This window comes from Lepidochelys olivacea (assembly GCF_965140295.1).
Source record: "Lepidochelys olivacea isolate rLepOli2 genome assembly, chromosome: 4".
NCBI classification, from domain to species: Eukaryota; Metazoa; Chordata; order Testudines; family Cheloniidae; genus Lepidochelys; species Lepidochelys olivacea.
The window spans coordinates 51699602-51771690 of record NC_140414.1 but is presented as its reverse complement, the minus strand read 5'-3'; positions in this window follow the sequence as shown (position 1 = coordinate 51771690).

The window sequence follows — 72089 nt, the reverse complement described above, 5'->3', positions numbered from 1 at the left end:
CAGGATACAGGAAAAGAGCTTTCCAGCAAGTGAAAAGAAGATATAAAAGGGAGAAATGACATCATGATGGGACTCTCCCTACAACAACACACGTGGAAACACATGAGGAACAAAGACTGAACTGGGGGAAGTGATGGTCCCAGGCTAAAGGGATTTTTAGCCTGTGTATGAAAACCTGGGAAACCCAAGCTGCAAAGCATAGGCAGCTTGTGCCTTAAGAATCTGCCAGCCTGATTATCACTCAGGGCAAGAATTTGCTCATTCATATCCTATCTATCTCGTAGGTTAAGATCAGTTTGAGTTTTTGTTTATTTACTAGGTAATCTGCTTTGATCAGTTTGCTATCATTTATAATCACTTAAAATCTATCTTTTTGTACTTAATAAACTTATTTTATGTTTTAATCCAAACCAGTGAAAATCTCAGCTTGGTTACCAAAAGCGTGCATGGTCCTCTTCACCCTGATGGCATGGCGGACCAGGTATTAAACCCAATTACTGGCCAGATTTGACCAGGGCAGGACGGTACTGCTCTGGGGTACTAGGCTGGTGGTTAGAGAGCCTGCATGTAACTGCAGCTGGGTGTGTCCCTACCTGTGGGAATGCTGGTGAAAGTGCAAGCTTGGAGGGCTTTGCAGCTTGTCATAGCAGCACAGTCTGTGGGGAAGCCCAGGACAGTGGGTCAGAGGGCTCAGTGGTACCCCAGTTCCAGGTGGCACCCCAGGGGGAACCCGTCACAACAAGGTTCTTTATTTTCCTTCTGGGTGGAGTAAAAGACATTCACTTGGCTTTTCAGGCTCAGTGCACTGATCAGAACTCAGCAGCATACACTAATTGGTTTAGTTTGGGATAAGAGAGACACTTGGGTTTCAATTAGCAATTTAGCAGTAGCTCTGTAGGTGATGTATGTAGGGGAGAGGGGACTAGTGAAGGCAGTAGTATTGGCCTACTCAGGGAGCAGCAGTACAGAGAGAAAAGTGTTAGAGGGCACTAGGACCCCATGAAGGAGATGAAAACAGCCGTAGCAGGAAAAGGTTTCGCCTATTTTTCATTCCTAGTTTCTGTTGCCCCTGTACCCTGCCATCACATATTATGCCTATATGTAAGGGTAAAAAGAAAAGGAGTACTTGTGGCACCTTAGAGACTAACCAATTTATTTGAGCATGAGCTTTCGTGAGCTACAGCTCACTTCATTGGATGCATACCGTGGAAATTGCAGCAGACTTTATATACACACAGAGAACATGAAACAATACCTCCTCCCACCCCACTGTCCTGCTGGCAATAGCCCATCCAAAGTGACAACTCTCTACACAATGTGCATGATAATCAAGTTGGGCCATTTCCTGCACAAATGTAAGGGTCTGTCCCTTTCCTGTCCCTATATGGATATTAGTCAATAGTTCCTTAAAGTGCCCATTTGAAATGGATCCTCCAAACTATAGACTGTGTCTGCACTAGCTTTTTTCTTCAAATGTGCCATTGTTCCACTGGTGCTATGCTAACATAGACTAGCTGCTAGTATTTTGACCCGGTGTGGTCTCTAACCCTTGCTCAGTGTAGATCTAGAAGACATGGTATAGTAGTTAAAATACTAGTGGCCACTGTCAACTTCTCTATTCTAGCACTTCCATTGCTACGGCTAGTGGAACTGCATTAATGACAGTGCAATGGTGGGAAATCTGAAGAAAACTGCTAGTGCAGACAAGTCCACAGTGTCTTCCTATCCTGTTGTGACCTTCTCCTCAAGGTCATTTGCTAGTATCTTTAATTTTCAAATGATACTTTTGATGAACATGTTAACTGGGCATTTCCTCCAAGTTCAGTTTCCCAGACTAGCCGTAAACAGTAATACATAATTTCATGCATCGATAACAGGATAATTTATTCTGACAAAGTGAAATAGAATAGAAGTTATTCAGATTAAAAAGAGCAAACAGAATTAAAACTGGACAAGCTGGCCTTACTTCTGACAGGCTTCAACTTGCTGTGCAGAGAAAAAATAAGTAGAAACAAGTAGAAACAAATCTATTTTTCCCCTCCAAACTTTGGAAACACCTGATTGACCTTCTGGCACACACATAGAAGAAAAGTAAACTGTTGATGATGTTGTCCTGCACTGTCAATTGTAAACATGTCATGTATTACTACAGTATTTTACAGTCACTTCGTCCAGGACTCATAGGCCAATTAAGGAACCTTGTACACAGATGACTGGTTTTTTTTTTAATAATAAAACATACCTCACTTATTTAAGTTTTCAAAAATCTGTGTGTGTGTGTGTGTGTGTTTTGAGAGATGAGAGGGAGATAGTATATTTCCATCTCCAGTATTAAACAGCCTTTTTCGATTGATATCTTTAGCTGTAATTAAATGTGCACTTATGAATAAAGCTCCAGATAGCAGGTTCCTAACAGCAGGTCACTCACTGTCCATAAGGTAAATTCTGCAGCAGGCAAGGCAGAAACTATTTTGGTTTGTCCATCACATAAAAAGAATGGGCAATTATGTCTTCAGTTACATCCTGTAGCATACTTTTGACGTCTGTGTGTGCAAGTCAGTGCAGAATTTGGCTCCATCTTTCTCCTGGTCCAATTATCAAAAGAGAATCACGAGTTGGGAGCCTCTGGTTTTTTCATGCTTATCTAAGACACTTTAAAGGGACCTGATTTTCAGAAATTGCTGAGCATCTGCCTTCTAAAAATCAGTCCTGTTTAAAGTACCTGAAAATTTGGGCATCCAAAAATGGGAGGCACCCAAAATCGCTACTCATTTTTGAAAATTTGGCACTCTATTTGCAATTTTTCTTTAGATAACCAAAAGCAAAATCCACAGAACCAATCAGAAAGGGATTTAAGAATGGAAATATCCATGCAAGTGATGGGCTCAGTCTTTGTCTGGTAACAAGTAGAAACAAACTTCAACCCATAAAAGCCTGTGTTTTCCTCAGACTCAGAGAATGCTTTAGAGGATGTTTATATAACTATCCCTATAATGCTTTCCCACATAAATATACACGAGTAATAATCCTCTCACTGATAAAAAGAGCCTAAGGATTTTGGTCTGTCACTTTTAATACATTTTATCTCAGATACTGCTAAATAATTCCTTTTTGGCTCATTCAAAAAAACCCCATCCTCTCTAAAAGGGAAAAAAAAAAAAGATAGTGAACACATTTAACTCAGAGAGGTAGTTAAAAGTACCCTGCATATTCAGAATCCAGGTTATGTAGAACAATAATGTAGAATATAAGAGAAAATGAAACAAGGTAACAGCATTTGTGTTTTTTAACTCACTAGACATTTTTAATCCGGGTGAAATTATTGCCAATTAACTCCAGTACGAGTACTGGTTCATACTAGTCTGGACACTTCACTAACTTTTGGTTCAGGAAACACACATTTGTGCTTAACCTCATGCCAAATACATCCATGGTTTACTTCGGGCTCAGCCTGGAGTACATCCATATGTTGATGCCATAAAACCAACATGAGTGGAGTGTACGGACATGTTAACTAACTTTAATTAACTCGAGTGTAGGCATATCCTAACCTTGCAGAGATTGTTCTGTTTTTATTTTTTAGTTCTGCAATGTCAGCTTTAACAAGTTTGAACTGTAATGGTTTGCATTTAATACTCTGGCTGTGCTTTAGATGGCTTCAGAGGAAATTTGGACAAAGGTGTAGGAAGAGAGAAATTGCAACAGCTGAGACTAAAAGTGACCAATAAAATAATGAAAAAAATCCCTATTCTTTCCTTTATTCTTTGATGGGATTGATCTTTGCATTCTGTTTAGTTTTGTATAATAACAGCTTCAGGCCATATGGATGGTTAGGGTTTTTTTTGTTCTGTTTTGTTTAAGCTTTTCTTACAGCTACTACTGTGGCAAAGATAGAAGTATGTTTTATCTGTTTAACTCTCGCTCACGTGTGCGTACACACGCACACACGAACTATAGACCTCATTTTCAAAGATACACATTTGTGTCGTCAATGCTCGGCACCTCTTAAAAGGAGGCCACATATTAATGTGCAGTCAGATATTTAAATGAAGTTAATCTCTTACTGCCACTTGCTTCATTGACTATTTGAAATCGCACAGCTTAGAAAATAGACATTTCAAAATGTCTGGCACGTTTTGTATTGGTCTTTCAGAGAATATATTGCAAGTATTCATTAAGTTTGCTTTCATGGAAGCGTCTCTTGCTTTTTTAAAAAAATAATTTACTCTCAGAATTTTGTTGCTTATTATCCTGTGCTAAACTACCTCCTTTCCAAAGGTTTACAAATAGTTCTATGTATTCCATAAAGGTTTATTTCTTTCTGTCAGTGCTATAATACTGAGTCTATATTAAGTCATCAATTTAAAGGAACAGTTGTATCTTATGGCAAAATATAACCAAAACCAAATGCTGCTGAACTTGGAAAACCAAACAGATTCAGTATAATTGCTGCATTTCTTAATAAGTTAACCCGCTGCATACTTTTTTCGGGGTAAGGGCACAGAAGAACTGTATCTATTGAATAGGTAGGATTCTTATCAGTTTATGATGCCAGCAGTAAATATAAAACAGATGGTTCACCAGTTTGGCTATGAAAGAATACAAGTACCTCATAAAGCCTTTAACAGAGGAAGCTGAAATTTATGGGGGAGGCACTGTACATGCACGTGTGTTTAAGAGTGAGGGGGGAGCAATTAACTGACCATTATTCTGTAAGAGAGGAGACTGACATTTAAGCTGTGCAACTTTGCACTGGACTTACGTTACTTTAACACACACAAACTAGCAGGTGTGTTTCCCCTGAGTTTCATGATCCAAGTTTCTCTTGGATTTAATGGAACCCCTGACCCCTCTTGCCTTTTCCACCCTCTGAAAAAAAAATGCCATGCCCAGCAGTCCCACTACCCCTTTTTACCTTGTCATCTTGGGGACCCAGTGATAATCAGCCCCTCTCTCACCATCTTCAGGAAGCATCTGGCTAATCCTCTGTCCCATGTAGAGTCTTTGAGGGGTGGGTAGTAGACAAGCTGTCTCCCAATCTATCATTTATCCAAGGAGCAAGATATTAACTTGTATTTCTCTTAGTGTCCAGTTCCACAGCAGCAGAACTGGGAAATGTTCTTTTTTTTACAGCCTGTTCACCTCACTCTAGGACTTTCTGTATCCCAGAATTCACCCTGCAGTAACAGAGAAAAATTAAACATGCAAAGAGTATGCTGGAGAGCAGTCAATTTAGAGTCCAGACTCACAACAGAGATCCTCTGTAGGGGGAGTTGATCAGATGGCCCACTGAAGATATTAGGAAAGAATGGGATTATAGGCCACTGCCCTTTCCACTATAACAATTTAAGATAAGGTTGTCCCATTGCTTGTTCTGTTATAGGGTCTGTGTGAAGGAACAGAGATGCTCAAGCAGCCTATGGTGCTAGCAGTGCCCTTGTGTACCTTGAAAGCAGCCCAAGTCCTCACTGGAATACGTAACCAGACAAATTTCAGTTTTAGCGTTCACATAGCCCTAACTTTGACCAATGCATACATATGGCTTCCCCTTTGGTGTCCTCTCTGTAGCAATCTGCATAAATGAATAATGTCTCTGGAGTAATTTGTTTCAATTAGGAAGCACTCTAATTCCCTTCCATGTCAAGAGGTTAGTATTCTAAAAGAACAGATTAGAGAGGAGATGTGATTTGCAAGTTCACTTATGTGTTAGGCAAGCAACAAGCCCCCACCCATGATGATAAGAAAACATGAGCTAGCAATCAGAATGAAAAAAGATGATGAGATGAGTAACTTCAGGAACAGCAGCAAAAATATCGCATCAAAGCTTCTAATTAGCTAGCAGACTGGTGAGAATTCTATGAAAAGCAAGGGGTAGAAAATAAATTATTGGTCTTTAAAATATATACTATTAAATTAAAGAGGGTGGGGTATTTATACAAGATAAGTCAAACAAGCAAATGCTTGTATTTAGAATTCCACACAATATTTTTAAAATAAGAATTTTAGGATTTCCTAAACAAAGTTAGTTAATAAATGTTCTATTAAAATCTTTAAAATAAAACAAAAAATCCAGTTGATTTAAAATTTTAAAGAAAACAGGACTTGCCAAAAAAAGCAAAATCACTTTATTTCTAATCACTGAAATTATTTCAATCGTAGTCTGTCCTTTCTTTAGTGACACTTTCTAGACATAAATGTGGCATATCTTTAATGAAAAATGTATGGTTTTATCAGAAGAACTCATTAAAAGTAATTTGATTCTATGTCTAATCTAAATGAAAAATATCTGTGAGAAAATGACAGATTTGCTTCAATTCCTTGGTGTTCTAGCACTGCTGAGGCCTTTGTTTTCTCAGTCAAGGCATACAAGGATGAAGTCTGATGAATCTGAGTAAAGTCACTGGAAATTATTTCTAAAGTACTCTTCACTTTGGAACAGCCTATATGAATAAATTTAGCATCTCAGGATAACAAGGAAAGGAGACAGTAAGTCTGTTCCTAAGTGACCAATCTGGCTTTACTAAAAAGCCTGTAATAGAAGCAGACTAGTATCAGTAGTATTGAAAAAAAAATATGTATTGCCAGAATGAAAAACAAAGAGTTTTAAAATGGTAATTGTGCTGTGTAACCTTTTAAGAGCTGAGTAGCACTGTGGGGGAAAGGGGCTCCCTCAAGTCAATTCAGACCTCTTTCTTGTACTTTATAATGTCATTCTCTCCCCATGTCCCACAGATGCCCAAGGAGGGTTCTTCAAGCAAACAAAAGAAAAGCCCTCTCCCCTCTTCCTTATGAGAAACGGGACATTGTAGGAAAACAAAGAAAGGCAGTTTTCCTGGGTCAGCCCTTTGGGTTTAATCTAAAACGGGGTCTACCTCCACTCCTTCTCTTGAAGCATACTACTTTGAGGCTGGATCATGCAGCTTTGGGAGCAGTTGGGGCCTGCCACTATCCCTCTCAGCCGGCCTGGCTTAACTGTCTGTGGAAGGGCAGCCTTTGCCAACCTCCCTATTCACCACCCCTTTCTATGGCAGGTTTTCCCTTTTAAGTTCCCACCCCCTCAAACACCATTCCAAGCAGGACAAGCCTTGCAGGTGTGCCTTATTGGTGTTGAACCCACCCAGAAGACCTTGTTAGTCTCCTCTCCTCCAGAGCAAGGGGGTGTCTCTTCACAAGCATTTATCACATTAAAACTGTAACTTTGCTAAAAAGAGTTCAAGGTATATTGGGGAAAAAAAATAACCCTTTAATGTAACAGTATTCTGTAGAAAGATCTGCAATGTCTTTTAACATCTATATCTACCAAACAATCAAAGGCTCCAAAAACCAAGCATTACTTTCATGCTCATGCAGGTTTATATTTTAAAATAATGTTACTGTAATAATATAGATTACTACTATAAAATATGCTCACATAAAATGAACCGTAGTTCAACGACATATGGTGAAGTTCACAGGTCAAGGCTGGCCAAGCACATTTAGGTTCCCCTGCAAAGCTATCTGATTGAATACAAGGTCCAATATTTAGCATGAGTTCATTTCCTCTAACTCCTTTCTCCTATTGTTCTACCATACTTACCTTGGCTAGTCCCACGAAGCAGAATAGTGAAGGAAAGGAGAACTTAATCAGACTTGCTGGAGGAGGGTTAGAAAACAAGTGTATGGAAACTTCATATTTAAAAGGAGGAGGGACTAACCAGGCAGGGTTGTGGTTAGAGCGGAATGAATTATTAAAAATGAACAATTCATTCAATTAATTATTCTTTTTCTTTCTGTTTGCAAATAATCCATGAACAGACCTCAATTTTTATGAAATTGTTTATGGTCAACATATATCAGCCTCTGGATTGCCTCTCCATGGCTATTCCTAATAAATCGTCACTATTCATAATTTTCCATTTGCACAGACTGATTATTCTTTTAAGTCACTTTATATTGATTCTGCTCCTTGACTGGATGTCTTCTAAACCAACAGAGAACTTTCAAGATGGCTGTGCAAATACTTACTGCCTGAATATTCAGGCAAATATTTGCATTACTATTTGCAACAGTTTCTGCTTCTAAGGAACAAAAGTTTGCTCATAAGAACATTTACAGTAAGTCAACACCAGAGGTTGTGAAAACCACCACAGTGAATTAGCTTCTTTTTTTTAAATCAGATGAATGTTTGCAAGTTATTCATGCAGTATTTGCTCATCTCTAGTTGCAATAACAGCAATGCCTCCCCCTTCCCCTGGCAGCTTCAGAACTGTGAAGGTTTTGTCTGTGACAGATGGGGAAAGAAAACCCATTGGCCCCTTTAAGGATTGCACCTCCCCTCCTTGTGGACTTGAAGAGGGAAGGAGTGAGGGGGCTCTACGGCAGCTTGGTGGGACAGAAGGGAACAACATAATCCTATTGGCTCCTGCACATCCAAGGAGAGGGCTTCCCCCTCCCCACTTGGGATTAGAATAAGACCATTTTGGGGGTTGAGGATGTTGCAGTGGGCATCATGCTAGTTGCCTTTCGGGGGCTGCAAAACAATTATCCTGACAAAGTTTGGGTGGGTGGGTTTTTTCACCTTTGTTTCAGCAGTCCTGGGACCCCGTTAGTAAACGAGGTTCTAAAATTCATGTTGTCACAGCTGGGCAGGTACTCAGTGCACGCAATTGTTCAATAAAGGTCAAGTTCCCTAATAAAGCAGAAGTGGAACTGTATTTGGAGAAACATCTCCTAAAGAGAGAGGGGCATGGGATTAGGTCTTCATGTCTGATACAGTGATAAGACATGCAGGGAGGGCAGTGGAGTCCCAGCAATGGTGCTGGGACAAGGTCAGTGGGATGGAGGGTCTCAGGGCAGTTCTCCCCATCCCCTCTGGTATGGATTAAAAAGGAAGGATGACCTGCACCTGCACCATACAGATAGTTCCCAGATGTTTGTTTAATAAAGTTATGGCCTAGTTAAACCAAATTCCCGGTGACTTGTCTGTCTTCCTGCAGTGCCAAGGACAACAACACCCTGATACTTTAGGGGTTTCATTTTACTACCATAGCCACAGAGCTCTTTATCATCATGAAAATAAGACTGTGACTTCAAGGAGAATTCACATTGGTGCAGTCCTCCAGGGGCCTAAACTATATGAGTTGTAAAAATGAATATAACCACTGTCTTTTGGGGAAATAATATTATGGGAACTGACTATATATTTATTATAGCTGGTCAAGAATTTTCTGATTAAACTTAAGCCTACTTTATCCTCTTTCATAAACATTACAGTGAAAAAGAAAAGGTAGTTTTTGAGTGGACTTTCTCTAACTCTCCAATTCTATAAGCTGTTCTATGTGGGCAGACTACCATGTAAGTCAATGGGGCTCTATATGAGTGCCTACATCTGTCTGTGTGGAGCACACTACAAGATCAGTGCCTATATCCATTATTGTGTGAACACTGCTAAATTTTGAACTATAAATCAAAATGCAACTTACTAGAATTTTGGAAGATGGGGTAATTATAAAACATACAGTAAATTCTCAATATTGTATTCTTTATAGGGCACATTCAGTATTTAAAATACATCAGCTTATCACTCAATACAACATGTAAATTAATTAATGAACTCTATAAATCTTTGTAGCTATATACACATACAAAAATATTACACACTTTTTTTTTCATTAAAAATAACTGTTCCTGCTGGATTATCTGTGATTTCCTTTGATGGCTGGTCATTTTTTGCCTTATATTCATGCTTTACTTACATTTTTCTAGTAGTTTTTTATTTTTGCAAATAAAACATATCTCAAGGGAGTTTACCCCCTTTTTGCCCCAGTGTTCTGACAACTAGAAAGTTGATTAACCAGGGAGTGAAATATAATACAGAGGTGTCTTTTTTCTGAGCCAGGTAACAGAGTTATTTAAACTAATGTGTATGGTGGATAAATAATGCCCAGTGTATGTTTTTAAAGGCTGCACAGAGCCTAGATTTCACCCACTCAAGCAGGAAAGCCTGGAGTCTTCTCTACAATCTTGGTGGTGCTAATCCTCCACCCAGCAGAGTACCACATTTACAGCCAATGATATCACCATCAAAATGCTCCTGAATTCCATCATCATCACCACAAATGGAAAATGAAGAAAGAGCTTTATCACTTTCTATCTGACTGCCCAGCAACATGAACTCCATCAAAGCCATTCACTAGAGAAGAAGCCCAGATGTCATCTTCCCAGAAATTTTAAAGAACTTAGGTCAGCATGGCTGTGACTGGCTGGTGCACTTCTTTACCTGTGTGCATGCCCTCGGCCGAATGCCCAAGGTGTGGAAACAGGCAAAGGTCGCTGCCATCTTAAAACTGGGGAAAGCAGATAAGGATCCAAAAAGCTACAGGCAGTTATAATTAAAATGAGTAACAGACAAGCTCTTTGGAAGGATGCTACTCCAGAGATTTACTACGATCTTTGCGGAATACACCCCTAAAGAGCAATCTGGGTTTAAACCAGCACAAAGCACATGTGGTCAGGTAATTGCACTGCTGATCTATATTGACGACAGCTATCAACACAAGCTCAAAACAGCAGCAGCCTTTCTGTAATACAACATGGTCTGATGGAATGGGTTACTTCTAAAAGTGTTGTAAATAGTGTGGGTACAGCTACACTGCACACAAAAAAACCAACCCCAAAACCTGGAAGTGAGTGTCAGAACCCAGACCAAATGACTCAGGGTCACAATACACAGCTAAAAACAGCAGTATAGATGTTCCCACTGTCTGGAGCATGGGTTCTGAGACTCTCTGTCAGGAGAACAGGTGGGTACCAGGCCGGTTGCTAGGCAACCCTAGTAAGCTCAGCAGGGCCCAAGGAGTCTTATCCAAATGCTTGTGATCCCTGATTGGGCTGGAGAACCTGCAGCCTGCTATTTGAGCCTTGCAGTTGCAGCAGCACAGTGGCTGCTCAATGCATACTATAGCCACAGCTACACCCACCCTTCTCCTGCTTCCAGTCCTTGTTTCAACCCTGCTCCAGCCTGATTCCAGTTCTAGTTCCAGCCTTGTTCCAGTCTCATTCTAGCCTTCACTCCTATCTTCCCCAATCTCGTCTTTTTCTCTCTGCCCTGCCCCACTTCCAATCTTGACGCCAGTTCCGACCTCTGGCTTGGGTTGTTGACCTTGACTTTGGCTTACCCTCTGTCCGGTACCTGACTCCTTGATCTGTGCTCACCACTTCTCCAAACGGCCAGTGCAACCATCTGACAAGATCATGCTCTACCCATAAGGTAGGTTGCCCACACACTGGCATCTTACACCCTCCCCACTTGCCGGGTTTCAGAGAGCAGGTTCCAGCCTGAGCAAGAATGTTCTGTTTTTAGCCTTCTAGTGCGAGCCTGAGTCAATTGACCGGAGCTCTGAGACTCACTGCCATGGGTTTGTTTTGTTTTGCTGTGTAGATGTACCCCGTGTTGCAGAACAGCACTGGACCTATGACTGTTATGCTCACCAACCCGCAAGTTTCACATACCTCTAATGAAACAGACAGAAAGACTTCATCTACTGCAAAATTGGCACCTCAGGGATCCATCTTGGCATCATCATTCTTTAATATTTAACAACAGGCCTTCAACCCAGTAACAGAAATGTGGATATACAGATGATCTCACGCTCACCATCCAAGTCATAATTTTCATCCAGCTGAATGCATCCTCATAGAAAAGTTGAAAAAAACTGGAAGAGTACTGCTGGTTATAGTCCACCTGAGCAACCAACATGCAAAGAAGCACCTGAACATCACCTTCTGTGACACAAAATTCAGGCATGAGTATTTCCTGAAATATCTTGGAGTGGTTCTGGATTATAGCCTCACATACCACCATCTGATAAAGACCACTGCCAAGATAAAGGCTAGGAACAATATCATCCACAAACTAGCTGGGACCAATTAGGGAGAATACATTCACACCTATGGACAGCAACCTTGGCTCTTGTCTTCTGAGCAGTTGAATATTGTGCAACAGTATGTACAGGTAGTGTACATATGAAACTTATTGACCTGCAACTGAACACTGCTGTAAGAAATGTCACAGGAGTGCTGAAGCCAATACTTACAGTCTGGCTTCGCATCCTAATGCATATCATACCCATCCCTCCAAAGAGAAGCAGCAATAATATGAGAATATGAATCCAGACTTACCCATCTATGAAGATCTCCATAGCCCCCCAAAGATTCCACCGTAAGTCCAGGAACCCCCCACTGCTTAGCAGCCAAAACTCCCAAAACCTCAGGACTGTTACCAAAATGGAGGAGGGCATGAGAAAACAATGGGGTCAAGAATTAAGACCCAATTACATAGGATATGAATAACAGTGAACAAAACCACAAGCTCATGGGGGCATTGCAATTACCTATTACGTTAAATGAAAATGATGGCCAGCCTGATATATGAATGTGGAGAAGATAGCCAAACCATGAAACATCTAGTGAACTGTTGCCCTGTATGATCCTCCTCTGGAGGAGCAGCTTTGATTCATTCCATGTCACCAGAAGCCAAAGAGTGCATGATAAATCTGAACATTGACATTGAATTTTTTTTTCAACTTGCCATACAAAAGAAGATGTGTATGTTTTGAAAAATACTACTGAACAGGTAGCACAGTATTTACAAAGGGAGAAATTTTCATGTTTGTAAAGCAGGCGTAACTAACAAGTCTGCATCTGGAACTTGAATCTGGTTATTCAACTTTCTTTTCATTCTCTTTCTTTTATTTGTAAAGCAGAAAAAAAGTTCCCAGTTAAGACCGATGAAGGTACTACATGTGCTGTTTTAAGTACAAGATTAAAGTAATTTAAAAAAAAATAAATAAATACCAGACAAGCAAAGGAGGTAACATTGCAGATTTAGGCCCTGTTCCTGCAAATGCTTTCTCCTGTGTCGAGTCCCTGTGAGCTTAAGGGGATTACTTAGGGTATGTAGACGCGATAAATTGACCCCCAAACGCTCTCTCATCGACTTCTGTACTCCAGCGCCATGAGAGGTGCAGGCACAGTCGACGGGGGAGCGTCAGCCGTCGACTCACCGTGGTGAAGACACCAGGGTAAGTCGATCTAAGTATGTCAACTTCAGCTACGTTATTCATGTAGCTAAAGTTGTGTAACTTAGATTGATTCCCCCCCAACCCCACCAGTGTAGACCAGGGCTCAGATGCTTGATCCAAAGAACACTGAAATCAATGCAAAGACTCCCATATAATGAATATATTAACTACTAAATGTGTTGTATTTTCCTCTCTCTGGGAAAATATTCTGGGTGAAATCATAGTCTTATTGAAGTCAATGGCAGTTTTGTCATTCATTTAAAATTAAACTTCAATTTCACCCTCTGGTCCAGGTTTCTCCATAACTTTAGAGACATAGCCTCATTCAAGCTACTCACATGAGAAAAGCTTAGCACATTCATAAGTGTTAGCAGTAATGGGGTCTTCTTATACCTGTTCTCTTACACATTTTATGCTAAGAAAACAAAACAAAACAAAGGTTTCATATTTACTTGGCACATATGTACCAATGAGTTAATCCTACTTTACAGATTTTAATTCAGACTGTAATTCTTTTGTTTTCAGACAGTTCAAGTATGGGTTTCTTGATTACTTGCCATCCTTCAGATGAAGTCTTGAAGAATTTGGTCAAAGCAACCAAATCCATGATAAATATAGCATGATTTCCCTTGAGTACCCGCTTTGGCCCATATTGGACCTGCTCCTGCTCCCATCAAAGCCAATGACTTCAGTAGAAACAGGATCCCACCTTGAACATTGCTCTCTGAAAGACTGAAAAAATGGACATGTTGACATTGTTGTTTCTCAGTGCTCCCAGTATCCCAGCTGTATTAATTATTATAAGATCGTCATAAAATTTCAAAAGATAAAATATTAAATGCCTGGGTTTATCTCCCCACCTTTAAAAACAAACTCAATCTGCTTTCTCTATATCAAGCGGAAGAAACTATGGGTATAACGTGAAGAGCTCTGCATGCATTTTTGATGGGAAATTATGAAAGTGTTGCCTTCCAACCCCTCTGTAATGCCCAGTATATACATTATGATGCTTCTTGAACTATTTTCCAGTTCATCCTGTGTTTCCTCATGCTTGTGGGAATAATTTAAACACCCACTTGTGAAAGTATGGTTTTAAATGAGTCACAATTTCAAGGCACTGCACAAACATTGTCTAATCTTCTGAACTCCCTTATCAGGTAGTCAGATATATTACCCCCATTTTATAGAAGAGGAAACTGTGTGACAGGGAGCTTGAGTCACCTGCTTGAAGCGAGAGGCAACGTTTGGATTAGAAGAAGACTTCAAAGCTCACAGTGCTGTACTATGCTCAATCTAGCAGACTATACCATTTATGGTAGATTCAATTATATTAGTTCATTGTGGGTCACAGACAAAGAACAGGTGTGAGACAGATGTCCTTAATTAACAGTAGCACATCTAAAAGCTTCAAAGGAGGCAGGAAACTTTGATCAACTAAAGAAAATGTCTGGAAGTCAAACATATTTAAAAAGTGTATTTCAAAGAGGTTTAGAAATGTGATAGCCAATATTCATGCTGAATAGTATTCATGATCCAAAAGTAATAACTTGTAGCAACAACCATTTAAAAAAAATAATTTGTCTAAAGCAGGGATGGGGAACCAATGGCCCACGGCCTGGATCTGGCCCGCTGCTTCATTTCATCTGGCCTGTGGCATGTCTCTGCACTGCAGGCTGGAAGCCCCAAGCTACAGCACACTGCGTGCGCCAGCCCACCACATTGCAGGGGGAAGGTAGGGTTGCTAGACTGTTAAAAGTCCGGTCAGCTCCAAGCAGCTCCCAGAAGTGACCGGCATGTCCCTGCGGCCCCTAGAAGCAGGGGCGAATAGGGAAGCTCTGTGCACTGCCCCCGCCCCCAGTGCTAGCTCCGCAGCTCCCATTGGCCAGGAACCGCAGCCAATGGGAGCTGAAGAGGGCGGCACCTGCAGGCACGGGCAATGTGCACAATCCAGAAACCTCTGGTCCCTCTGCCTAGGGGCCGGACATGCTGGCAACTTCCGGGAGCAGCGCGGAGCCAGGGTAGGCAGGGAGTCTGCCTTCGTCCACTACACCGCAGACTGGGAACCACCTGAGGTAAGTACCACCCAGCTGGAGCCCGCACCCCAAATCCCCTGCCCCAGATCAGAAACCCTTCACACACCCCAACTCCCTCCCAGACCTTGCACCTCCACCCCAACCCCCTCTCTCAGACCTGAGCCCCCTCCTGCACCGAAACTCTCTCCCAGAGCCCACACCCCAAACCTCGTCCTGTACCCCACCCCCGTACCTCAGACCTGAGCCCACTCCCACAGTCTAAACCCGCTGGCCTAGCCCAGTTCCCACTCCTGAACCCCAAATCCCTCATCCCCAGCCCAACCCCAAAGCCCGGACCCCCTGCTGGAGCCCTCACCCCCTCCCGCATCCCAATCCTCTGCCCTGAACCCCCATTTCTGGCCACACCCCAGAGCCTAGGGGAAGCTCTGAGCCTCAGTACCCCCTCCCCAGCAGGGCTGAAGCCATGAGCGCTGGCTCACCCTGCTGCAGGGGGAAGCCCCGAGCCCCCGTGACCCTCCAAGGGGCTGTGTGTGGCCCATGACAGATTTTTTCTGTGGGTCAATGGCCCCTGGTCGAAAAAAGTTCCCCACCCCGATTCTAAAGGATATCTGCTCAGATGTACAGTGGCAGCCTTAGGCCTTATGCACAGCCTGATGGGACTATCCCCTCTTCCAGGGGCAACAAATCAAAAGTATAAACCTGACCCAGCAGCTAAAAAGCTATTATCATTTCCCTCTCACTAGGATGCAATGTGACACTTAGCCAAAAATCCTAAATAAGGGCAGTATAGAGCTGTACTAGGGAGAATGTGCCTGCCTGAGAAATAGTCTTACTGGTTCTGCTTCCTGGACAAGGCAGAGTACGAATTTGCACCAGCTATTAGGCTAGTGCAGAATACTGCACCTGTGCACCAAATCAGACGGCCCACAGGCTAGTGCACAGAGAGATGGGGCTATGGCTATGGCTCTGCCACCCCCATTCCCGATCCCCTTTCAGCTAATTTGCTTTATCCACTGTGGAAGGGTGGACTCACCACCGGATGGGGTGTGATGTAGCAGACACTCTCTTCTCTAGAAGAAAAGGAGTACTTGTGGCACTTTAGAGACTAACCAATTTATTTGAGCATAAGCTTCTGTGAGCTACAGCTCACTTCATCCGATGCATAAAAGTGGAAGATGCAGTGAGGATGTTTTTATACACACAGACCATGAAAAAATGGGTGTTTATCACTTTAAAAGGTTTTCTCCCCCCACCCCACTCTCCTGCTGGTAATAGCTTATCTAAAGTGATCACTCACCTTACAATGTGTATGATAATCAAGATGGGCCATTTCCAGTACAAATCCAGGGTTTAACAAGAACTTATGAGGAACGGGGAGGGGGAGCGGGAGGGAGTAGGAAAAAACAAGGGGAAATAAGTTACCTTGCATAATGACTTAGCCACTCCCACTCTCTATTCAAGCCTAAGTTAATTGTATCCAATTTGCAAATGAATTCCAATTTAGCAGTCTCTCGCTGGACTCTGGTTTTGAAGTTTTTCTGTTGTAATATCGCAACTTTCATGTCTGTAATCGCGTGACCAGAGAGATTGAAGTGTTCTCCCACTGGTTTATGAATGTTATAATTCTTGACATCTGATTTGTGTCCATTTATTCTTTTACGTAGAGACTGTCCAGTTTGACCAATGTACATGGCAGAGGGACATTGCTTGCACATGATGGCATATATCACATTGGTAGATGTGCAGGTGAACGAGCCTCTGATAGTGTGGCTGATGTTTTAGGTCCTGTGATGGTGTCCCCTGAATAGAAATGTGGGCACAGTTGGCAACGGGCTTTGTTGCAAGGATAGGTTCCTGGGTTAGTGTGGTATGCAGTTGCTAGTGAGTATTTGCTTCAGGTTGGGGGGCTGTCTGTAGTCAAGGACTGGCCTGTCTCCCAAGATTTGTGAGAGTGATGGGTCGTCCTTCAGGATAGGTTGTAGATCCTTGATAATGCGTTGGAGAGGTTTTAGTTGGGGGCTGAAGGTGATGGCTAATGGCGTTCTGTTATTTTCTTTGTTAGGCCTGTCCTGTAGTAGACGACTTCTGGGTACTCTTCTGGCTCTGTCAATCTGTTTCTTCACTTCTTCTCTTCTCTAGAGCTCCCTTCTGATGGTTGTGCCAGGCCCGTGGTGGGCCTTCTAGTCAGGACACACTTTAGTCCACCCCATCAGAAGAAATAGCAAGTCCAACAGAAAACAAACCAATATCCTTACAAAACATCTTTAGTCCCAACTCTAGGCTCCATACTAGTAGCATCCCTCTCTCATGGCTCAATCATCTTTAACACCTTTTCAGGGGCTTCACACTGCCTTACCAGTTGGCTGGTAGGGAACTCATCTACCACTGCCCCCCCCCTTCTATAAAGGATAGGCAATCAAGGTTCTCTGTGCCAGACTCCTTGCTACCACCTTCCTAGACTTTTTCCTACCAAGTCTTTCAGCAGGTCTTTCCCACAGCCTAAATTCACCCTTTTTTTGAGATCTGGAATTTGCAGGACTCTACCCTGGAATCCCGCAGTAAATCCCAAACCAAAAGTATAAACCTGTACCAACATCTGCCCACCTTAGACTTAAACTTTCATGACTCTTAACTTTCCTCACCTCTGGTCCTCCACTGAACATTCCCCCAGGCTATCCCCTTTGAAGTTCAGACCCTGCCCTATTATAATGACTAACCACTGGAGCATGCTCCACCCCCAGTGGCTGTTCCATGTTACTACTGTCCGCTTACTAGACTTCTGTACTTAGGAGAGGATCCAAGGGCCAAATTTTTCCTGGGCTTCCCCCTTGACCTGCCTAGTCTCTCCAGTCTCTAGTCCCAGAGAGTGACTGCAGTTCTTCCCTACAGCCCCATTCTGCTACATACTTCCTTCTTTTATAGTATTCACCCAGCTCCTTCCCCATCTGAGTTTCTTTAATTGGGCTTAGCCCACCTTCCAGGTGTGACCAGGTGGGTTGTTTGGACTCTCCAACTACTGTTGGCTCCTTCATCACGTATGTGGGATATACACCCCATCACGCCCACAGAGAAAGACACACTACAGTGTCTCCTCATGACTTACTGGTTCATGTGTGTGTTTGGGGTGGTGGCTGGTCAACAGAGCCTCACAAACAGATGTGGGATCCACAGGCAGGCAGCAAAAATGAATGATTTTGTGCGTACACAAAGATGATGAATTTTGGTTATAGATGGGGAGGAGCAAGATGAGGTTCTGCACGTGTAAATTCAGACAAGTCTCACAAAATAGCCTAGAACTAACTGCAAAGGTAGGAAATACAGTCATATATCATGTACAAGAATCAGCAGCAGATATCAAAGGTAAATTGAATTTAAATGCTGTGACTGAGTTCAGCAAGTCAACTAGACTTTGAGTGACAGGGGTTGTCATTCTCACCGGATTAGACAGGGATGGTGTCTAGTTACAGTGTGCAAGGAAAACTTTGATTCTAGTAAGGTACAAAAGCAGACTCATAGAGCTTTATCTAGATTTTTTGTCTACATTATGTACAGTAATAATATTCAGTCTATCCAGAGAAGTCCTAGGTAAGGAAATATACCATAATACCTTCTCCTTTCACTGGAATTAGTAGAATACTAAAGAAAAAAAAGTCAAATCAGTGTAGAGGTGATTGAGTACTTCAAAAATTATTATGTGAAAAATATTCCTGCAATAATGTAATCAGAGAATAGTAGTCAGGTAGATCTGTTTCTGAAAAAAATACAACACAATGTTTTTTCTGTTTGCTGACTTTGTAAGTGTTGGTTGGATATACTGCATTAAATTCGGCTTTATGCGGTTAGGTGTAGCCAGAATTTGCCTCACTGTACCTGTAATTAAAGTAAAATATCTTAGAGCTGAATCTTTAGCATATTTTCTAATAAACATACATGATGAAGCTTAAGTCCCCATTTCTTCAATTTTCTATGTATGGGTGCACCCTCATAGAGCCCTATTTTCTTCAGCTGGGCTAACTCACAGGACAGTGATGCCCCTGCATGCAGCAAATTGCACGAACGGGGGCTTAATTTACAGTATATGCTAGAATATCGTCCCTTGAGTAGAAAATATGACTGTCAATAGGCAATTACAGCATCAATCTGCAGCTCTGGGCATTGTATACCAATCTTGTCACTTTTTAGTTTTCAAAGCTGCATTTTTCATGATTAACTTTACCTCCAGTCACTAGGCTAAATTATGATCTCAGTTACCCCAATGCAACTGGATTCATGAGGTAGAATGTGTTGCTATGTATTTTACAGAACACAGGACTAGTCCCCAAAAGGAACCATGTCTCTCAACCACCAATAAATACTGAATAAAAACTGATAGCAACAAAAAACACCATTGTCAGTTTAAGTGGAACTATTTTATAAATTTTAGTTACAGACATTTCACTTGTTTATTTGTTTTTGATAATTTGCTGTTGTGAAATCTTTATGACATCCCCAATATTAAAAGGTAAAGTACCATTTAAAAAGCATCTGGAGCTATTTCTGAATTGAGGTAAATATTAATAAAAATAAAGTATTATTTCCATTTTTCCTTAAACCATTCTTTGTATCACTCCAAAACCATACCTCTACAGTTCTTTCAACTGCAGAAGTTTATAGCTGCCTGAAGCACATTTTTTGTTTTACTTTCAAGTAAAGGCTTGTTTTTGTTTGTTTGTTTGTTAATTATGACCCTTCATATTTTTCTACACTGCATTAACGAGTTGTTTTACGATCCATAAAGGACATCTGCTAATAGCAAATGATGCTTAGGATTCCATTTCAGAGACTCCAGACTTCAAAAATGTTACTAACTAACCAGCTTAGCCCCCTAATTCTTTTTACTTCAGTGATATAGGACATGCAGAACTACACAAAATGTGTCTGACAGAAACAGTTTCTCTCCAGGAATTAAGAGGTTTATTGACCATGCCATGCATGACCATGACATTGATAAAAAGAAGCTCTTTCTGCCAATGAACCCCGTGCACGGCACTGGAAAAGTTTAATGATCACTTCACCTTATGCAGCTATTAAACATTGTACATGTAATTTTTATTATGACCAATAAAACCTATTTCAGTCCATTGCAGATGGGCTCTATTTAATGGTCAGTTTCCTAATGTCATCATCTTTGCTTCTGCTGTGTAAAATGTAATGATAATTCTATTGCAGAGAAGAGTACAGCATCGCTGCATGAGGATCACATTATCCAGGTCAATTGAAATGTTATTACTGGGTCGATTAAATTAGCCTAAGGCACCACTGATTTAAAATAAATCTACATATTGTTTTATTATACTGTAGAATATATATCAATTTTAGTAAAGACTAAAGCAGAAACTCCATTTAAGCCATATGTGGAGGATTACTCAGAGGTCTATGAAGTTGACATAAAATCACAGAAATGCAAGTCTGGAAAGATTTTGAAAGGTCATTAAGTCCAGCTCCCTGTGCTGAGGCAGGACAAGTAAACCGTGACCATCCCTGACAAGTGGTTGTCCAGCCTGTTCTTAAAAACCTCCAATTATGGAAGTGCCATGATCCTTATAGGACATAGTATAGGAAGAGTAGCAAATAAAAGAATGTTATAAATATGAAATATGAAAGTATTACATATTGTATAATTCAATCAGCAACTGGGTTAGTTTTTAGTTGGAATGCAAACCATGAGGGTATAGCATAGTAAGGTGTTCTGTTTTGTTTTTAAAGGGACTGTCACATTTCAAAGATAATATTGCATGTTGTATGTGGAAAAATGTAAACTATGATTTTTTTCTGACAGTTCATTGTCTCTCTTTACTCTTGCATGCCAGCAGCAGGTATCTTTTAATTATACACTTGAGGGATAGGGTTAAAGTTGAGTGGAAAAGAAGCACAGACCTCTACAGAAATGGATTCAGCCAAAGATGGCTGTTTGCTATAAACTGTTATTTTTTACATTAAATCAGAAAACCAAAACCCAAGATAATTTGCAGAGGGAAAGTCCAGAGGGTCAATAACAAGCTGTCAGTGGGTCATACACCTGTTTTCCCTGGAAACCTTGATTATCTGCACCATCTTCACTTTATCATTGCTATAGTAAGCAAGAAAAATAAAACAGACATGGATTGTTTTTGTAGACAATTCATTTTTACATTCATATGTGCAGAGCATTTTTGGAAAATTAATCCTCTGTTCATTAGCCAGAGTTCTTCAATAATCTCTCAGCATTGCTTATAGTTTATAATGTGTAAATCAGCAGTCTTGTAAATAAGTCATGCAATGCACATATGCTACCTAAATCAAAGGGAAATGGGTTCACCTCACATTAAGCAGTAGGGGCAGTAGTCTGGCTTGTTAGAAATGGAATGTGCCCCTTTAAGGGCTAAAGAGACAGGGAGTGACTTACTGCTGCAGCTGCAGACCAGGTCAGCATGGGGACGGAAGAGAGGGGGAAATATATAGGTCCATGATGGTGCAGGAAAAGCCCTCTTTTACAATGGAAATCCAGCGTGAGCTCGAGTTTGGGAAGACAGGCGATAGTCAGGTGGCGCAGACCCTTTGCCAGGAGGTAGGAACCCTTAATGGAGAATGAATTCTGGACACCTTACAATTCACCATTGACAAGGAATGTAAATTCATGGGATAGAATTTCTGCCCCAGATGTAGATGGAGGAAAACAGGAGGGGAATTGGTGTTAATTTTCCATTGCGTTTTCATTCCAGACAGTGGTGTAGATCTAAGGGCACAGTATTGTTTACTGGGTGCATAGGCAAGCTTCCAGGTTGTCTGCAGGTTCTCAGCTGGGCATCACTAGTCACGTGGTCCTGAGCTGGCATGGGGGCAGAGGCATGTTATGGGGTGAGCTAATGCCCCTTCTGCACACTGTCGGTATCTGTGAGTGGCACCGGATACAATAGAAGTTCACACTGGAGAAAATGATTTGGGAATGTGTAAAGTTTGGGAATGCTCAGTGTTAAGAGGGAATTGGAGCAGACCCTGGAACTTTTTCCCAGGAGGAAAAATTGTGTGGTGAGATATGCTGCAAAATAGGGTGTGTCAGGGAGCTGTGATGTCCCCGCAGGTTGACAAGGCTGGGAAGTATGTGAAGAGGGAGGTGGCCAAGTTTATGGGTGTAATTGGGAGGTTGGTAATTTCACATTTGGACATAGCATATGGAGCACCTAGGATTATTCAGGGTGGATGGATTATTCAGGATCCAACAGTTAGAGTTGGGAATGGAAACATTTTTGTCTGATATTAAGGGGACTATTAGGAGATGTCTGGGAACACAGATGGGTGTGGGAAGGGAGACAGCCAAGCTAATTGCTGGTGTCTTTTTGTGGTGGATGTCCAGTGCAGGTACTCCATAAGGAAGGGATACTGTGATCAGATAAAGTGGTTTGGTAAAGGCTTTAAAGGAGAGGGAACAGAGGGAATTCAGAGCTCCTAAGAGTGGTTCAGCAGGGAGCCAACCCCCTCTTCTTTATAAGCCCTCCCTTAATCTTCATTAAAATGAGATCCCAGCAGAGGGTTGACTGGGTACCAGGATGGGTAAGGGAGAGGACTGAAAGAAGCCCTGGGTATATATCAAAATGATTATGGAAATATCAGTAAGGCTGCGAGTTTGTCACAGTGGTCACAGATTCCATGACTTTCTGTGACCTCCGTGACTTCTGCATCAGCTGGTGTGGCTGGCTCCAGGACTGCTCGAGCTGCTCAGGCAGCACCTGGGCTAGCTTCACTGGCTGGTGCTGGGACAGTCTCGGGCCACCATGTCCCCTCTCCCCTCAGCGACAGCTGTAGTTTGGGTGTGGGAGGGGGCTCAGGGCTGGGGCAGGGAGTTGGGGTGCGGGGCTGTGCTTACCTCGGCAGGGCTCCCCAGAAGTGGCTAGCATGTTCCTGCAGCTCCTAGGCAGAGGGGCCAGGGGGCTCTGTGCACTGCCCCTGCCTGCAGGCACTGCCCCCCAGCTCCCATTTTGATGCAGTTCCTAGCCAATGGGAGCTGCAGAGCCAGCACTTATGGGAGAGGCAGTACGTGGAGCCCCCCTGGCCTTCCTTCCCGCTAGGAGCTGCAGGAACATGCCATGCTTCTGGGGAGCCTCATGGAGCTGGGTAGGGAGCCTGCCATCCCCGGCAATCCTTCCCTACACCCCAGCACCAGCGGGGTTCCAAGTCACACACTGCTTCCTGCCCCCCCCAGCACCAGCAGGGGTCCTGGGCTGCCTCCCCCCAACCACCCATGGCGTCCACAAGCCACCCCCTGCCCAGTGCCTGCTGTGCCCCCGGCCAAGGTTTAGTTAGGCGTAGGTAATACAAGTCATGCACAGATCACAGGCCATGAATTTTTGTTTACTGCCCGTGACCTGTCGATGAATTTACTAAAAATACCCGTAACTAAAACGTAGCCTTAATTATCAGCACTGTACACTTTTATTTGCCGGGTGCTCCCAGACATTTAAGAATAAAGTTGCAGCCTAATTAAACCACATCTAGCGTCTCCTGTCCTTCTTCCAGCACAGCCGAACAATGAATTAGTTTAGGATCTGATAACTGCTAGCTACAGAATGTGGGGTAGATAATTAATAGGTCCGTTAAATTATTCATGGATAGTTTAAGTTTATAGATGGTTTATTTCATTACCTCCATTTCTCTGGGATTGATGTGCCATTCTATCATCCCCAAGTCACTTCTGAAAATTATAAATCATATTCTAGTTTGTGATCAATTAAAAATGTGGATCTATGAGTAAAATATTATCTACATGCGAAGTTATCAATAATATTCTAGTAAACTAAACCATAAGAACTTAGTGTGCCAGATTTAGAGTTGACCATACAACCTTAATTCCACCCACTGGTCCATTCATGCAGCAAAGAGCCTGGGGAAAAAACAGTATGTGATCATGTAATAAAAGACTGTATCATAATGTATACACAAGAGGCTGAATTAAGGTTCCACTGGGCAACATTAAATCTCATATTTCCTAACTTTTGGATGTTTAATTCTTACAATGTCAAAAATGTTCTTTTAATTTTTTTTGTATGTAATTTCCTAGGATTTGGATATTTTTTTCACAGATTGAAAACTCTATTATGTGCAGCTGTAACTATGCCCACCATTATAAACCATGATCATAGTTTGACCCCAGAACCTTTAGCACTACGACACCAACTGCTATCAATTGAACTCCCTAATTAAAGGCATTAGGGAGCAGCAGGAGAATGCTGTTTTCCTAGAAGAAAGAAGTAACTCGGATTTAGCCTTTTAAGTGATTTAGACACTTTTGAATATTTTACCCAAACTGACTATACACAAACTACTGTCAAATACATATAGTAAACAGAAAAGATTTTTTCCCTTTAATCTCTTTTAGACTCTTTGGTGCTTTTTAGAACAAAAGCAGATGTTAAAAAATTCGGAGACAAGTGTAATCTTTAAACTGAGGTCAGTGTAATTTGGGGCCTAACAGCCATGACATGACGTATGTCCCTTTAAATCTTGGCAAAATTCAGCTGCAGTATTTCTGCTATGTGTTTTATTCCTCTACTGAATCTGTCTGTGGATTATGAAATAGTCATGGGCTTCATCTGTGGATTCATTATTCCCTCTGTGTAATCTTTCCACACCAGTGACTTTAAGTATTATTAAATATTTAACAATAATTAATGGATCTCTCAAACGCTCTTTCAATAGAAGGCACATGCTAATTACATTCCTGCCTGAATTGAAGCAGAGGCATAGCATGTTGATGAGAAATCTAGAAGATCTCACTTAATATTTTGAACATCTAATAAAAAAAATCCTTCAAAATGAAATATTTCAAATGCTTGATTTCAGTATTAATTTTTTTCAGTAATATTTTGTTTTCTCTGCATAGGCTGTAATTAAATCATAAACTATATATCTTGAGATTAAGATAGCAATTAGATTGTCACATTGAGGCACTATCAATGAGGGTTTCTTGATATATGATTACTAGCTGAAGATTTTATAATCTGCCTTAAAAACAACTTATTAACATCAAACTTTAAAGATTTACTATATTGATGTAAGTAGGAGAAATGTATCTTCCTGTTAATATTTTTTGCCCTCAAGTCACAACCTTACTTTGGAAATATATATATGTATCAGACCCTTAGATGCTGTGTAGAGAGTCAACAAATCACCAGTTGAACAGACTGTTTATAGCTGCTCAAAAATCAATTGCAAATGTTAACCTGAACATTTGGTAGTGATATGGTATCACTCAAGGATGTTGTTTCGCATAAAATAATATTCCCCTTTCCTTGATCAAACACTCCTAAATGAATTATACAAATCAATATTTATAGTAGAACAGGGAATCATCTTCTATGGCAATATTTCAGATCCTGACATAATATCGGTCAGTTTCATTATCAACAAAAAAACAACATCTCAATAAAAATGCTGTAGGAAGCAAATATTCAGGGGTTCTCTCTTCAAATTATTGGAATTCACAATTAAAATCTGATGATTCTTTTGCACCTGTGAAACACAGACATATACAGAGGTGTGGACATAATGTATTGGCAATCAAACGATTCAGTGTACAATTTGAGCTGAACAGTGGTGCAAAGATTTGTTAATAGTTTCATGAACAAGATTACAGAATTCTGAAAAAGACCTCCCAAAAGGACACGTGGAGTTCAGCCTGCTTTTTCAAATCACTATAATTGAAGCCATTGTTTCTCTAAGTGTTCTACAAAAAGATGTTCTTGTGCAGAGTAACTGAAATACATTCCCTCACCAGTCAGCCATCTCAAAAGCATGACTGAAGCTGACCTACTGAAATTGTAATTGTAGTTTTTTCACAGTTCTGCAAGAAGCCTGTTTACAATGAGCCAGCTACTCAGGTGGTGTAAATTGGTGTAGTTCCACTAACTCCCACAGAGTTATGCCAACACACATGAGTTTAGGATATGGCCTAAACTGTAGGCTGTAAGCTATGCCAATTCTCTTTTAGGTGGAAGCCAATCAGTAAGGTTTTTTTTCCTTCTATGGCACACGACTGCAATTTACCAATATCACAAAATAGTTGGTCCTATCTAAGATCACAGCGGAGGTAACATATTGAAGTTATGCATTCAGGTTTTCACAGTTCTGAACTCAGTTCTCTAACTGTTCTGCAAATAGATGTGTTAGTGTAATGCAACTCTGTACGCCAGCATGGTCAGACTTGTCAGAATCGTAACTGAAATGACACACTGAAGTTACATAGTTTGGGTCAGATTGTAGATTTTAAGTGGGGACTACCCTGTGCACTGCAGGGAAGCGGGGGGTACTTTTAGGAAATGGCAGCAGTTCATCAGGAGACCTACGACAAATTCTCAGCAACAATGAGAATTTATAGTACGGTTCCAGATGAACACATATAGGAGTGACAAATTACTGTTTGCTGCCTGATTGCTCATGACTGGAAAGGAGAATGGTCTATTAATTAAAGGTGGCAGAAGCATTAGAGGCAACCTGTCCTTAACTGCAAACAGAAATCATAATGTTGCATTGGAGGGGAATTGTTGAGGGACAGAGGGACATGTGACTCAGTGGGTCACCCCTAAGTTCAGTTATTTGATTGAACTTTCTAAAATATGATTTTTCACAGCCTCCTCACCGTTATTTAGTTCCCATCCTTACATCCCTGTACCATTTGCTCTATTGAGGTTAGCTTGTAGTAACTTTTACTTTTTTCTAAATGCTGGGGTTTGCATGTTTGCTCAGTTTACTTCTAATATTGTACAGATCACAAAAATCAGTGATGTATGGAAGGCTGAGTGAGAAACAGGCTGGATTCCCTGCTGTCAAAACTATAGCACTAATAAATAAAGAATAGCCATGATGTCCTTAGCTTCAAACTTGCTTTCCTTGTTCCAGCTGATTTAAAGTAATTTGCATCCTCAACTGAACCACTTACTTGGAGCCTGCCTCATCCTTTGGAGTCCAAAAGATGGAAGAGAAGTGGAAATTGCTATGACAGAACCAATAGAACTGCCACATACCAATCTCAAGTGAAATTTAACATGGCCCGAACTAAGCTCCTGATCTTTCTCTTCCCAAACTGTAGCTTTCCACTTCTTTCTCTATCTCCACCCTCCCTGTCACTCAGACACACAATCTGAGCTTCATCTTTGAGTTGGCCCCCTCTATTTACTTTGCACAAAGGTCACATCCAAAGCTTGCCACTTCTTTCTGAGCAACATCGCCAAGATACAGCTTTCTCTCTCTGTCTACACTGCCATAACTGGCATCAACTACTGCAGTCTCCACCTTTCTCACTTCAACTACTGCCCACCTTGGCCCTTCAAGTCCATTCAATATGCTGCTGCTGCTAAGATAATTTTCTCACTCATCACACTGATGATGTCATCCCATCCCACACCCCATTCAGGTCCCTCCATGGGCTCCCTGTCTTCCACTGTATCAAACTTTCTGTTCTCACCTTCAGTGTCCCTCACAATCTAATCCCACACCCACCCACCTAAACATCATACCTTCTTATTACAAGATTGTCTTCCACATTTGTTCTGTCAACTATCCTCGATTGCCTGCTTCTCCCAGGCTGCCCCTTATGTGTAACGTACATTAAAATCCACAGCACTACCATACTGCTCTCCTCCAAGTCCGTCCTTAAAAGCCACCTTTGTTGCAACCCTGCCTCATGATAACAAGTAATTCCTGCTACTGATTGTCTTACATGTATAAGTTGTTGTCACGGTTCCTCCCCCACTCTGAACTCTAGGGTACAGATGTGGGGACCTGCATGAAAAACCTCCTAAGCTTATCTTTACCAGCTTAGGTCAAAACTTCCCCAAGGTACAAAATATTACACCTTGGACTGGCCGCTACCACCACCAAACTAATTCTGGTTACTGGGGAAGAGCTGTTTGGACGCGTCCTTCCCCCCAAAATTTTTCCCAAAACCTTGCACCCCACTTCCTGGACAAGGTTTGGTAAAAAGCCTCACCAATTTGACTAGGTGACTACAGACCCAGACCCTTGGATCTTAAGAACAATGAACAATCCTCCCAACACTTGCACCCCCCCTTTCCTGGGAAATGTTGGATAAAAAGCCTCACCAATTTGCATAGGTGACCACAGACCCAAACCCTTGGATCTGAGAACAATGAAAAAGCATTCAGTGTTTTACAAGAAGACTTTTAATAAAAAATAGAAGTAAATAGAAATAAAGAAATCCCCCCTGTAAAATCAGGATGGTAGATATCTTACAGGGTAATTAGATTCAAAAACATAGAGAACCCCTCTAGGCAAAACCTTAAGTTACAAAAAAGATACACAGACAGAAATAGTTATTCTATTCAGCACAATTCTTTTCTCAGCCATTTAAAGAAATCATAATCTAACACATACCTAGCTAGATTACTTACTACAAGTTCTAAGACTCCATTCCTGTTCTGTCCCCGGCCAAGACGACTACAGGCAGACACAGACCCTTTGTTTCTCTCCCTCCTCCCAGCTTTTGAAAGTATCTTGTCTCCTCATTGGTCATTTTGGTCAGGTGCCAGCGAGGTTACCTTTAGCTTCTTAACCCTTTACAGGTGAGAGGAGCTTTCCCCTGGCCAGGAGGGATTTCAAAGGGGTTTACCCTTCCCTTTATATTTATGACACGCCCCCCAAATCTCAGCTAGGGTGAAACACTGGCTGGGATTTCTTCCTGGAGCTCTAGGAAAACAGAGTTAATAAGACACATGCATCTCTAAATATACTACCAAGTACATAAAGACTAACAATATTTTCCACATCTCAAGGACGATTTTAACCAGTTGATTCTGGGAAACTTTCACGGGAGAGTGCATCAGCCACTTTGTTAGAAGCTCCTGAGATGTGTTGGATGTCGAAATCAAAATCTTGAAGAGCTAAACTCCACCGAAGAAGTTTTTTTGCTAGTTTCTTTGACGGTGTGAAGCCACTTTAGTGCAGCATGGTCGGTTTGCAGGTGGAAACGCCGTCCCCAAACATATGGGCGTAGCTTTTCCAGAGCGTAGACAATGGCATAACATTCTTTTTCAGTGACTGACCAGTTGCTTTCCCTCTCAGACAGTTTTTTGCTGAGAAACACTACAGGGTGGAATTCTTGATCAGGTCCTTTCTGCATTAAAACTGCTCCCACACCACGCTCGGATGCATCTGTGGTTACTAGGAACGGTTTGTCAAAGTCGGGGGCCCTTAATACAGGGTCAGACATGAGTGTCGCTTTAAGCTTGTTAAAGGCCTTCTGACACTTTCCGGTCCACTGAACAGCATTTGGCTGTTTCTTTTTGGTTAGGTCTGTCAGTGGGGCAGCGATTTGGCTGTAGTGCGGTACAAATCGTCTGTAATAACCGGCCAAGCCTAAGAAGGATTGAACCTGTTTCTTTGACTTTGGGACAGGCCACTTTTGGATAGCATCCACTTTGGCCTGTAGGGGGCTGATAGTTCCTTGACCCACCTGGTGTCCAAGGTAAGTCACTCTGTTTAGGCCTATTTGACACTTCTTAGCCTTAACAGTTAGTCCTGCCTCCCTTATGCGCTCAAGGACTTTTTGTAGATGTTCCAGGTGGTCTGCCCAGGAATCCGAAAATATGGCCACATCGTCAAGGTAGGCGACTGCATATTCTCCTAATCCCGCTAGGAGACCATCTACAAGTCTTTGGAAAGTGGCGGGTGCATTTCGCAGCCCGAAAGGGAGTACATTAAATTCATACAGCCCGAGATGTGTGATGAAGGCTGACCTTTCCTTGGCAGATTCATCTAGCGGTACCTGCCAGTACCCCTTGGTTAAGTCCAAGGTAGAGATGAACTGGGCCCGTCCCAGTTTCTCTAATAGTTCATCAGTGCGTGGCATTGGATAGTTGTCTGGGCGAGTTACAGCATTTAGCTTACGGTAGTCCACGCAAAAACGTATTTCCCCATCTGGTTTGGGAACTAGAACCACTGGAGATGCCCATGCACTTTCAGAGGGGCGGATTACACCCATCTGTAACATATCCTGGATCTCCCGTTCTATAGCAGTTTTAGCTTGAGGAGACACCCGGTAAGGGTGGACCCTAATTGGGTGAGCATTACCTGTGTCAATGGAGTGGTATGCCCGTTCAGTCAGTCCTGGGGTGGCTGAGAACGTTGGCGCGTAGCTAGTGCACAGCTCCTGGATCTGCTGTTGCTGCATACGCCCAAGGGTCATGGAGAGGTTCACCTCTTCCACACCACCAGCACATTTCCCTTCGTAATAGACACCTTCAGGCCACTCAGCGTCGTCTCCTCCCTGGGCTGTAAACTGACAAACCTTTAATTCTCTGGAATAAAAGGGCTTTAGAGAATTAATATGATACACCTTAGGCTTTCGGTTGGAGGTGGGGAATGCTATGAGATAATTAACAGCTCCCAGGCGCTCCTGGACCACGAATGGCCCTTCCCACGATGCTTCCATTTTATGGGCCTGGAGCGCCTTTAAGACCATGACCTGGTCTCCTACTTTGAAGGAACGCGCTCTGGCATGTTTATCATACCAGGCTTTTTGCTCTTTTTGAGCATCCTGTAAGTTTTCTCTAGCAAGGGCTAAAGAGGTTCGGAGGGTGTTTTGTAGGTTGGTTACAAAGTCCAGAATGTTAGTTCCTGGAGAAGGTGTAAATCCCTCCCATTGCTGCTTCACCAACTGCAATGGCCCCTTAACCTCACGGCCATATACAAGTTCAAATGGGGAAAACCCTAAACTGGGATGTGGTACAGCTCTGTAGGCAAAGAGCAACTGCTGCAATACTAGGTCCCAATCATTGGAGTGCTCATTTACGAATTTACGTATCATGGCCCCCAAAGTTCCATTAAACTTCTCCACCATGCCATTTGTTTGATGATGGTAAGGAGTGGCAACCAAGTGATTTACCCCATGAGCTTCCCAAAGGTTTTTCATAGTTCCTGCCAGGAAATTAGTCCCTACATCTGTGAGGATGTCGGAGGGCCAACCTACCCTGGCAAAAATGTCTGCTAGTGCCTGGCACACACTTTTAGCCCTGGTGTTGCTTAGAGCTACTGCTTCCGGCCATCGGGTGGCAAAATCCATGAAAGTCAGTATGTACTGCTTTCCTCTGGGTGTCTTTTTCGGGAAAGGACCCAGAATATCCACAGCTACTCGCTGAAATGGAACTTCAATGATGGGGAGTGGCTGGAGAGGAGCTTTGACCTGGTCTTGGGGTTTTCCCACTCTTTGGCACACCTCACAAGACTGAACATAGGTAGAAACATCCTTGCCCATTCTCTCCCAGTGGAATGATCCCCCCAAACAGTCTTTGGTCCTGTTCACCCCAGCATGGCCACTAGGGTGATCATGGGCTAAGCTCAAGAGCTTGGCCCGGTATTTAGTTGGAACTACCAACTGTCTCTGAGGATGCCAGTCTTCCTGGTGTCCACCAGAAAGAGTTTCCTTGTATAAAAGTCCTCTTTCTACAACAAACCTGGATCGATTAGAAGAGGTGAGAGGCGGTGGGTTGCTCCGTGCCGCCGTCCAAGCTCTCTGGAGGCTTTCATCTGCTTCCTGTTCGGTCTGGAACTGTTCCCTTGATGCTGGAGACATCAGTTCCTCATGGGATTGTGGACCTAGGCTTGGGCCCTCTGGAAGCGATATAGGGGATGGAGCTGTTTCTGTTGACTGTGAACCGCTCTCCGCTGGTGCACTATGTTGGGATTCAGGCTCCGGCTGAGCCTCTTGTGTAGGGTTATCGGCTGCTGCCAGTTCAGGTTCGGTGGGGCCCTCTGGTGTTGAGGTTGCAAGTACTGGATTCAGTGCTGGCACGGGGTCTGGTGTTGGTTGTTTGGCTGGTTCCGGTTCTGGGACTGGTTCCGTCTGGGTCTCTGGGACTGGATCCACTACTGCTGTTGCAGACATTGGCCTGGGGTCCGGGTCCATCACCTCTGACCGGGCCCTGATAGAAGTTTCCGGAACAGAGCTAGGCCCCACGGCTTGTTTAGCCTGGCTGCGGGTGACCGTTCCCACCCTCTTGGCCTGCTTCACGTGATTGGCCAAGTCTTCCCCCAACAGCATGGGGATGGGATAATCATCATAGACTGCAAAAGTCCACATTCCTGACCAGCCCTTGTACTGGACAGGCAACTTGGCTGTAGGCAAATTGAAAGAGTTGGACTTGAAGGGTTGAATCGTCACTTGGATCTCTGGGTTGATTAAATTGGGGTCCACTAAGGAAGCATGGATAGCTGACACTTGTGCTCCGGTGTCCCTCCACGCGATGACCTTCTTCCCGCCCACTCTCACAGTTTCCCTCCGCTCCAAGGGTATCTGGGAGGTATCTGGGCCTGTGGACCTCTGGTGTGATTCCGGTGCAATGAACTGTAATCTGTTGGGGTTCTTGGGGCAGTTGGCCTTTACATGCCCCAGCTCGTTACATTTAAAACATCGTCCAGCTGACGGGTCACCGGGGCGAGGTGGGTTGCTGGAGAACGGGGTGGTGGGACGATAAGGGGTCTGGAGGGTTCTTTGGGAGGTAGGTGGGGCTTTGGGCGGCCCCCGGTAATAGGGTGTGGTCTGGGGTGGTCCCTTCTGGTCTCCGCTCCAACTGCGACCAGTTTTCTTCTTCTCTGCCACCTCCACCCATCTGGCTCCAATCTCTCCTGCCTCGATTACAGTTCTGGGTTTCCCATCTAGGATGTATCTTTCTATTTCCTCAGGAACACCCTCTAAGAATTGTTCCATTTGCATTAGGAAGGGCAAATTTTCTGGAGATTCAACACTTGCTCCTGATATCCAGGCATCCCAATGTTTCACAATGTGGTAGGCATGTCGGATAAATGACATGTCTGGTTTCCACCTTAGGGCTCGGAACCTCCGACGAGACTGCTCGGGTGTTATCCCCATTCTGACTCTCACCTTGGATTTAAACAGTTCATACTTGTTCATATGTTCTTTAGGCATTTCAGCTGCCACCTCAGCTAAGGGTCCACTGAGCTGCGGCCTCAGCTCTACCATGTATTGGTCAGTAGAGATGTTGTACCCAAGGCAGACCCTTTCGAAGTTTTCTAAGAAGGCCTCAGTATCATCACCTGCCTTGTAGGTGGGGAACTTTCTGGGATGGGAAGTGGTACCTGGAGAAGGATTGCTAGGGTTTGTTGGTATATTCTGCTGGGCCTTTATCCTCTCCATCTCCTCCACATGCTTCCTTGCCTCCATTTCCCTCTTGTGGGCAGCCTCCTGTACCTCCTTCTCCAGCCGCATGAGTTCTATCTGTCTTTCATGTTCCCTTTGTTTTTCCTCAGCCTGAAATTTGGCTAATTCCAGCTGTAGTCGAGCCGAGGATTTGGCCATTCTAACCTCTCTGTTTTTAACTAACTTTACACCCGAGGTTTAGAAATAAACAAACAAAACTTGGCTGTAAAATTTTGCTGTGCTGGAATAGAATACCTATTCTCTGATAGTGATTGTCAGCCTACAGAAAAAGACAATTCCCTTGTCTCTGCTCTGGGCCCAAATTAAAGCAAAAAACCTCCAACTACTTGGAAACCTGCTTACCCAGCCCAAAGAAAGAAAAAAAAATTTCTTTTCAAACCTGTGCTCCTTGTAAAACAAAAAAAAAAAATCAAAATCCTAAAAAAAAAACCCTGCCACTTTTGTCTCCAGGCAAATGGGTAGAGCACACACCCCCTATTTACTTTTAGGAAGAAAAGAAAAAAAAAACCTCTGGGTTGGAAGACTGTGAATTTCCCTGCAGGAGTTAAGTACCCTGCCTCCAGGCAAAGAAAACCTGCAATTCACAAGATAATCCCCTTTTGTCTCTGCTTGGCCACAAAGCAGAGAGAAACCAAGCTGCTTTCAGTTTCAAAGCTGCTTCCTGGACTTCCTAAAAATTCCTTTTTAAAATCTGTATTTCTAGTTCAAAAAATCTCAACTGGATCTCAAAATGATTTCAGGTTAATCCCACCACTGTGCCACCATGTCACGGTTCCTCCCCCACTCTGAACTCTAGGGTACAGATGTGGGGACCTGCATGAAAAACCTCCTAAGCTTATCTTTACCAGCTTAGGTCAAAACTTCCCCAAGGTACAAAATATTACACCTTGGACTGGCCGCTACCACCACCAAACTAATACTGGTTACTGGGGAAGAGCTGTTTGGACGCGTCCTTCCCCCCAAAATTTTTCCCAAAACCTTGCACCCCACTTCCTGGACAAGGTTTGGTAAAAAGCCTCACCAATTTGACTAGGTGACTACAGACCCAGACCCTTGGATCTTAAGAACAATGAACAATCCTCCCAACACTTGCACCCCCCCTTTCCTGGGAAATGTTGGATAAAAAGCCTCACCAATTTGCATAGGTGACCACAGACCCAAACCCTTGGATCTGAGAACAATGAAAAAGCATTCAGTGTTTTACAAGAAGACTTTTAATAAAAAATAGAAGTAAATAGAAATAAAGAAATCCCCCCTGTAAAATCAGGATGGTAGATATCTTACAGGGTAATTAGATTCAAAAACATAGAGAACCCCTCTAGGCAAAACCTTAAGTTACAAAAAAGATACACAGACAGAAATAGTTATTCTATTCAGCACAATTCTTTTCTCAGCCATTTAAAGAAATCATAATCTAACACATACCTAGCTAGATTACTTACTACAAGTTCTAAGACTCCATTCCTGTTCTGTCCCCGGCCAAGACGACTACAGACAGACACAGACCCTTTGTTTCTCTCCCTCCTCCCAGCTTTTGAAAGTATCTTGTCTCCTCATTGGTCATTTTGGTCAGGTGCCAGCGAGGTTACCTTTAGCTTCTTAACCCTTTACAGGTGAGAGGAGCTTTCCCCTGGCCAGGAGGGATTTCAAAGGGGTTTACCCTTCCCTTTATATTTATGACAGTTGTACACACAATTCATCTGTACTCAAATATCCCACTAGAACTGCTACTTAATCCTCTGTCCCCTCTTCCTGCTTATTTGTCTCATCCGCCTGTTGTCTCATCATTTCTTTGGGGCAGCGGCTGTCATTTTCTTGATGTTTGTACAATAAGAGCCTGACATGTTGATGCCTCAAGACATTACCACAATACAACTAATAAATAATACAGCAGGGGAGATGCCTGCTTTGAGCATAGTTACAGTTAATGCAGTAACTCCCCTGCTGACTCTAATGGGAGCACTACTGGACTCCTTAGATATGAATGTCCCGGGTGTCAAACATTTGGTGTAAAATCCTATTCCCAATGAAATCGTTGGCAAAACTCCCATTGACTTCAATGGGGCCAGAATGTCAACCTTGGTTTCTGATAATTTTCTATACAACAGTGCTTTAATTTAAAGTTAACTCAACAGAATGTAGGGGTTTGTGGTTACATTTTGTTGTCCAGAGTTCTGCAGTCAGATTCATGAGATTATTATTATATTTAAAATAAACCCAGACAGCAAATGTGAAAAATCAGGATGGGAGTAGGGGGGGTAATAGGAGCCTATATAAGAAAAAGACCCAAAAATCGGGACTGTCCCTATCAAATTGGGACATCTGGTCACCCTAGTTCTGATTTCATGAACTAAATAGATGTGTTCACTTAAAGGAGATGATCAGATGAGAAGCTTTTGGGCCTGACAGTCTCTGACTATGACAGGGAGAATTGGATCATGAAGTGCTTTGCTGAAACTTGTTACTTATTTTCAATACACTTCTCTAGCTTTTAATTCTTTTATGTCTATACGCCTAAAAATTGTAAGTGTTGAAACTTCTTTGCTTTGGTTTTCTGTAGAATTTTGTGAACCTTGTTAAGTGTTCATATCTGTTAATAACAGATCAGAGAGAGATTGATTAAACTTTATGTTCTTTATAGTTAATGGAAAGAATATTAACTATCCCTAAATTTTGTAGGCTAATTTTTTAATGGGCCTTTAAAACTGCTCCCAGACATGTGTGGGTGTATTTGTTTGTGTATGGAAAACCCAAATGCCTCCTTGTGAGTATATACATATGCCTATGGTCTTTTGTGCATACAATTTCCTATTATGAATGGACAATGCCTATTAAATGTGCAATCAAGGAGTAAAATCCTGGATCCATTGAAGTCCATGAGAGTTTTGCCATTGACTTCCAATGCGCCAGGATGTCAACCATAAGCTTTTTCTGCTCTAATAGGTTCACCTCCATATGTTGTGGGTATATTTTTAGAGGCACATGTGTAAATCTGTCACTATCTCCCTTGGAAGTTCAGCTGAAATGAAAAGAAAACACTAACACAAATTCTTGTCTGTCACAAATCAGCTTCATAAGGCCAGGAGAGATGGGACCATAGAGAAAAGGACATAGTGGCTCTTTCCTTGTTATTTTACCTAGGGTAATACAGTGCCTTTTTTATTCATTTCTCTTTTATTCACACTCTGAGTGTTTGTCAATCAAATTTTCTCAGTCATTAACCATTCATTTGCTATTCTGTAATTTATTATGTTATTCGTTTTACAAGACAGAGTGCAAGGTTTCTTGCTTGTCTGTTCAAGTCAGGCATAATGCTTTATATTAACCTTCACAAGTCTTACTTAACTTGTCAAGAACATTTATCATCTGACTCTCAGAGGTTGTCTGCACATTTTTCACTTTTCTGATATTGTTCATTAGATTTCCTCCCCTACATTTTTCACACTGTAGTAAATAAGGGATTTGGAGTGCATGTCTAGTGATCCATACTGTATACACTTTACGGTTGCATGGGCCAACATATGATATCAGTAGGAGGTGCTCACACATTTCCATTGACTTATCAGGTCTACTGAAATCATATCGAGTAAAAAATTGCTAAGAACACCATATAATTATGTTGAAACAATTCAAGACTTGCCACAATGCCTTACAGTTATACAGAAAGCACTACTTTTATCTGATTTACAATTTGGAAAATATAAAATAATACATACCAGGGATGATTTTGATTTTGTTTTCGTAAAACTAAAATACAACCACTTAGTTTTGGACAAAACCAAACCCAAGACTAAGAAAAATAGGCGCATAAGTCCCATTTTCAAAAATAAGTTAGCTACTTAGGGTCCCAAGTCACATTGACTTTCAATGGAACTTAGGCTCTCAAGTCATTTTGACATGTTTGCAAAACGAAAAGGAGTACTTGTGGCACCTTAGAGACTAACCAATTTATTTGAGCATAAGCTTTTGTGAGCTACAGCTCACTTCACGAAAGCTTATACTCAAATAAATTGGTTAGTCTCTAAAGTGCCACAAGTACTCCTTTTCTTTTTGCGAATACAGACTAACACGGCTGTTACTCTGAAATCCATTTAACATGTTTGAAAATTTTGCCACTGAGGCCTTCTCTTTAATAAACCAAACTTGGTCTTTAATGTTTCCTTTCCATAATAAACACCAGATATTTATGTACATTGACCATAATGTACTAGTTTGGGTGCCTAAAGTTGGAGTCCTATAACATCAGTGTTTAAACTCTGATTTTCCGAGGTACAGGTTACCTGAAATTCTCATAGACTTCAGCAACTCTGAAAATCTACCTTTTATTTAGCCTAAATCTAGCTCCTAAATAAATTTAGGAGCATAATTTTAGGCATCTACACTTGACAATGTTGGTCTTACTTGCTGTTACCACTAAATAGTATAGAAAAGTTATACAACAGTTCTTTGAACTCATGTTGACCAATAAATGTTTGGCACTGAAAATAGAATAGAACATCAATAAAACACCAGAAAACAAACTTCAAGATCTGATTAGCTAATGAACCAGATAAAAATGACAAAACAGGAAAAACTTCACAGATATTTTTGTGAATATACCTGCTAATTTGTTTCACTGTTCTCCAGGATCCCTTTATTTGCTCGTGCAGGAGAGGAAGTTATATTAGCCAGAAATTTCATGTAAACAAAAGCGGCACAAATACAGGCATAAGAAACATTAGAGAGAACATTTGCAATGAAATTGCTCCCTCAGACATTTAGACAATCCCTGTTATTCACACAATAGACTCAAACTACTGCAAATACTCATGGATAATTTGAACACATTAAAAAAGACTCTTCCTGTTTATAAAGCGAGTTGTATGACACAAATAATAACTAACACATATTAAGAAACCAGCCACTGTTAGCTGGCCGCTTCACTTTGAATGGTCTCTTAAAGTATGTAAGTATGTACTGGTCTCTCTTACGGATCGAAGTGCTCAACTTTAGGCACTCAAGGCACTGAAAAATTTGGTTGATATTTTTTATTATAAAATTAATTAAAATGTACTACACAGAACATATGTATTTTGTAGCCTTTTTAATCCACAGCTGATCCATGGCCATTTTAAATGTTTTAAACTAAAATAAATAAATACATACATAAATTCTGTTTTGAGGGCTAAATGGGCCTTGTGTTCATGGCATAATTTTACCCATAATGCCAGATTCTGACCACTTATACCCATACAAACTCATTTACTTCATCAAGGTAGAATGTGGCCCACACATTAACGGACAGTAATAATATATTAGTGCACCTTCTATTAAATCACACAAAATTGAATTTCCTTATGCCCAGGAAATGAGCAGATCTCATTAATGTAATAAAATTAATATATGTGAAAGTTAAATTGGGGTGACAGGTGATTATAGGTATAAGTATCATACTGCACTTGTACCATCATTCTTTAAACATTTATTTTGTTAGCACACTGACAGTAACTGTAATCTATCTAGTTTAAGCAATAAGTTCTTAAGCAATAAGCTTCCAAGTACAGCTATTTGGAAAATTGGAGTTTTTCTCATTAGAATTTTTAAATTAAGAAGTTTGCAGACAAAATGTTTCAGTCAAAAATATATCAATTTTTCGACTGGAAGCTTCAAACTGATTTGAAATGAAAATTTCCATTTTAAGTGGAAATTTCAAAACAAAATGAAAATGTTTGTTTAAAAATTTCCCAGGGAACAACTTAATTTTTTAAATTATGAATTAACATTTTCCCCATGAAAATTTTCAGTTCCAGCAATAGCACATTTTTCAGTGAGAAAACTTTCCATATGAAAAATTTCATCCAGTTCTACTGCTGAGGCTATCACTGGTAAAGAAACAGATAAAAAAGCACAAGTGTTGACAAGCAAAAAAAAAAAAAAAAAAAAGAAAGAAAGAAATAATAATCACAATGTCAATAGTATAGGTTTAATTTTAAAGATACAACAAAGACAATCCTTAAGCAAAGAATTAACGTTGCCTGTGATTTGAATGTGACATTTCTGTCCATTCATTTTGGTCACTTTATGAAGTATCACTTCACCAAGGTCAATATTTCAATTAATTATAAAACTCTGTTTTAAAATATGAAATATAAAAAAAGGAAAATCAAGTATAGAAGATAATTAAAACAATGTGTTTCTCTCAGATGTTTCACTATTGATCTCAAATGGTCAACATACCTGGGAATTTTAGCTGTGTAATCCAGACCAGCCCCCTCTATTTTCGTTTCTTTGCAATGTATGTATTCTCACAGTGTGATGAAAAGGCATTTTTGCAATATGCATGGGGCCCTCCTTCCAGTGTGAACTCTGATCTCTTACAGTCAGTGCAGTAGCTGAGACTCATTATTTTAATCTGTGTGCTACATTTTCAGTTTAGGAAAACGGTTGCTTTCATTGACTCCATCTGGCAAGTTGCTTGTCATTTTAATAGTTACTAGTTCCAAATTTCCCCAAGCCTGGAGGATGTTTGAATTCATCTGCCTCAATGGCATACCTAACAAGAAAAGTTTTAAAAATATACAGTTTAATGAACTACCCAGTTACATTTCCATGTTTAGTATAATGTATATATAAATCAGAATGTCTGGAACATGTTTTCAGTCTCCTTAAGGATATTAACCTTTTGTTTGGAATTGTTTTTGCGTTAGTTATTCCTCTGTAATCATCTGTAATGTTTTTTTTTTCCAGTAAACTACAAAAATGTTAGACTTAGGCGAGGCATGAATTCTCCCATCCCAAGAACCACAAATGCAAGACATTCTCAAGAGTGTAGAGTTTCCTTATGGAAGTAGGGTTCACCTGTGGCACCATCCTCCCCTCCTCTGAACCTCATGGAAGGCACTCCCCAGGTCCTGAGTATATGCTGAGGGAGAGGTGGCAGACTGAATGGAGCATCCCATTCCCCAGCCTGCACAGATAGCATAGCCCCAGTGCAGTTCCACATTTCTGGGTGCTCTAGGGACAGCTACAGAAGCATTTATTAATACTGTTATTACAGTTAACAATGACTATAATGCTATTATTATTATTTGAGGTAAAGCTTTTTTAATTGTCATTTTTAACCATTTTGAGATCAGCTCTAGTGCTTACACTTGCTCCTCAGATACCCCACTCTCTGTTACAACTGCACATTCTAATAAAAACAGACTCTGAAATCTACAAGTATAGGGAAAATTCCATCTTTCTATAGGTGTATTTCTCCTATTAATTTTCAAGAGAACAAAGGGACCTTTATCCATTCTGTGTGCATATTAGCATTGATTTAGAGCAAAGAAATATTATTTTTAACCAGCAAATACACAAGAAAAAAATACAGCAACGGAAAAAAGCAATAGCAAGAGATGCAGTTGTCATGAACAACTTTTGTAAAACTACATCATGTCCCAGATACACTATATTACAGAACAGTTTGTTTCTGTAACCTGCACACTTTATTGGCAAGCTGTTGATCTATGCAGTTGTAAATATGACAGCATCCTTGAACTACATACTGATTATATGCCTCAGAACCTGAAAATCAGATCTTGCCTTCATACTGTAAACATTTAACCCCTCTTCCCCTCCCCCATCCCCCCCCAGAGTAGCCTAAACAAATCAGTCATACAAATATTTAGGGGGAAATGGAGCTTCACAAAACAAACATTTGCAAGAATTTAAATGGTGTATTAACCTGTTTTATCCCTTTTGTTTGTTTTTTGTTTGTTTTACAAATATTCTCTGTATCAGCTTACTTACGATTAATATATTTGGGAAATTGCAGTGTCTTTCTGTAATTAACTTACATACAAATTGCACATATTTCACTGCCTTCATTAACTTCACAGCCATATGTGTCTCTGAGATTACTAATGAGGGGAGTTAATGGACAGTTTATTGCACTTTTGCTATCTGCCTTTTAAATTTTTTTAAAGTCATCCCCACCATACTCCATGCCAAAGAAGAAGCTTTTGTTTTGTATGCATTGATACAGTCTCTTCCTCCAGAATGGAGAAGTCAGTGATGTTTCAGGTATCAGAATAGCTCTAGAATTGTTTTCCTCCCAAAGATTTGGTGATATAAAACATCATTCAATTTTGTAAAGTTGTCCTCACTTTATTTAAGACTACTGGCAGTTCACTGACAAATAAATATTTAATTTCAAAACAAATATTTGTCTCATAAAGTTGTGTACTATAAAGAAAACTTTGCAAGATAATTTCCCTTAAGCCAGTTTTGCTTACAATATACGAACACTAACAATGAAAGAAGCAATAATGTTTTCATTTTCTGCAGTAACAATAAAAGGACTCCACATTTTAGTGAACTTTCAGGGTAAAAATGCATATCAGAGGTTCTGCAAGCTTATGGATAGGTCATGGATTTACCACTAGCCCTAAGTAAGGGGTAATATATATATATTTGTACTGCCCCAGGAGCAGACGAGAGACCAAATTGCGAATCCCTTCTATACAGAGTCATTCCCACTCCCTCTGGCCCAATTAATATTTAACTATTTAATGAAAGTGGAACAGCTTCAACAAGAAAGAATGAATGAGTCCCACATCAAAGTATCCTATAAGGGGGGGAATCCACGTTCAGATAGGTTCTCTTAGTGAAGCAGAGGGGTGGGACTGAATTGGCTGAGTATCCTAACCACTGGGCTAAATATTGTAAGAGAAGCTAATGCCTCTTCCTTCTCCACCATTCTGTGTGCAGGTAGGCATACTCAGTGCACACCCACCAGGTTGAGCCCTTCAGTGAAGATAGGTGGGGAAAGACTTGGTTTGAGGATCATGCTGAGGCTTAGGCATGTTTGGACACTTGTTTGAGGCAGCAGCACATACGCCCAGCGGCAGAAACTTAGCCAGCAAGGGAACATTTACAATGAAAATGTAGGAGCTGAGTGAGTTTAGGTGCCTACAGGGTTATTTGGCAGCTGAAAGGGGGTTTTATGGATGGCAGCGGCACCTAAATCTGAGACTTAGGCACCTAACTCCCTTTATGGACCTGACCCTATAGCAATAAACACTTAGATCCAGAAACTGGTGGCTGCCTAACGACTGAGGACTTGTAACATGAGGAACCTTTTGTTTCCAGGTCATTAGATTAAATGCAGCCAAGGTCAGCAATGACTTAACTTTGCCGCAGGATGAGTCTGCTCAATGCCCAAAGTGGTGGTCACAGTCTATTTCCCAGTGGATGGGTGTTCACATCACGAAACCAGCCCCCCAAAAACAGACAAATTTCCACCCTTGTTGGCAGTCTCAACAAATAAGCCATGGACTGAGTGGACCTGGAAACTCTACTTTGCCACTCCTGGAGGTGATCCTTCCAGCTCGGGACTAGTAATGTGGCATAAGAATAATGCCTTTCTTCTGTCCTTGCCCTACCTGGACAATCCATAAGTAGTGGACTTTGGTCAGATATATCACTTTAGATTACAGGGATAGCAAGCCAGTACCTTCAATCCTTTTTGTTCAAAAAAATAAAGGAATATTCAACATCACACAACACTGAATATTCTCTCTCCACGCACACACAGAGAATGAGAGATACACAACATTGTAGAAAATTGTAAACCTTCTGAACACACTTATGCTTGTGATCACTAACTGGCTATCAGTGATGCTGTTAGATCAATACAAGATAAAAGCAATTTTTGAGAGTGATTTTTGGCACTCATGTTCCAAAAGAGATAGAGCTATTGCAGCTTTAGGCTTTCATCAAATGTAAATTGTAAGCTTTGGTACACAGAAGGTTAATGTTCTACAGCTTAGCCCTGGAGCAATGTATGAAAATATATAATAAGAGACTTCAGGAAACCCATCAAAGCCCTGCATGTACATTTTTCACTTCACCAACTACTCTGATGGTAGCCACTAGATCTAATTTCAGCAAGTTTGTGTTCCTGACAGCAGTCTCATCAAATTACAGAATCTTCCAGACTTAGTTGGCACCTTCATCTCGGCCTTTCTATCAAATAATATGCCTGTTGCCTTCATCATGCAATCCTTAATTATCTGCAAATCAGCAGACTGTTGCTTGTGCCAGCAAAGGAAATGAGGAAAGAACAGTATTCTTTCCAATGCACATGGCTGGACACACTTCAGAAACATCTGATTTGATTCCCAGTAACAATATTCCATTGATGCTCATTTTTACGTAAATCTATGGCTTCAGGCTCTTTTCCTAAAGAATTAACTTATGCATGTACATATTAAAATCTGGATGATTTTATTCTGTAACAGAGGTGCTGTGATTTTTATTTCCAATTTTCAGACTGATGATGCTTGGTGGATGAGTATTACGTGTCCCTAATGCCAGTCTACTGTGCGTAGGAAAGGTGAAGAGGAGAGGGTGAAGATTGCTTACCAAAGAAGGATCTTGAGCATAAATCTCATGGAGGTTCACACAATATTTTATTCCAATCCAAGACAAAGGTTTTCTAATACCTCTGAATCAAAATGTAAACGCCAAAAGAGATCAAGGTCAATGTAGCAAACTAGGCAATCCATCAACAACCTAATTACGTTCTATTGACCCAGAGGGAATTTTAGAAGCAACACTGCTACCTCTGGACGCTGGAACAGCATCTATCAATCTCTGGCCTCTGAATCTTGTCATTATCTGACATCCCCACTGCTAAAACCACTCCATTGGAATCTTCACCTCATTTTGGTTAACTAGAATTATTCAGACTGAATGTCAGTATCTCACCTGAACTGCTCTGGGCTAAATTTTAGCTGGTTGTATCATATAGGGGAGTTTTTTCAATCTAACACCCTACTTTCAGTTAAAAATAAAAATAAAGGTCTCCTTTGAAATAGCTCTGTAGCGCTTGCCCATTCATTGTACTGCCTCGCAGGAAAACTGGGCAGAGGAAAGACCCAATGACTCCTCTCTGTCCTGGTATTACAAAACAAAATAAGCAAGTAGTTAAGGGAGTAAAAATGAAAAGAATAAAAATGGAAAAATACAAATAAAAACTTTTCTGTTGCTATATATGATAGCTGTACTCTGGCACCCCAGGGGTATTTTTTATCAGTTTGTTGGCCATTCAGATTGTAAGCTCTTTGAGGCAGGGACCTCTCTTATGACTTTCTGTAAAGCACCTAGAATACTTTTGGGTGCTATATGAATAATAAATAAGTAACCACATTCACATTCATGGTTCGTCTCGTGAGAGATGTGTTTTGGGAATGCCCTCCCACTCCAGGTCAATGGAGCTGCCTTCTTAAAGGCTGCACACCTGTATGGCTAGGACAGCACAAGAGGGGAAAACTCAGAAATGTATTGGTGTAGGGAAAAGAACTGGCAATACCAGAATTGTCTTTAGCTCACAGTCTGATTTTGCAGTGGTGAAGAAAGCAGGCAATTGGAAATAAATTACTATTAAAATATAAAATAAATGGCACATTAGGTCCAGTCTGAGATCTGTGATGCACTATTGCTGTGAACTTTAAAAAGCACTCAGCTGCTACAACTGTACTGAACTGTACACGATGCATTTCCTTTTTTGTTTATTATCTAATGCCACAAATATTCCCTCACTCCACATCTCAGCCACATGTAGGAAAACTTATTTGTGATGCAATTTAAATGGACTACTAAGAACAACATTCAACCATTTGGAACTGAAATATTCATGAGATACTCAGGGAACAATGAAACTGAACTTTTTTAGCTGCCCTAAAGGAGCAAGCATCAGGGAAACACAAGTTATAACTAGAAACTATTCTACTGTGTATTAAACCTTTGTTCTTTATTTCCCCCTTCTTCTTTCACTCCTATTACTTCGTGCGAAGTGCCTTAATTCTCATCTTGCGCCATGTTCCTAGGCACTAGAAAGCCAACATCTACCTAGCTCCGCTCTTCAGTGTCTTTGTAGCAGTAGCACTTATGTTAGATATGTGCTCTGTACTACTTAATCACTGACTAAAGTATTAAAAGGACAATCAATTTAGAGATTAAATTTGCCTTTTTTAACCTACTATTGTTAGAGCTAAGACCTAAAATTACTATTATTGAAAGATATTAGAGGGAAAATATATTTCAGTTTGATTACTCAATGTATATGAGAACAGTTTATATACAATTTCCTTGTTTCACCAGAGCCATCTTTCCTATTTTTGTTTTTCACACAAAATGGAGGAATAAAACTTGGTTTTAAATCATAGAAAAATGCGGTTGAAAATGATAAAGACGGTGGGGAAATTCAGAGGCAGGTGCATTACTTGAAACTATTTAAGGTTTGAAATTGATAGGACTTCAAATTGATTGTTTCCATTAGTTATCTCACAGTGAATGAAACTGGGCCAAATTGTGGCCCATGCAAGTTGTTCTGCTTCTATTTGATGAAAGTACATGGGAAAAATAAAAAGTGATATATTATTGCAGCTCATATTTTGGATTGCACCTGTATTTTTAATCTAAAGATTATGCTTGAGTTAAAGAGCAGCCTGAAAGCTGCTAATGTAAAATAGATTTGGTCAAAATCTTTATTTTCCGCATGCATTCTCTTAAATAAACATTTGAATCTGCTTCAGATGAGTGTTTGCTCTTTTGAGGTCATTTGGAAACACAAGTATTTACATCTGAAATCTGATTCTAAGAGATACATTCATCCAATCAAGGAACTGAAACATACTATGTAACCTGTGAGTCCAATCAACACAGCTCGAATTTAAAATATCAGATATTTGCAATGTATTGTATCCCAAATTCTACAGATCAAGAATTAGTAGTGGAAATATAGTGAGTAACTTCAAATAAATAAATTTGAGAAAATAATTAAAAAATCCAAAACATTTTCTTGATACTTTAAATATTTTGGTAAAGGCAATTCAAATCAGTAATTTCTTTCAACTTTCCATAAACTACTGATTCTTCAGAACTTTTTTGTTTAGCTTTTTTAATTCATCCAAACCCTCCCTGCTAGAACAGTTCAAAGGGTGCAATTTCAAAAAAAGCCTGATGAATCCAACAATTCTTGGGCAGAGTGGGACAAATTTGTTCTTGATGTAACTCCGCAGAGGGCAGCAGAGTTAAACTAGGGATGAATTTATCCTCCTGCGTCTGTCCCTAATCCAAGCATCACTATTGCCAGAAATTTCTGGAGAACAGGAGTTGTAGTAAATAATCTGCTGAAATCCTGGAGCCTTACAATTCCAACAGTAGCACAGGTGGCTTTTTTTTTTTTTTTGCCCTGGGTGATTTCCACTGAATAGGATTGATTTCCTGAAACAAGAGACAGTCTTTTGCTGAGGCACAGCTGGAATTCGAAGGCAAGAGGCTTGCCTGGTAGAAGATGGACATTCTTTCTTTATCTCATATTAAACTGCCTCATATTACATCAGGACTGATGTTTGGCTCACTAGAACCTGCATTATTTGAATATAAAGACTGAAAGCATAGTAATAGAGATAAGGGACACGGTACAATTTTGGAACTCAATAAAATTTGTTGTGATCTCCACAACATAGGGATTCAAACACACATTTCATATCCTAGACCAAACTTCCCCAAACTTTTGAGGTATTCAGATTTAGAGTTTAGGTCCATCCCTCCATATGCTCAATCAAATAATCTTCTCCAGTAAATTATAAGATTTACAAACAGCTAACGCTGTGATTCAGAGGTTTAAGTCTTTCCTTTAAAAGTGTAATAATCTGAGTTCTAAATTTTGTTCCATACTAATCAGGGAAGGGATAGATACACAAGGGTGGCCATTATTATTAATTATTTGTATTGTGGTAGGGTATCTGGACTCCTATCATTGATCAGAGCCCCACTGAGCTACGTACCGTACAACACTTCACAAAAGCCTCTGCCCCAAGGAGCTTACAATGTAAGAAAAGGGTTCCCTTCTCCCTCTTGATACATGCTAGTTAGTAACTCACACTGACATGTGACATGACAAGGAGGCCTATTGCACTAAATTTTCAAAAACCAACTGTAATTTTGTGCCTGCCATTTGTTTCCTGTCCACAATCATTTGGGGTGCAATACTGTACGTGCAAATGACTGCAGATGTAAATGATAAAATATAGGACCCAAATCCTCTGATCTATTCAGTGCAGCTGCAGGAGGGGTTGGCAAAGAGGTGGCTATAAACTAGTGAGGAGGAAATAAGGATAATGGATATAAATCCGTTCAACTCATAATAGCTATAGCAAAGCTTGATTAAACCACTAATACTCTAATTAGTATTGTTTAGAATATATATAACTTGCATCCACTCTTTGATTTAAGCCCGAGATCTGAATACATATTGTGCATATTATTAAAGCTGTTCACTTAAATCAGTTCTGTACTACATGAAGCACAATCCTTGATGTGTATGCTGCATATGGTGCTTGCCTCTCAAAATGTAACTGTGTTGTCCTGTCATATGTTTTATATCATATCTTTAAGCTACCCTTGGGCAAAACCCAATTATAAACAAGTTGGAAAATTTAGCTGGCATGGTGAGCAAAACATATAAATATATGATTTCACAATGGATACCAAAACACACAGTGCTTCCTCATAGCAGTCACTTTCCCAGACACCTGTAAGTTGGCTAGACCTTTCCAAGTGCTTCAGATGACTGTTAAATACACTTGTTTGTGGATTTCTCAATGTAAGTGTTTCAAGAGGTTTAATATTAATTTAATTTAGATCTCAGCTAGACTGGCCATGTGCAAATGAGAGATCTGCAGAAAAGGTTAAACCCCTATTATGGCGATGTTGTGGTTTATTGAACTTTTCTAGAGTATTGTGGAGAGGGGAGAAGGTTTGTTAAATATTAATGGCCAAAAATTTTATATTAAAAATATGTAAAAGGGTTTGGCTGTAAGGAAAGGAAAGCAGTAATTTTTTGAGTACATCTAGGTCCATGACAGGGGTTCCAGCGCTCGGCCATCCATAGAGATTTTTAATTACTGCTGCTGACTCATTTGACGAGCTAAGTGCTATTAACAGCAAGCTACAGGCATAGGCGATGACTTCTGCTCGCGCCGGTAGGGGCTCGATCCCCTCTGCTCTGGCCCCAAATTCCACCCCTTCCCCGCCCCTCCCACCTCTGTCCTTCCCCCATTCCAACCCCTCCCCCAAAGTCCCCACCCCAACTCCGCCCCCTCCCTGCCCCTATTCCGACTCCTTCCCCACCCTGGCCCTGCCTCTTCCCTGCCTCCTCCCCTGAGTGTGCCACATTCTCGCTCCTCCAGAGCTTGCAACACCACCAAACAGAAGTTTGGTGGCAAGCGCTGGGAGGTAGGTGGAGGAGCGGGGATTAAGCATGCTCAGGGGAGGAGGCGGAGGTCAGGTTGAGGGGAGGGGAGCTTGGCTGCTGGTGGGTGCAGAGCACCCACTAATTTTTCCCCATGGGTGCTCCAGCCCCCAGAGCACCCACAGAGTTGGCGCCGCTGGCTACAGGCATACAAAGGAGTTTGGTGTCAAAGAGAGAGAAAGAACTAAGGGCAGAGGCGGATACTGGGAACAAGCGAAGCCCGGGCGAAAGTTGAAGCTGAAACTTGTATCTGTTATTTTTGCAGCTGACAGTAAAGTCAAACCCCAGGTAAGGTTGTACCCAGGGTTTTGCTGAACCTAAAGCTCTTGGTAACTGTTAGGGGGCTTATTCCTTCACCCACTTACTTCCCTGGTCCTTCTCGCATGAACAGAGAGCAACAATACCCGAAGTCCAAAGATGCAAACAATTCAATGTTTATTGGGGTGAACTTCCAGCAAGCATGATTCCAGTTTCCTTCCTTAGTGACCCCGTTCCCAGCTCTGAAACCACAGAGCCTTACACCTGGGTCCCTGTTCCCATTCCTGCCCTTAGCAAAACATGATTCCAATTTCCCCACCCCCATTCCCTGTTCCCATTCCCCCTTTAGCAAAACATGATTCCAAGATCCCCCGCATTCCCCCCCCCCACACACACTTCCTGATTGACTGCAGACTATATAGTAAAACTTGCGTTCTGCTTAGCTATACCTTAACCAATCATTTTACTGAAATTTAACTAACCAATCCTAACATATTGTAACATGATTATTTAACCAATTATATCCCACCACCTTAATTAGTTTACACGCAGCAAAATTAATTATACAGCAGACAGAAAAAATCACAGAACCAGACAGAGATTATACAGACAAACAATAGGGAAATGGGGACTACAGTGATAGAACAAACACAGAAAGGAGGATTTCACATTCCAGCTATTGATAAGTAAATTCTTGCCAGACAGGATGCTATCAAACTAAGTTTCCTTTTACATCTTCTAGGCACTTCCCTTTCTCTGGAGGTGACAGGCATTATCAGGACAGGATTGTATTCCTAACAGCCCAATAGCACCTTCTTTCAATGTGACTAGTTTGGAATGTGAGGATCTGACCATTCGCTTCCCAGCTTATGGCTGCCTCTGCTGCTTAGCCAAAGATTTTAGCCTAAGCACAGGGCCTCAGACTGTCATAGTAAGAGAAGGACCTTACACCAGCAGACAGTGATTTTGATTCTTTCTTTTATACCTCTAGAACTAGCTAAGTGATAAGAATACACCTAAATTCTTAGAGTATAGGCCTTTACAGACAGGCCTGAATATCTATATCCTAACAGTAACTTTACTCTTTGCACGTCGGTGGCAGGAAATAAATCAATGGGGACGCGGCATACCGGCCAATATATAGTTAATGCAAGCAAGCAAACAAAAGCCTTTTCACTCAAAGCTTCTACTTTATTTGGTCTCCAGCACTTACACACATCTACAAGAGGATAGTAGAGCACGCCAAATAAGTTAAATTGTGGAGTTTTCCAGCCTGTAGTTTTCCATCAGTTAACCAGCTGTATTTCATATAGCAACAGTTAACTATTACCAGACTTTCCATCTTGCAAAACCATATGCTTCAGAAAAAAGCACAAGTCAGGAGGGAAGAAGGTTGTGTTTACTCCTCGTGGTCAGTCACTACTCCTTCCTCCCCGGTCTGTTAGCTGTGCTAAGCTTTCAGAAAGGCCTCCTTTTAGCTGCTTTCAGCAATAAGCATAACAATTGGTATTCCAGCTGTGGGCAGCGGTCTCAGCACGTTACTGAGTGAACAAAATTTCTTCCTTACAAACATGCAAGTGTGTGTGTGTGTGTTTGTGCGTGTTTGTGTAGCGAGAGCAAAGTAAGGACTCAACTCATTCACAGGTTCCAAGATAGATTACTGGAAGTAATGAACAACATACATTTGGCCTTGAACCAAAAGGAAAAAATACATAGGCTATTTCCTCACACATTCCTCCCGCTTATGTAAAATTGTTGTTTCTTTTGGGTGCTTTCTGTTGGAATCAGATGAGGAGGAACTTAGATTTCTTTTATGTCTTTTCATTTGTAATTATTCTACATGCATTTAGTATTTCCAGTTACTGAGTTTGGATTACTCATTGAAGATGACAGTTTAGATGTTAATTTTCTGTCTTCTGTCTATAGTAACAGCAGATGCCATTCCAGTGAATACAAGCAAAGTAGAGAGTAGTGGGTGTGACAGTCAAAATCCCACAGTGTTGGCCTAACTCTGCTTCCTTTGAAGCCAATGGGAGTTTTAATATTGATTTCAATGGGAACAGTTCGGTCAACACTGAGCATTTTTGAAAATCCCACAATGTAGGTACAGGTCCAAATCCTGTTCACCCTGAAGACAATAGGAGCTTTGTTAATCAATTGACAGCAGGATTTGGTTCATAGTAACTACAATAGAGCTCAGAGTAACAGCCATGTTAGTCTGTATTCGCAAAAAGAAAAGGAGTACTTGTGGCACCTTAGAGACTAACCAATTTATTTGGTCACGAAAGCTCATGCTCAAATAAATTGGTTAGTCTCTAAGGTGCCACAAGTACTCCTTTTCTTTTTACAGTAGAGCTGTAAAGAAGCTGAGTGGTACAGAATGTAACTTAAAGGCTCATTGCTGCTGTTAACATATGCTATAGCTTTATATGTTTATGATAACCAAACACCCACTGTGGATCTGATTTTGCTCTCATTGTAGTCAATGGTAAAATTCTCATGAAGCCATGGTGATTCTCCAAGTGTTTGTATTAGTTGCGTGTGTGGACATGCCACACACATGCATATCCACATGTGTGCGAGCGTATATGTATGTTTCGAACGTTTAATGAAGGTAAATGATTGATGTGTTACTAACTTGTTTGACTAATATTTGCTATGAGCTATTTCTAGTAATTCTTTTAAAAATGACAAATGCCCTATTGCTATTTTTGAAAAGCAAATAATAATGATACCTTTTCATCAGTAGATCTCAAAGCATTTTACAAAGGAGATCAGAAACATTATCCTCATTATACCGATGGGGAAACTGAGGCATGGGGAAGGAAGTGACTTGTCCAAGGTCACACAGCAAGGGAACAGAATCCAGTCCTGAATCCCAGTCCAATGCCATTAGGCCATGCAAACATTTTGCAGTCTCCACATCCCAAGGTCTGGTTATTAATTTATGCTGTAACCCTCAACCCCAGTGAAGTAAAACTGACCGATGTAGAATACAGAGTACACAATGTGGCTTTGTGTCTTTCAAGCAAAATATCTGCCCTTCACATGCTCATTTATACTGAAGAAAAAAATCTAACTCTTAAAAACAAGAGAGATTTAAATGTGAACACGTATTTAATTCTGTATCTTGTTCAGCACATATATACCATCATATTTCATAATATCTTCTACTTTAGTGCAGCTATGACATTTTCTCATTGGAATCATCTCTCAAAGTAAAAGATAATCATCCCAGTATTATCACATCTCATTATTTCTAGACATGTCTGATACTCAAGTTATAACAAGGAATTTTCCTCCATTCATCTCTCTGTCATTTCTGATATATTTATTTTGAAATATCATTGGCTTTCTTTTTATTTAAAATCTAATGGTGTATCAAACTCAATTCCAGCCACACTAGTTACTATAAAGAACAACAGAGATATGTTAATGCTTACTTTGGCTACAATGCAGAGTCTTACCAGTGTCTTACTAGGAGACACTGAAGTCTTCAGCTGTGGAATGCTATTCATGTCCAAATTTTCATATACCTCTTTTGAACTCCCTCCCCCGACCAAATCTGCTGACATCCTCATACCCTGAATATAGTCTTAGTACTAGTAATGTTCAGGACATGATTTATCTTGCTAAAGGAGACCCACTAACATTATTTTATTGTCCCAGGAATAGGTTAAACCGACTGGCAACCAATCACTTTCTCTTCAGTCATGACAGCAATTTAGACTCTTTATATCTTCCAATAAAGAGTATAGGAGGGCACAAGGATCCATCAGCCATGCACTGTCATGATATTTCTTTCTACTCAGGGAATGTGCGAGAAAACTTTATCTGCAATATCCTGATTTGGCTGCCATATAACATCTACCAAAGAGACTTTGGGTGAAATCCCATCCCCACTAAAAAGTCAATGGGCTCCGGATTTTATACTTCAAGATTACTTTTCTGCTATTTGTCCTTGCCATCTTGTCAATTTAAATAAAGAGATATGCTGAAAAAAAATGAGTGGCACAACATGGTCCACTCATTTAAGTAAGATGAGAATGATTTGGGCCTTAATGTAGTAAACTTAGTTGCCATGAGGCATCTCAGTTAAATGACATTTCTAAGCAGTTTAGGTGTACATTTTTATTATAAATGACATATACACATAACTATATTTATAATAAGGTAAATATGAATTATTTGTATTATTCATTCCCAGAGTGTGCTCAGTGCTATATCATACGTAAGATGACAATCCTTGGCCTGAAGAACTTACATTCTAAAGATACAGGATGGGAGAAAAGGGGCACAAATGAGCGTAGGTAGAAGAGATGTACAGTTTTAAGGGCAGATTTTTTTTTCTCAAATGTATTTACTCATTTTTCTATAACTATACAAATATGGTATTTCTTTGATAGAAAGGGGGAATTAAAAAAAGGTGACAAAAGTCTTTTTAAGGTAGTAGAGTGGGGAATACTTGAGCTGACTGTGTGCTGCTGGAGATATTAAACAATATAAAATGGAATGAAAGGAAAAGTCATATATTTGGAAATAGGCAAAGTTTTGCGAACATCCTAGATCAGCGGTTCTCAAACTGTGTGTTGGGACCTCAATGTGTAACGTGACCCTCTTTTAATGGGGTCGCCAGGGATAGAATTAGACTTGCTGGGGCAGAAGCCAAAGCCTGACCCGCACAGCCCGGGGCCAAAGCCAAAGCCCAAGGGCTTCAGCCCTGGGTGGTGGGGCTCATATTACAGGCCCTCCCACCTGGGGCTGAAGCCCTTGGGCTTTGGCTTTGGGGCCCCTGCCCATGGTAGTGGGGCTAGGTTTTGGTGGGCTTGGGTGGGTTCAGGCTTTGGTCCCCCCCTCCTGGGGTTGTGTGGTATCTTTTGTTGTCAGAAGGGGGTCATGGTGTAATGAAGTTTGAGAACACCTATCCTAGATTATAAACATTTTTCTTTTTTTTTTCCTGCTAACCAGTTTTCATTTCACCATTTGTGCCACGTGTTTAGTCCTTGAGTTTCACTAAAGCAGTTAGATCTACTAAAATTTAGGCAAATCTGCAAGTCCATTCAATTGGGATTTACACCCATTTACATGAAATCAAAATTTGTCCTTAACATCACAGCTGTACTTGTCAATGCCTAATAGAGCTTATAGGGTTGTGTATGGCCTCATCTGAATACATTTAAGATGTTTCAATGCTCTGTCTCATAGCCAAAATGCCATTGTGCATTAAACAGGCAAAGTTGTATGTAGCTGTGGAGCACAGGGGAGCACTACAGACATTTATAATTAAGGTACCATGGGAAAGACTACACTACCAACCACAAACATATCATAGGAGTGCCTGTATTCTGGACCAGTGGTCCAGAAATGAAACTAGACTAGAGGTAAGCTGTTTAACTGAGGCTCATATTTCCAGTCATTTGAGAACTATGTTATAGAATTCTGAGGGAAAAAACAACTTTCAGAACTTGCTTTCAGGATACCATAGAATTATTATATTCCATTCTCCCACAGATCTAATTATAAATATATTGTAATGAGCAAAAAAATCCTAGTCAGATAAAAAAAATTTTCATAAACATCTTGGCATCATTAAAAACTTCTAACATATGGCATTCATTTATATGAGGTGCTGCTGGCAGAGAATGTTTAAATACCTAACCTGAAAGAGAAAAATAAGACAAACAGTGTTCCCCACAAGATGATTAATACCATTGTGGACATCTGTGATGGATTGCTCAGGCTATGTTCTTCAGTAAAATTTCTTGTGGTAAAAGCCTAGCTAAAATTAAACTTTTTTTTTAAATGGCTCCATATTCTCAGGTAAAGTTATTAGCCAATTCTGATTAGCATATATCCTTGGGTGGACAATCATGGAAGAAAAAAGAATGCTTTCAGACTATAGAACTTTTGGGAAAAAAAACCCACAACCAATCTTCAGTTTTAAATTATATATTTTGCTTCTAAATCACAAAGAAAAATGTCTAGACACATACAGAATTTGTGAAACTAAGAAAGCTGCTCTGTACAAATCCCCAAATAAAAATGTATTGTGTGTATACACATTCCAGTAGAGTAAGGTATTATTCCATACTGTATTCCTATGAAAATCTCTGTAGTGGAAATGTTACCATGCTTCTAAAAACCCAAAGCTCTTGGTAACTATTACTCTTGATGAGGCGATTGCAGGAAATAAATTAAAGGAGACATGAGGTGGCTGTCACAAACAGTATAACACAAGGGTGCTTTCACTTAAAACTGCACTTTATTTTAGTCTCAAGCACTTACACATGTCCACAACAGGTTAGTAAAACACCCCAAAAATCACTAATTACTAAAGTCTGGATCAGTCTTCGATTGTTACAACAGGCATCCAATTGGCCAGTCTTTTCAGCTGCCTTAACTGTCCCTAAAGTGTCCCTGTAGAGTCCACCTACCCCATACTTTCCCACCTTATTTATTTGGGTTAGTGAACAATAACATGTTAATAAACAAACTTGTTAATCAAACAATTTTAAAGTTTAAGCAAGAGGTTTCCTCAAACCATTAATTAGACAGGTATGTTTCTGCAGAGCCCGCAAGTTTTGAGGACCCTGACAAACACATCCCAAAGGGCAGATATAGATAAACATCCTGTTTTTCTAAAACACATACATCAGCAATTTCAACAAAGATCTTATCAGGAAGGACACAGGGTGGGCTCCCCCCACAACCTCCTGCCTTCTTGCTTAGATATGTTTAGGCCAGAGCAGAGGCCTGCTAAGAGCTACTGATTTAGCTGCTTTTGACCATAAGTATGATAATCAATATTTCAATTATCGGTAGTGGTCCTGGCATTTTGCTGGCCGACCAAAATCTCCCCCACAGAAAATACATTAGAAACCTTACAAAAAGAGGTTGGTGAATGACTAGAATAGAACAAGCCAAAAATCTTGAATTAGATGTGCAACATAAGTGCTGCAATGACCAGAAGTAAGCCTTACATAAATGTGATTTTTGAGCAATGTATTTATAAGCTTAATAAACTGGTAGACCTATAGCAATAAAATAATGACACTATACAGGCTATCAGCATTTTAGTCATATATTAACTTTTTCATTCACCATGCCACAGCCAGACAGCAGAGTTTTTGTTATTTTGTTAATGTAACAGCAATATTCCTGCTATATTAGACAGGCAAAATATTGTGCTATATATTAAATGTAGCCATTCTATATCACATTGCCCACAACTTTCCATAATGTATCTGTAAACTTGTCTAAAATGATAAGAACATAACATACAAATGGCCATACTGGAACAGACCAAATGTCCCTCTAGCCAATGTCCTGTCTTCCCTCAGTGGCCAGTGCCAGATGCTTCAGAAGTAATAAACAGAACATGGCAATTTATCAAGTGATCCACCCCCTATCATCCAGTCCCAGCTTCTGGCAGTCAGAGGTTTTGGATGCCCAGAGCATGGCGTTGTGTTCCTGACCATCTTGGCTAATAGCCATTGAGGGAGTTATCCTCCATGAATTTATCGAACTCTTTTTTAGACACCAGTTATATTTTTGGCTTTCATAGTACCCCCTAGCAATCAGTTGTACAGGTTGATTGTGCATCGTGTGAAGTATTTTCTTTTGTTTGTTTTAAACCTACCACCTATTAAACTCATTAAGTAACCCCTGGTTCTTGTGTTATGTAAAGGGGCTAATAACATTTACCTATGGACACTTTCCACACCATTAATTATTTTATAGCCTTGTATCATATCCCCCCATAGTCATCTCTTTTCTAAACTGAACAGTCCCACTCTTTAATCTCTCCTTATATGGAAGCTATTCCATACCCCTAACTGTCCCTCTTATCCAATGACTACTTAACAGCATTTGGTGAGGGACCTTGTCAAAGACTTTCTGAAAGTCTAAGTATACTTTATCCCAGGGGTAGGTAAACTGCGGCCCAGGGGCCACAACCGGCTCATCAGACCTTTTAAGCCGGCCTTCGAGCTGCTGCTGGGGAGCGGGGTGGGGGGCTGGCCCCACTCCGTGTGTGCTGTGGCTCCACACGGCTACTGGAAGCAGCAGCATGTCCCCCCTGTGGCTCCTATGCATAGGGGCAGGGGGCTCTGCATGCTGCAGGGGGTGCTGCCTGGTGCCCCTGCCCCAAGCGCCAGCGCCTCTCCCTTCCGCATTCCAACCCCCTGCCCCAACCACCTCCCGCACCCTGAACTCCTCATTTCTGGCCCCACCCAGAGCCCACACCCCCAGCTGGGCCCTCACCCCCTCATGCAACACAGCCTCCATTTTTGTGAGCATTTATGGCCCACCATACAATTTCCATACCCAGATGTGGTCCCCCCCCGTCAAAGATTTCTAACAGATTGGTGAGGCATGATTTACCTTTGCAAAATCCATGTTAACTCTTCCAAAGTATACCATGTTCATCTATGTGTTTAATAATTCTGTTCTCTACTATAGTTTCAACCAATTTGCCTGGTATTGAAGTTAGGCCTACCCTTACCAGCCTCTAGTTGCCAGGATCACCTCTGGATTCTTCTTTTAAAAAAAATAGGTGTTACATTATCTATCTACTAGTCACCAGGACCAGATGGTATTCAACCAAGAGTTCTGAAGGAACTAAAATGTGAAATTGCAGAACTACTAACTGTAGCATGTAACCTATCATTTAAATCAGCTTCTGTACCAGATGACAGGTTATATACCACAGTTAGTAGTTCTGCAATTTCATATTTCAGTTCCTTTAGAATGCTTGGGTGAATACCATCAGCTCCTGGTGACTTATTAAATTTTACTTTATCAATTTCTTCCAAAATCTCCTCTAGTGACACCTCAACCTTGGACAGTTTATCAGATTTGTCACCTAAAAAGAATGGTTCCTTCACATCCTCTCCAGTGAAGACAGACACAAAAAATTCATTTAGCTTCCCCACAATGGCTTTCTTCCTGAAGTGATCCTGTAGCATCTTGATCATCCAGTGGTCCCCACTGATTGTTTGGTAGGCTTCCTGCTTCTAATATACTTAAAAATTGTTAAGTTTTTGTGTCTTTTGCTAGTTGTTCTTCAGCATTGTTTTTTGAACTGTCTAATTGTATTTTTATATTTGAGTTGCCAAAGTTTATGTTTCTTTCTGTTTTCTACAATTGGATTTGACTTCCAATTTTTAAAAGATTTTTTTCTCCCTCTAACTGCCTCTTTTACTCTGTTGTTTAGCCATGGTGGCATTTTTTGGTCCTCTTGCCTTTCTTTTTCTTTTGAAGTATACATATAGTTTGAACCTCTATTGGGGGGGGGTTAAGTTTCCATGCAGCTTGTGGAAATTTCACTAATGTGACTATTCCTTTTAATTTCAGTTTAACTAACTTCCTCATTTTGTGTAGTTCCCCTTATTGAAATTAAATGCTACTACTATGGTGGTTTTGTGTGGTATTTTCTCCCCTAAAAGGATGTTAAATTTAATTACATTATGGTCACTGTTATAGAGTGGTTCAGCTATATTCAACTTTTGGACCAGATCTGTGTGACAGTTAGGACTAAATCAAGACTTGCCTCTCCCTTTGTGGGTTCCAGTACTAGTTGCTCCAAGAACCAGTTGTGCTGGGTTGGATCACAGAAATCCCCTTGGGGCTGCCAACTGATGTGCCAAGACTACTTCTGCCCCTGCTTTCCCTGCCAGCTTGGGACTCCAACACCCTGTCCTGTTGAGCCAGACATGCCAGTCTGCTCCAATACAGACCCTGGGTCTGACCCATGTGCCCCAAAGCTGCAGACTTAACTGAAAGCAGCTTAAGAAGTGTTCCTGTCTTTAACACTCAGATGCCCAACTCCCAATGGGGTCCAAAACCCCAAATAAATCCATTTTACCCTGTATAAAGCTTATACAGGGTAAACTCATAAATTGTTTGCTCTTTATAACACTGATAGAGAGATATGCACAGCTGTTTGACCCTCCCCCCCAGGTATTAATACATGTTCTGAGTTAATAAGTAAAAAGTGATTTTATTAAATACAGAAAGTATGATTTAAGTGGTTAAGTAGTAACAGACAGAACAAAGTGAATTATGGAGCAAAATAAAATAAAACATGCAAGTCTAAGTCTAGTACAGTAATAAAACTAAATACAGATAAAATCTCACCGTCAGAGATGTTTCAATAAGTTTCTTTCACAGACTGGATGCTTTCCTAGTCTGGGCACAATCCTTTCCTTTGGTACAGCCCTTGTTACTGCTCAGCTGGTAGCTAGGGGATTTCTCATGATGACCGCCCCATTTGTTCTCTTCCACCCACTTATATATATTTTCCATAAGGCAGGAATCATTTGTCCCCCTGGGTTCCCACCCCTTCTTCTCAATAGAAAAGCACAAGGTTGAAGATGGATTCCAGTTCAGGTGACATGATCACATTTCACTGTAAGACTTCATCACGCACTTGCCAGCCCACAGGTATACAGGAAGACTTACAAGTAAAACAGAGCCATCTACAGGTAATTGCCTTGGTTAATGGGAGGCATTAAGAAAAGGAGTACTTGTGGCACCTTAGAGACTAACCAATTTATTTGAGCATGAGCTTTCGTGAGCTACAGCTCACTTCATCAGATGCATACCGTGGAAACTGCAGCAGATGTAGCAAGCTGTAGCTCACGAAAGCTCATGCTCAAATAAATTGGTTAGTCTCTAAGGTGCCACAAGTACTCCTTTTCTTTTTGCGAATACAGACTAACACGGCTGTTACTCTGAAACCTGGGAGGCATTAAGATTCCAAACCACCATTAATGGTGCACACTTTGCATAACTACAATAGGACCTCAGAGTTATATTTCATATTTCTTGTTTCAGATACAAGAGTGATACATTTATACAAATAGGATAACCACACTCAGTAGATTATTAGCTTTGTAATGATACCTTACAAGAGACCTTTTGCATGAAGCATATTCCAGTTACATTATATTCACACTAATTAGCGTATTTTTATAAACTCATATAGAGTGCAACGTCACACCAGTCATTAGTGGTGTCTAGAAATTTTGTCTCTGCATCCCGTCCTGAAGTGACATATTCCCAGTCAATGTGGGGATAGTTGAAATCCACCCTTATTGTTGGATTTTCTGTTTTTGTAGCCTCTCTGATCTCCCTGAGCATTTCAAAACCATCACCACCATCCTGGTAAGGTGGTTAGTAATATACTCTTACTATTCAAGCATGAAATTTCAATCCATAGAGATTTTATTGTACAGTTTGATTCATTTAAGATTTTTACTACATTTGACTCTGCTTACTTTCACATATAATGCCGCTCCCTACTCTGTCATTACTATATATATTGTACCCTGCTACTACCATGTCCCATTGATTGTTCTCATTTCACCTAGTTTCTGGGATGCCTACTATATCAATACTCTCATTTCATACCAGACAGCCAAATTCACTCATCTGAATATTTAGACTTTTTGCACTTATATACAAACACTTATAAAATGTGTCAATATTTAGTTGGCTGCCTTCATGTGATGTAACTGAATGGGACTCTCTTTCCTTTGACTGTTTCTCTTCAGTTCCTACCTGTACTTTATCAACTTCTATCCTCTCCTCTTTACTACGATATTGAGCAACCCCTTTAATAAATTCTCCCCCAAAAGATGTGTCCATCTGAACTGTGTGCTCTTCTGCACCTGTTGTATTTCCCCAAGTGCTTAGTTTAAAAACTCATCTACAACCTTTTTAAATTGTACATGTCAGCAAGCTGGTTCTGTTTTGCTTTAAATGGAACCCATATATCCTGCAGAGGCTCCTCTTTTCCCAAAAGGTTCCCCAGTTCCTAAAAACCTAAATCCTTCCTCTGAACACCATTGTCTTATCCATGAATTGAGACTCTGCATTTCTGCTTGTCTAACTGGCCTGGCACATGGAACTGGAAGCATTTCAGAGAATGCCATAATGGAGGTCCTAGACTTTGATCTCTTACCAAACAGCCTAACTTTGGCTTTCAGGATCTCTCTCCTACCTTTCCCTGTGTAATTGGTCCCCACATGTACCATGACCACCGACACCTCCTCAGCACTGCACATAAGTTTATCTAGATGTCTCGAGAAGTCTGCACCCTTCGCACCCAGCAGGCAATTTTCAACGTGCATTTCTCCTGGTCAACACAGACCCAACAATCTATATTTCTAATAATTGAATTCCCTTTTACTATTACCTGTCTCTTCCTAATACCAGGGGTCCCTCTCCCAGAGAGGTATCCTCAGTGCAAGAGGATACCATGACATCATTTGGAAAGAGGGTCCCAACTATGGGATCGTTTCCTTCCACTCCAGCTTCCGTGAGAGTTTCATCCTCCTTAACAGCACAGAGGCTGTCAGACAGGGGGTGGGAATACTCTACTATGTCCCAGAAATTTTTGTCTATGTACCTTTGTCTCCTGTCATGCAGCTATTCACACATTTGTAATTTATAAACAGATATTTATCATGACTGGGAAGTGAGTGACCTGCTATGTGTGTTGCCATATGGGCCCATAGTCCAAAACAATTACATCAAAGGAACCAGAAGGTATATTTGGCTTTGGGCTTATTAAACTTATGTAGGAGGTGCCCTAAAAGACAAGGCACCTCCTGAAGTATTTTGTGTCTAAGGCATGACTTATTTTCACAGCTGTTTAAGGTTGTTTTTTATGCTTGCGACGGCTCTGACTGCTTGAATAATAAGTTATGAACTTATAACCGAAACCACAAGAAAGAAAGAAATCTCGCAGATGCATATGGTGTTCCAATTGCAAAGGGCAAAATGAAATGATTGGTTAAAAAGCATTAAGCAGCTTACCACGCAACCGAGTGTTGTATTTGTTGTTAATTGTGCCAAAATGTTAAGTATGTCAGGTTTAAAACTAGGAACCTATGCAGTCTAGATCAGACTGAGGCTTGAGAGCCCACAAGTGGCTCTTTAATTCAGCTCTTTGCAGCACATGATATTAAAACACTGTGTGATGTAATTATTAACCAATCTAAGTTATTAACCAGGATGCTTTTACTATGTTATTAACCAATTGTAGAATACTTGATCAATAATTTTGCTTTGAGAATAACATATAGTTATAGTAAATGAAACAATGAATTCACACTACTATGGCTCTTTGGGGTAATGTTGATTGCTAATTTGGCTCCTAAAACACTGAGGTCTGAGTATCAGTGGTCTAGATCATTGATAAAGGTGACATATGATGGCGTGTGGTGATATGAGGTGCATAGCTAACCACAAATAATAGAAAAAAATAAACAAGTGGTCTAAAAGACCTCTAGAATTGTAAACCAATTTGCACCAGTAGGAGCTGCAGATTCTGAACCCTGGACTGGTGAGTATCACTTTTCTATATTGTATTGATCTGTCTTTAGTTACAGCAATCTAACTTAATAAACCAATTGAACTATTTGGCTATTAGCTATTTGATGTCTCATTGACTAATGGTCTGAGATGAACCCATCAAACACCTGCTCCTTGAATGTGTCTTTCAGGGCAAATAAAAACAGTCCTAAAATGTTTTAAGCAGGAATCACTACAGATGCCACTGAAACATGGCCACATCTAGGGAGAACATTAGCCAGCACACAGCTCCATAGTGGAGGAAAGTAGCAACTTTTACCAAGGACAATTGAGCAAACTCCTATTCTCAGAACTGCCATGTGATCTTTATGGCAAAAATTTCAGTAACGCCAAGCCAGCTTCCAAATCCAAGTGCTCCAACTGCACTCACTGACAGTCTAGCTCATAAATGGCATTTACACACCTTGATCAGGCAGCTAGATAGCCAATTTACGTGCACAAATTTGCTGCTCAAATTTAGACCACTTTGGCCCTTATCAACAAAGACATTGCAAAGTTTTTCAAAAGCAACTGGAGATTTTTGGGTCCAGTCTGAGACACCACCTATGACATTATTGCAAAGAATAAAAAAAAGTCACACTGAGACTTTCATTGGGGTGAAAGTGTCACTGGCAAGAACACTAGAGGGCTGTAGGCCAGAATGATAAAATATGGTATTCTCTCCTACCAGAAGCTTTGTGGCACACCTTAGGTAAAAAAAGTTTGCATTTGCTTTTTCTTCTCAATTCCCCCTTATGCCTGTGAGGCCCAGACTAAAGAAATGTTAATAAACTTGCTCTAAGGGGCCTTGGACTACCCATCAGATCCTACCATGTGATTTTAAAAGTCCCTTTCAGACTCTTCACATGTGAGCCTTGTATATTTTTTTTCCCCTCACTTGGGTGTGTATGTCGGGGAGGGAGGTGTTCAGAGCTCAGGGTGTGGGGGAATCACAGTTTTCACTAACAAATTGCCTTTTGCCATAAAACAAAAAAAACAGGTCAAAACCACTTTTTTTTTTCAAATCCATCAAGATAAGCCTCTACTGATTTTGCGATCAATGCAATAAAACATTATGCACTTCAACCTCTGGATTAGTACTTCATGAAATATTGGCTGCCAACTAATTTATACAGTAAGGCTCAGATTAAGCAAAGCACTTAAACATGTAGCAAGTTTGTTCCAATTCAGCAAAACAGTTAAGCATATGCTTAACTTCAATGGGATTTAAGTAAGTATGTCATAACCATACAGCTAAGGGTAGCCTAGAATTCCTCCTTACCTGTAAGGGGTTAAGAAGCTCAAATAACCTGGTTGGCACCTGACCAAAAGGACCAATGGGGAAAGAAAATACTTTCAAATCGGGGGGAGGCTTTGTTGGTGTGTTCTCTGGGGAAAGCAGAGAAGCATCAGGTCAAAAAACTCCTTCGCCGATAAACCATCCTGTACAAGTCTCTGGTATTACAAAAAGAGTAAGTAAATAAGGCAAAGCACGTTAGATTACCTTTTGTTTTCAACTTGTGAATTTTCCCTTTCCTAGAGGGAGGTTTTGCCTAGAGGGGAATCCTCTGTGTTTTGAATCGGATTACCCTGTAAAGTATTTACCATCCTGATTTTACAGAGGTGATTCTTTTACCTTTTCTTTAAATAAAATTATTCTTTTAAGAACCTGATTGATTTTTCATTGTTCTTAAGATCCAAGGGTTTGGGTCTGTGTTCACCTGTACCAATTGGTGAGAATATTATTCTCAAGACTTCCCAAGGAAAGGGGGTGTAGGGCTTGGGGGAATATTATGGGAGAATAGGACTCCAAGTGGTCCTTTCCCTCATTCTTTGTCTAAATCACTTGGTGGTGGCAGCATACTGTTCAAGGGCAAGGCAGAATTTGTGCCTTGGGAAAGTTTTTAACCTAAGCTGGTAAAAATAAGCTTAAGGGGTCTTTCATGTGGGTCCCCACATCTGTACCCCAGAGTTCAGAGTGGGGAAGGAACCCTAACAAAGTGTTTAAGTGCTTTGCTGCCTCAAGGCTTAAAAACAGGTGTAAACTTGGTCTGGTGATGGATTGATATACTGGTTCTTTAGAGAGCTCAAATATTTGAGGGGTTTTTTTTAACTCAAAGTACTGAGTCTTCTTATATTTTTATTATTGTACTGAAGTTTAATTCAGATTCTCTGAGTATGAAGTTAAATGGGAGCTTTTGCCAAAACCAGGCCCTGAAACAGAGCAATATATTCTCTGCTGCCCTTCCCGCATGACCAATTATTGGGCTTCAAACTGCTTCTAAGAGGAGTCAGCAACAGGAAAGACAGCTTCATGAATGACTGATTAACATGGAAAAGATCATTTTGTGAAGATTATGTTGTATTCCTAACAAGATCAAAATGTGCGCTAAATTACTGTTATGGTAATTATCCTTGGCAGAATTTGTCTTAGGGTTAGAAAGTAATAATAAAGAACCTGAAGAGGTAGAGTAATTACACTTAACTGCTGTAATTAGTAAGTTAATTTTGGGGCAAAAAAGTATTCATATCAGAAGAATTATATAACTACTGGCATTTAAATTCCTTCACTGATCCTTTTATACATTTTTAAAGCCGATTATTGTAAAATATTTATTTCAGTGAGAAATCATCACACAGTCCAGTTCATTTCAGTGCCATAGGAACAGTCTATTTACAACAGAGATTGAGGATATATAGTATAGACCCAAATTTCTTTTAATAAAGAAAGCAAAATGGTCAACATTTGCAGATGCAGCTTTTGTGACCTGGTGGGATTTTTTTTCCCCAGTGCTTGCTATTTTGCGACTTTTCACTGTAAACCAAAAGGAGTTTTGTCAGCAAACAATAGTCTTGCATGTAGGTGCATGATGAAAGAGAAATTACATTGTGACTTCTTCTTTCATTTTACTCAAATATATCCCACAATGTATTTGTTGACATTGTATGCCCAGTGGGTTTCATTAATTGCAATAAGATTGATGTTTTCAGTGATGTCCTACAATGATGTTTGAATGATCTTCAGCAGAAATTGACAAGACAATTTCAGAGATTTTTTTTTTTTTAAGTTTAGTTGAAACTTACGTCTGAGCTGAACCCAAGGAGCAATTTGGCTAGTGGGGTCAGTCAGCACATATTCTGTGGATTAATTGTGTTTTCTTTGTAGCTGATCTTTAATAAATGCACTGGTTAGAACCGTTGTATGTCTGTTACCTGAATGACAGCAGACCATATTCTGTTACAATGATGTAAATCCAGAATAACTCCACTGATTTTAGTACTCTGGATTTACACTGGCATATCAGATCAGAATCTGGCCCATTATCTTCACTAACACTGTGGATTCAGTGACACTAAGCACCTTTTTTGGGAATTAAATTCAGTACCAGCGCAGAGTGAAGAGTGCCATCTGCACGGAGTACCACAGTATGCATCAATTTCCAGAGTGGATCTTTGTTTGACCACCCCGATTCTAGGTTATGTCTAAATGACACAATTGAGACTTAGTGTCCTTATTATCTAGGAAGCCATGGAAGTTATCATCTTTCCGATGGTGATTTGCAGGAAGAGCTTTACTATACCACATCCTTACATCTAACAGATTTATTGCAAATAAAAACCATTCAGCCTGTTAGCATCCTGGATGCTTTGTGCTTTTTGGATTCGGTGGCTTTTAAAACGTGTCCCTCAAAAACTGAATATGGAAACATTTCTCCCATCTTGTTGGCGCTTCAGAGCAAGGAGTCAGATTTTTGCAGTAAATGTAAGCAGGAAGTACATTAAATAGTAAATTAAGTAGTAAATTAATTAAAAAAAATACTGAAGGAAATTACTTCCCAAAGATTTTCCAACAACCTTTGAATGGGAAGGACCTTCTTGATAAAAACAATATCTCTAGCAAAAACAAGAGTCTGTCTCAGACCAGGGTGCAGTATTGCTTAAATAAATACAATATAAAATTATTAATTTAAATCACATATTACTACTGATACATATTAGCAGAGTTGTACAAAACTGAATAAAATTAGGCATCCAATTAACAACTGAAGAATTGCCACTATCCAGTGAGTGAGGTTTTCTCACACCGATCCTCAGTTTATGAAGACTGTTGAATTTTGAAATGGCATTTGGGTGAAAATTAAAATGCCATTTTAATTAATATAGTTACACTATAGGCCCAAAACTTGTAATGTGTTAATAGTGTTGAACTCATCAACACTGCCTCCTTGTACATTTTAGTGTTTTTCAAATGCTTGACACAAGAGACTTGTAATGTAATAAGTATGATATAATGATATTCCACAAAAGAAAGGAAATATTTCAAATTTTCTACTGGATTCCTTTGATATGGTTTCTGTAAAAGGTTTGATAATTATTCATGGTTATTATATTCCCTGGTGCCATTGCAGGCCAAATATAGGATTTTAAAATGTTTTTATGAGTTAATATGAAGAGAGAGAACATGCAGCTCAGGTTAGAGAAGCTGATAAAGGAAATTATATTATGATTACCAGGATAATTTTATTTAAAGAACCAGTACTATTTACATAACTGGAGTTCAAAGGGTATTAAGTCTTTTCCTCAGCCAAGTGTAGGTACTCCACTGTGCATTGGACTCCATTGTGTTTATACAATCTGCCCTTGTAAAAGGAAGGACAACATGCTTCAGAGAGGTCCAATTTTCTTTTCTGCTCCTCCTGTTGAGGTGAGTAACCTCCTATGGGCCCTTACCAGTTGCAAATTACTACTCCTCGGTTGCGTTTGTCAACACACTTCAGGGATCAGAGTCAAGACTCGGCCTGCTTCCGACCCCTCTTGGTCCACTCACTAGGGTAGGTAAAGGGCTGTGGGAGCTGCACAGTACCTGCTTTCCCCTAACATTCAAACCCAAGGAGGCCATGCAGAGGCATTAGAGCATTCTCACACCTCCTTATATCCTTCCACAGCTGTGCGGACTGAGCTACAAAATTGCTTTTGGTAACCTCCAGTATTATTCAGATTCAAATCCCAGCCATTTCGTCTATCCATGGTGAGACTATTACTAAAATCCTGTAGTCTCCAAAAGTCTGGGGAAAAAATCAGTTAGACTTCTTTCTACTGAAATAATTAATGAAATAAAAATCATTTGAAATTCTAAGTCTATATTTACTGATCCCATCATCATAGCAACATAAATCATCAGACTATTTCTTGTACACAAGACAGCATATCTGATGGATGCCCTACAACTATTAATTTTAAAATTATAGTAGTTTTACAAGCAAGAGGGAAATTTGATAGTTGTGTTTGATAGTTGTGTCTCCTCTTCAGGTTTCAAAGACTGTTTTTTCCCACAGAGATTCCATTTGCAATAATTCAGTCATGCTAATCACTCTTTCATTCTTAATTTAGGCTATGATAATTTTATGAGATAAAAAGTTCAATTTAGCATAGGTGTTCTAACTTTATCTTTCTCCGCAAAGTTACAAAACCCTCCGGCTTACTAGGCTAATTGAAAATGACTGATGTAAAACTGCAAAAGCAACTAAGTCAACAACAAAAAAGAATATTAATTATATGCAAGAATCTAAACTTAGATAAGTGATCATTTCCATCATAATTACAGGGGTACACAGGCCACTGATTATCAAGAAAAGCTATTAAGAATGTCCTCCAACACCATGGAATCTGGGGATCATGACAAATCTTTCACATCATGCGTGTCGTGCAGTGACTCTCCCAATGGCCCACTAGAGGTGTGGTGGGGAAACGGAAGCTGTCGTGTCTATGTTTAAACAGGAACTTAAGGACAGAGTAACTCATCTGAGGTAATAGCTAAAACGGAAACACTTTGCATTCCAATTTTGCTATTCAAGGATCTAAGGAAAAACTAAAAGCAGTTTTTATTTTAAAAAATATTTTAGAACAATGTACAATCATTGTATTCACTCTTCTAATGTTTTAACTCTTTTCAATCTATAAGGGCCAATTTTACGCCAGCACTCTACTTATATCTTATACCAGAAAGGATTTTGGAAACTGTTCTTAGAACCCTACAAGCCATTCTGTAGAGCAAGTAACAAATCAAACTATTTAATCTCATAAATACCCATAAACAAACAATATAGAAATAAAGACTTAAAATAAAATATTTCTCAGTTTAATATCAAGGAGGCTGGCTAACCTAGTTAGGAGGGCTTTAAACTACATTCACTGGGGGAAGGAGACCAAAGCCCTGAGGTAAGTGGGGAAGTGGGATACCGGGAGGAAGCACGAGTAGGAGAGTGCGAGAGGGGAGGGCTCCTGCCTCATACTAAGAAAGCAGGACAAACAGCAAGGAGAGCACTTAGAGAAGAGGAAAGTGATCAGGAACAGTCAGCATGGATTCACCAAGGGCAAGTCATGTCTGACTAATCTAATTGCCTTCTATGATGAGATAACTGGCTCTGTGGATGAGGGGACAACAGTGGACATGTTGTTCCTTGACTTTAGCAAAGCTTTTGACACGGTCTCCCACAGTATTCTTGCCAGCAAGTTAAAGAAGTATGGGCTGGATGAATGGACTATAAGGTGGATAGAAAGCTGGCTAGATTTTTGGGCTCAACAGGTAGTGATCAATGGCTCCATGTCTAGTTGGCAGCCGGTATCAGGTGGTGCCCCAAGGGTCGGTCCTCGGGCTGGTTTTGTTCAATATCTTCATAAATGATCTGGAGGATGGCGTGGATTGCACCCTCAGAAAGTTTGCAGATGACACTGAACTGGGAGGAGAGGTAGATACGCTGGAGGGTAGGGATAGGATACAGAGGGCCCGAGACAAATTGGAGGATTGGGCCAAAAGAAATCTGATGAGATTCAACAAGGACAAGTGCAGAGTCCTGCACTTAGGATGGAAGAATCCCATGCACCGCTACAGACTAGGGACCAAATGGCTAGGCAGCAGTCCTGAAAAAAAGGACCTAGGGGTTACAGTGGACGAGAAGCTGGATAAGAGTCAACAGTGTGCCCTTGTTGCCAAGAAGGCCAATGGCATTTTGGGATGTATAAGTAGGGGCATTGACAGCAGATTGAGGGACATGATCATTCCCCTCTATTCGACATTGGTGAGGCCTCATCTGGAGTACTGTGTCCAGTTTTGGGCCCCACACTACAAGGAGGATGTGGAAAAATTGGAAAACGTCCAGCAGAGGGCAACAAAAATGATTAGGGGACTGGAACACATGACTTATGAGGAGAGGCTGAGGGAACTGGGATTGTTTTGTCTGCGGCAGAGAAGAATGAGGGGGGATTTGATAGCTGCCTTCAGCTACCTGAAAGGGGGTTCCAAAGAGAATGGATCTAGACTGTTCTCAGTGGTAGCAGATGACAGAACGAGGAGTCATGGTCTCAAATTGCAGTGGTGGAGGTTTAGGTTGGATATTAGGAAAAACTTTTTCACTAGGGGGGTGGTGAAGCACTGGAATGCGTTACCTAGGGAGGTGGTGGAATCTCCTTCCTTAGAAGTTTTTAAGGTCAGGCTTGACAATGCCCTGGCTGGGATGATTTAGTTGGGGATTGGTCCTGCTTTGAGCAGGGGGTTGGACTAGATGACCTCCTGAGGTCCCTTCCAACCCTGATATTCTATGGTTCTATGAGACAGGAGTTTCCACTGTCCCATTGATCACCCCCAAACTGTCTGGCCAAGTTGCCCAGTGATGGAACCTCCCATCCTCTGCAACAACACCAACAACACACATACAGGTCTGGGCCTCTGAGAGCAGTTCCAGACTGCCCTAGCTTCTTTTTCCTCATCTGGGGCCTGATTTTACTGCCACTGAAGTCAATGACAAGGTTCCCACTGACTTAAACTCTGTCAAATCAGATCCCTGATCCTGTTCCTCTAAGAACCTCACTTCTCCTCTTTGGTAACCCAAGTCCCATCTCACTTCTGTCAGGATGATTCCCATCTAGTTTCTCCGAAGCAGCACTAGGGCCTAGTCACATTCATCTTAATGGAGTTCCAGGCTGACCAGCCTTTCTTGTAGACATCTTAGCGTAGCATAGATCAACATACAAAATCTTAAATTTCCATCTTCTGTTATCTCGCTTCCAAAATGATAGGCAAGAATATCAAACACCTATCTGTTTTACAGAGTAATACCCCTTTAATGCTGTCAAGGCTGATTCCCCAGTCTGGAACTTTGAGTGCAGAAGGTGGGGGCCCACAAGGATTCTAAATACTTAATACTGGCCACTCCAGGCAGGAATTATACTCCCAAGGTTACAGCTTCTCTCTGACTTTGGATGGGTAGATGTTGCCACCACTCAAATGCAAAAAACCCCTTTGAACCCAGGAATGCCCACTCCCTTCCTTTTACCTCTGGGTTTTTTTTAACCCTTTACAGGTAAAGCAAATAGAGAACAACTACTAACAGGGACTTTGTAGCTAACTGGCTGGCTAGGTGTCCATAAAAGGGAACTTCCCCTCACCCCCCGCTTCATTTATCACAAATGCTTTCTACTGGAAGGAACTTATCATGCATTCCTTGTCAGTTATAGAGTAATTGGGATAACAATAAATCTTTTCCAGCACCCACACTACAAGTGAAATTATACAAAATAGCTTTTCTACAAATGTTTTCATTAGAAATAACAAACTACCATGTAAACAACAGCAGGCATTTCATCACTTTGCCTGTGCATATCAGTAAACCATTCCATTCAGTTCCTCTTATTCTCTGAGCAAGCAATTCTTCTTTTGAGACTATGCAGAAAGGAGTCCTAAGCCCCTAGCAAGCCTAGTTGCATTTAAATTGAAATGGCATGGCAAACTATTTCAAGATTAACTTTTGGGGAAGCAGTTTTTGTGCTTGTTTGGCCATACTGAAGTCAATATTTTGTCACCTAAAACCTTCTCTCTCTGAGTTACTGATTAAGTTGTGAAGTCACCACTGACCCTAGACACAAGATTTTCAGAGTAAAAAATGAAATGTCACTGAGCTACAACACTCTTTAGTTAGCTCATGGAAAGGGGATAATATTTAAAAAAATACTTTTACCCTCCCTGTAACTGTCTTTTTTTTGTAGAAAGTAATACAAAGTCCTCTTATGTTCATTCAGGCCTATTAAACATATTGCCCTCGTTGTTAGAATGCTTGCTGCGCTGTCTGTCTAGTCTGAGACTAATTACAGGTTTGATTCTTATTACTGTTATTGGGAATCAACAGATCTCAGAATAAACAGAATATATAATGCAGAGCAGATGGCAAAAACCTGTGTGGATCTTTTGGTAGAACTTGCTTATTATCAAGGTAGAGTTTGAGGTGCAGTTTCTACCTCACTGTGCATATATGGACTCAGCTGGAGCTGATTTTAACAGGGTCCTGTTGTTGCCTTTCTCTGAGATCCATTGTTTGTTTTTTGTACTCCAGAAACCATTGCTAATATCTATTACCACTGTACAATCTAATCCCGCAATAAGTGGGTGAGTCTTTCCATAAGCAAATTGGTTGCTACCCTGTGAACTAGCCAGTAGGTGTTTTATATAAGATACAATTTCCATTGACTTCAACAGGAGTTGGATTGGGGTCATAGAGTACAGTCATCACCCTTCCAGTCCAAAAGCTATCATTTTACCTCTCAGATGTTCAAGTCACAAGATCCAACTTTCAGAGTTGGTGGTCACACTGAATGTGCCATTTCTAAATAACGTTGTCAATATGATCAATTTAATGTTTTCAATATATTGCTTGTTTTCTCATTAAAAACAAGAATTAATAGTTAATACATTTGATGGTAAAATAAAGCAGCTGTTACATGATACATGAAGTAGGTTATTATTTATATAATAAAAGGTAAGAAATAATAAAGGGTTCTCTACAGGTGCTAATTTTATTGCTTGAATTAAATTAATAAGAGACTCTCCATAAAAC